This window comes from Sarcophilus harrisii, chromosome 2, assembly GCF_902635505.1.
Source record: "Sarcophilus harrisii chromosome 2, mSarHar1.11, whole genome shotgun sequence".
NCBI lineage: Eukaryota > Metazoa > Chordata > Mammalia > Dasyuromorphia > Dasyuridae > Sarcophilus > Sarcophilus harrisii.
The window spans coordinates 78,433,534-78,505,622 of NC_045427.1; the positions used below are offsets into that span (position 1 = coordinate 78,433,534).

Consider the following 72,089-nt stretch of genomic DNA (forward strand, 5'->3'; position numbering starts at 1 on the left):
TATAACTTTGAGAAGGGGAAGGATCTGCCTGATCTGATACTTTGTGGGGATAACATTTTAGAAGAGAGGGCCATTTTCTATGCTGTAATGAGGTGATGGAGATAAAATGTTATCTATTATTATATACATATACATGCATTCACTTTCAGCAGCGAGGTGGTACGGTAGCTAGAATATTGGGTCTGGAGACAGGAAGATTCATCTTTCTGACTTTACATCTGGCCTCAGACATTTAATGGCTGTGTGAGCCTGGGCAGGTCCCTTCACCCTATTTGCCTTAGTTCCCGATCTGTAAAATGAACTGGAGAATGAAATGGCAATCCACTCTATTATCTTTGCCAAACAAACCTCCAAATGGATCATAAAGAGTCAGAAATGACTGAAAATGATTAAACAACATTTACTTACACACACATGCGCATATGAATTGTCCTTTAAAGTGCTATACAATAGGTAACTGTGATTGTGTCAAACCTCAAAATGTTATTGTTGTTACTTGCACCCCAACGGGGAAGGAAGAATTTATTATTCTACATGTGTTTTAGTAATTAGACTACTGAATATACTCATTAATCAGAAAGGTTATTATCACTAAAAGTAAAATTTTCTCATTTCTCACAACTCTGAAAAAAATTTCTCACTCCTCTGAAAAGATGGTAAAGGGAAAAAATGGTGGTCTTTACATAAAATAGGTAACAATTGCACAATATTTTAAAAATAAGTTTTTTTTTTATTCTAAATGTACTGGCATTGCTAACATCTGCATGATCAATTTGCTGACAACATCTTTAATATGGGTGATACAATACAATGAAAATAATTCTCATTCTTACAAGGAAGGAAAATATAGGATATATGAAAATCTAAATTCATATCAAAACAGTTTCACAGTATAGTTTTCCATTTAAGAAAATAAGAATTTACATATTTATAAAATGAAATATAATCAAAATATCTATTCTGTGCTGTTATACTTGTTTACAATCTATTTAATTTGAATTACTAAAAATATTAAAAATCTTTATTTTTTTGAGGAAATGCCTGCCTAATAAAGAGGGCTTAAGTAGTTGCACCTCATATTTGGAGAGCACACCAGTGCCAGATCTTTAAAGTCTATCATTTACAAAATAATTTTTAAAGACATTTTAGTTAATACAAAACACTCTTTAATAAGAAAACCATTATGAAAGCAGACATTTTAAAGTGAGGATCTATGAATGAATGAATGAAATAGTGTTTAGTAAACACTTACTGTCCTCATCATGGGTATCTCGTATACAAAAGTGAGACTGTCCTGGCTTTCAAAGAACTTACATTCTAACTGGGGAAGAGACAGTCCATCAAAAGAAAGCTGCAGTGGGGATGCGAAGGTGGGGAAAACCTAAGAGGCTGAGCAGGGCAGGTGGCAAAGTCCAGCTGGTCCAGAAGTGACAGTAGCAGGTCAGACACAATGGGGGCATCAGGAGAGTGTAGATGCAAAGAAGAGGGAAGATCAGAAGGAAGGGGAGAGAACATGGATTATTAGCACCTACTATGTGCCAGGCATCCCTGGGAAGTACTTTACAACTATAACCTTAGGAGGTACTGATAGCCTGGATTGTAAAGCCCAGAAAGAAGAGAAGTGTGATTTCTATCTCAATGAAGTCATGTGAGCATTAAAGTATTCTGGATGGATTTGGAGCGACCATCCCCCGTAAGTTCAAGGCTTCTGTGGAGGAGGCAAGGAGGGAAGAGAGGAGGAGGAGGGTCATCCCAGGGGTGGCAGATCTTTCCCCTGCTCATGTCTGTGAAGCAATTTTAATGGAATTTACTTATGTGGATTGTTGTATGAAGATCATTGGTCTTCTACTAAGGTATATCTAAAATAAAAACTGCTAAACTTACAACCTGAACCAAATTAAAAAGGCTGCTGTAGTCCAGAAGCATGAATTTTCTTATATTTTGATATGAATGCCTCTGTTCTTCCAAGGCTAACTTTGTGGCATTCCATCTGCACCAAAGTGCCAAAAAGTGGCCTTTTGTCCAAACATTCTTGTCTGTGGTCTTGAAATAAAGATGAAACATTTTCTTGAATTCCATTTTTTTCTTCAGCATTCACATACTGGACAAATTTGAATTCATTTGTGTTGTCCTTACTGGAATTCCATATGATGTTACTTTCCTTATAATTTTGTAGGTACCTGTGGAGGTTTTCACTAAGCAATAATACAATAGTCCCTCCAACACAAAGGACTCTGTAACAAGAAAATATAATTGGTATGAACAATTTATTCTTATTTGGATACATACAACTGAGAAGACTATATATATGTATTTTCAAGTTAAAATTTAATTTTATCAACCTAAATTCTAGTAGCTAATTAGTTAAGATCTTCTATAATGTAGCACCATTAAAAACAAATGACCAAATTCACCATCATGAAATTCACACTAATTATCTATTTTCATTTTATAGAAAAGACAAATCAAATAATTAACTTACAGTCACATCCCAATAAATGCAGGTGCAAAGTACAAAATACATCACATGAGTCTAAAACACTTTGAAGGAATAAAATTTTAAGATTATGGGTGAAAGGGGACAGGATAAGTAGCATTATTTTAATTCTTGACTCTCTCTAATCTGGCTTCCAACCTCATCATTTAACTGAAGTTACTTTCACCAGAGTTACCAGTGATCTCTTAATTTGTCAAATCTAATGGTTTTGTCTCTGCTCTCACCTCTCTACATCCTCAGGCACTGTTGATGGTCACTTTCTGCCCTTAATATTCTCTTCTCTCTAGATTTTTGTGACACTGCTCTATCCCAAGCCTCCCATTATTATTAGGATGTGACAATATTCTCCTTACTCTCCCTCACCCTATATACCCAATCAGTTGGCAAATCGTAGTGTTTCTACCTCGAATATCTTTTTGCTTCTGACCCCTTTTCTCTGCTCACACGGAGCCCCTTTCACTTCACCTAGATTACTGCAATTGCTTCCTAATTGCTTTTCCCAGCTCAGTTTTCTACTAATCCAGACTAACCGCTGGCCAGTGATTTTACTTAGGAGCATAACTTACCCCAGGACTCCCTGTAGCAAAACATAAATGCTCTATGTGCTGCTTAATTTCTACCTCTGCTTCCTGGCCCTATTTCTCTATCCTCCAGGGTAACTGATCCTCCAGTTCCCAAGTCTGAGTCTTCATGCTGTCAGCCCCCCAACCTCTTCTTTACCTACACTTCAGGGAATCCTTTCAAAGACATCTCTCAAGAACCACCCTGTGCATGAAATCATTCTCAGTTCCCTCTTCTCTGCCTCTAGGATGTTAGGGTAACTCCAACCTACCTCATATTTAGCTACTTTGTATTTCTTTCCTTTATTCTATTCTTTATTCTTATTCTCTATTCTTTGTAACATAACTTGCCATCTTCCCCATTTGAATCTAAGTTGCTTGTCAGCAGGAACTGTTTTATTCATTGTATCTGTATTCTAGCACAGAGTTCCGCACATTTATTGCTTGGTTGTTCAGTCATGTCTGGTTCTATGTGAACCCACGGACATTACCATTCAGGGGTTTTCTTGGCAAAGATACTGGAGTGATTTGTATTTCCTTTTCCAAGGATACACAGCTTTATTGGTTGTGTCTGAGGCTAAATTTGAATTCAGATCTTCCTGAGTCCAGGCTCAGTGCTCTATCAACTGGGACATCTAGCTTTAGTTAGAACATGTTTAACTTTGAAATTCTAGAAAATGGCTATGGCAGACTCAGATTCAACCCATAAAATTGTAATGGGCTGAAAACTCTGAGCAGATACACTGAGGTCAGAGCACTTAAGGCCAATTACCAATTGGACAATACTCTATTAGTATATGCTTGGAGAAAGAATGGCCCTTCCTACTACATTGTGCAAGCTTGATCTGTTGTACAGGAGATTGGGTGGAGGAAGATGAGCGAGGGCGTGGAGTGAGAAAGTCAGAGTCACTCCTGATGGATTCGTGTCCCGATTGCTCTCACTTCGTGTCTCCATTCCGTTCACCTCCACAAAGAATAAAGATCAAGGACTTTTGCTTATCCTGACTCTGGCTGATTCTAAAGTATCCAAGGTGCTAATGTGGTCATCACATAAAATAATAGTTAAATAAAAATATTATAGAACTAGAGATCACTTTGCTAAATATCTCATTAAGTGATATATATTAAAATGAACATAAAGGCTAAACAATGTCTCTAAATATAACACAAAATAGTGAAAATGCATTATACTTGCCTTTCCATTTCATGAAGAATGCTTTTTATGTCTTTTCCTAGTTTAAATTTTTTCCCAAATGGAACATCGGAAATAATAACATCAACACTTTCAGAAAGTAATGGCAATTCTGAAAAATAAAAATCAAAAGAATTAAATTATTAGACACTATTGTAATTTAGAATTCAAACAAAAATAAAATAAATCTTCCAAGAATGGATTTTTTTTCTCCTAAATCCTATGCAATGAAAATTGGTGTTCATGACATTGTAGAAAGGAAAGATTCTTAAGTGACTCCAGAATCATCAAAGAAAAATGATTTCTGCATATGATTTTATATGATATTTATATAGTTTCTAGTAGAAATTACATGAATCGTGGGCAGAGAGTGAAGGATAATTATGTCATTTTGGAATATATGAGATAGGGGAAAGTAAAGACATATTTCAGCATGCATCTTCCTCCTTTCTTAAGTCTAGAATATTGCATTTACTACCAGGCATAATATAACATAATATAAAAACAGAAAGGATCAGCAAAATAAGATAACAAAATGAAAAAATATAATATAAGAACTACCAAAGTTTAGAATGAATTAAAACTGAAGGGGGAAAGCTGAGGGCATTAAAGTTTTTGTTTTGTTTTTAAGCTATATTAGGGAAGAACAGACAATTAAAGAAAGGCTAAGACTGTTTTGGGAAGCGTAAAATGATGAAAATGGATGAATGAGCAAGAAGATGCTACTCAATTATAATTTTGTTTTTGTTTTTTCTGTCAAGGAGAATGCACATTGGCCTAGAAAGGACAAAACAAATATTAGTAAGGTTATAACTGGGATAATTAAGAGACTTCCTTGTTACATAGGATGAATTTAATGACTGGGTCCTGTTAAAGAAGTGATATGTAAAATTATGATTGTTGAGCTGTTGCCAGTGATCTTTGAAAGATAAAAAACAAAAAATACCACAAGACTGCAAACAGCAAATATTTTAATGTTCTGAGAAAGAATGTATACAAAATATGGGCCAGTAACTCTGATTTTGATTGTTGGCAAAATACTATAGCATTTCACTTAAAGGGATGATTATTGTTTACCTTTTAATCCCCAAAGTCTAACATAATACTTGACATATTGTAGAACAGTGAATGGTACGGTACCTTACTCAACATTAACTAGTTCCAGAAGGCATGAGTAGCAAAAATGACCAGTACCCAGTGAATTTTTTCCATAAAGAAGACATCTCCAGTCTGCAGCCTAACTATCCCTCCTCAACTAATTCCCCAAAGGGGCATGTGGGGCTTCCAGCTTTGGAGAAACAAGGCAGCCCAGCCCTGCCCCACCTGACTCTTCTCTTCTTCAACCAATTCACTTTCTAAGAGGAAGTTAGACCTTTATACCCTCCCCTATCCATTCTATCTAAGGTTCCTTGGTGGTGGTGGGGGGGGGTGTCTCTGGATGGTGAGGCAGAAGCTATGGTCCTGTGCCCTCCACCACTACTGCCACTGTCTCCTTTGAAGTGGGCCACTACTGTTCAACCAAGACAACAATTAAGTGTGACTACAAGTGATGAAGCACTTTTTTCTCATTGAAATGCATCAAATAACTGAATTCAATGAGTTTTGAAGCAAATATGTGCTGAGGTGCCATTGTATTTAATAACTTCTTTCTGATTGATTGATCAGTGAAATATTTGAAGGGTTTTCATGTGGAAGATGGATTACATTGATCCTGTTTGGCCTTAGAGGGCAGATCTAAAAGTCAATGAAAAAAGTCTGAGGGATAGATTTCAGCTTGGGGGAAAAAAAAACTTCCTCACAATCAGAATGATTAAAAAATGTCATGAGATACTGAGTTCCTCCTCACTGTGGGGATTCCTGGTCAAATTCAGGTTGAACAAGATGGTCTCTGAAGCTCTTTCCAACTCAGGCTTTGTGATTTTGGATCAGCAAGGTAAAAGATTCCATAGAGAAAGAATTCTAAATCATGCTGGATTAGCTTTTAAAGCATGAACACGAGGTTTCTATTGGATTATCTTTCCCATTCTACAATAGTCCAACTTTGAGCTCACCTTCCCAGAAGAGTATAACTTGTCTTTAAACAGAATCTGGATGACTCTTCGATCTCATTCTATTCAACTCAACAAAAGTGAATAAGAAAGGAGAATTTAAACCTATTTCTATGTCCTACTTAAGATTCTAGATGCCCAAGTCAGAAATGTGAGTAAAAGGAAAAATAATGGGTTTAGGGATTGGTGCTTAAGTATCAATGTTTATCTTTATAGAAGTGAATAAGGTTATTACTTTATTCAACAACTGCTTAAGTCTCTGAGTACCTGAACCCATAAAATGCAGAACATAAAGAAATCTCTCAAAATATAAAGAGTTTTGATTGTGAGGTCATAAATCACCTGTTCTGGATAATACAAAGTTTGCCTGTAGCTAAGGAGATACAATCTTAAACAGAAACACAGTCCAATATATAAACTAGTAGATAAGTAAGAAGCATAAGCTGAGTGCATAAAACTGCTGGGAAACAACAGGATCTATAAACTGTTAAATGTCAAACAAATAGGTAAAAAATGTCCTCTCCTTCCCATGACTGCAGGATGATTCAGAGATAGGAAAAACATTTACATTTCGGAACCATGATACATGGGATGTGGGGAAAGGCACTTCATTTTTCTCCCTCTCTCAAAGGAAAAATGAGGAGACTAGCTAACTTTTGGAGATTAAGACTTCTGATGAATGTTTGGGTTCACCTTTATTCATTCAATACTCAAAATTCAAAAAGTATATTTGAAGCACTATCAGGTGCAGAATGTGATGAAGAACAGACAGAAAAGGCTTATGAGTCTTCAAAAGCTTATACTCTAATTAAGAAAATAAGATATGTACAAGTGGAAGTATTTTAACACAAACAGAATATAAGGGCTGAAGAGAGGCAGAAAATGATTCTAGAGTTCAAATGAAGAAAAAAAAAAAAACTGGATGGGGGAGGAAGATTCAGAGGAGGTTTCATGGTGGTAAAAGAATGACAGACTCTCAGAACTAAAGGGACATTAGAGATCATCTCTGGAAGATCTCTACTAAAAGAGGAGGGAAGCAATTACCTCCCAAGTCATTTTTTAGATATGTACTGGTAAATTTCTTATCTTTTATAAAATGTTGGCTTATTGCAACTTCCTTTCACTGCTATTGCAATGGCCTTCTAATTAATCATTTTCTCTGTCTCAATTCTCTCACCAATACAGTCCATTCTACTTAGCCAACTGTCAAAGAGAAAAATAGGAAATTACTATATTTTATTATAAAGTCTCTGGAATAGTGCTTGATCTGAGAGTTGGGCCAGATGCAGCAGCTGAGGACGATTATCTCCCCTCACCCAGGGCTATGAATTTCTTTATTTAAAGGCCCACAAAACAAAGTTTTTGTTTTTGCTATAGTCTGGCCCTCCAACAGTCTAAGGGACAGTGAACTGGCCCCCTTTTTAAAAAGTTTGAGGACCCCTTAATAACATAGAAGACTGAGTGAATGATGGTGTAATAGAAATAGTAAATCAGTAGGAAGAGTAGATTTAGTAGGAAAATAATAAGTTACACCTGAGATGCCTTGATTTTGATGGGCCAAAGGAATACCCACATGAATGGAGTGAACTGCCAGAGATGCAGTTCTGGAAGTCTAAGAAGTCAGGGTAAAAGATTGAGTTTTGGAAGCCATCTGCCTAGAAGCAGCAATTTATTGCGATGGGAATAAACTGGCAAATGAGAGTATAATGAGAGAAGAGATAAGACAGATAAAGACAGACCCATGGGGAACAAACCCATTAATTAACCCAGCTCAATGAGCTGGTAAAGAAAAAAGAGAAAGAAGTTGCCAGTAACAACTTATCTGGGCCATAAAGGATGACAGGTAAAATTTCAAAAGGTAGCTATGAGAAAGGAGAGAATAGGACAAGGAAGTTAAGGTATGAGGAACAGAAAAGAAAACAAAAACAAAAACAAACAAACAAAAAAAAAAAACCCAAGGCCTGATATTTGGAATGAATACTAGCATTTACATAGCATTTAAGTTTTACAAATCTCTTTACATAGATTGGCTCATTTGATTTTCACAACAATTCTATGATATAGATACTATTATTATTATTAGTTCTATTTTAGAGATTAGGAATCTGAGTCTGAGGGAGTTTAAGTGATTGGTCCAGGGTCATGCAGTTAGTGTTTGAGGCAAGATTGGGACTCAGCTCTAACTCCAAGTCCAGTGCTATCACTGGGTCACCTTGCTGTTTTTCTGGAGTGTGGCTGAGGGACAACAGCCATTTAGAATCTGAAATTGACAGTAAGACTACAGAATTAGTCTTTAAATGATGACACTTGATTTTTCCCCCCTCCAATATGCAATGCTTCCAAAATTATTTTTTTTATTTCGCTGAAATATTCTATAGATGTAAAAGGAAGAAGGATCATTTGATTTTTAAAATAAATTTAATAGTTTATAGATCCTAAGCCTAAATTAATGTTGTCTATATTTTTAGTTAATGAGTAAACTGAGTAAGTATACTCAATTGGTTGCAATATAAGTTATGTGAGGGGAAGTATTTTGAGATAAGACTGGCAAGATGACACTATGCAGAAATTTACTAAGGAATTTGCATATTTAGGATTTTTGGAGCTGAAAGAGGGACATTAGGGATAGATTCAGAAAAAGTAGTTTAAGTCTCTGGACCAGAGGCCCCTCATCTGTTAAATCTACCTTTAGTGCCCCTCTAGCTTTCAAAATCCCAAGTACATAAATTCCTTAGTAAAGCTCTCCATCCACAGCTCCTTCCGCATGCCAGGAAGTCTCAGGGGTTTGGGTTTTATCCCTTCCCAAGAGACTTTCCCTTGACAGAGGAGGTTAAACTTGAAGCCAATCCAAGACACCAAAACTCCACTTGTTTCCTATTTATTTATTAAACCCCAAATAGAGATAAGCCCTAAGCACTCTATTAGAGCTTAGAAACTACAAAAAATTAAATCTTTAATCTGTTAAACATCAAGAAATAGATCAGTAAAAGCCTTCCTCTCCTTTTCATGATGAATGGATATTTCAGTGATAGAAAAGAACTGTAAATTTTGAAACCTTATTGTATTTTGGGGGAAAAATGTAATTTTTCTTTGACTAATTCATTAGTAATCGGGGTGTCAACTTCAAGTGCCAAATTTTGTCTATATATACCTATCTACTAAACTGTCTTCAGTTCATTTCATATTTTCCTAAAAACAGTAGAAATCAAATCATCTAAGATACTACATAAAGTTGAAGGCAGATCTAGCTCCTTTGATAACTCAATTAGGACTTTTCAAGTAGCAGAATTCTGGGAGAACGTAACTGACTCTTATTTTGTTGTACATTTGTTATTTTTCTTCCTGTGTGATGTCTCTTTGACACAAATGTCTCCTTCAATACCTTCCAAAAAGATAACCAAAAAAAAAAAAATCAGAAGATTTCAATAGTTCAAGGAAGTCATTTCTTTTCTTTACCCTACCTAATAAGGCCCAAAATGTAGCAGGACCTTAACAAATGCTTATTAACTAAGAAGGTACAGTTCTCTTTGCCTACTGTAAATAGCTCTGCTAACAGGGACACACCTCAGTAATAATTCAAGTTTCCTCTTTTTGTTTTAATATATACCTTCTCATGTCTATATGACTCTTTTGCTACTCCCTCTCTGGGTTGTGTAGTTCAGGAGAAAATACATTCACACAATCATCTGAAAAACTGTAAGACACAAATGTAGCACCTACTGATGACATATGCATGTCACATGTGAATGCATAACCTGTAGTTTACGTGTCCTGTCTATAGTCTATGTTGGCTTATTTGGGCAGTAGCAGGCAAGGACCTCAAACATTCTTGTGATAAGCACTTGTTCTTTGCTAAGGATTCAAAAACAAAGGTGAAACATTCATTTTTTGCTGTAGTTGACTTTTTTAAAAAATTAATTTTGTAGTTTTCACTTTTTCTATTAGTATTAGTACAAGTTGTATTTCTTATATTGCAGAAGGAGCTCTCATGAGATTATCTTTAGTAGCTTCCCAGAGTAACCAAAATGATTTTTTTTAGTACTTTCCAAAAAACTTAACAGTCTTCCTAAGGGTGTGGGATGGCTTAGCTAGAATTTTAAATTAGTTTTACATAATCAAATGCTAACAAGCACAAACAAATGCTAACAAAAGCACTCTTTTATAAATCTTGTGATTTAGAAGAGAAAAAGATCAATTAATATGCATTTTGGAGATGATAAAGATGTTTTACATGAAATAGATAATACCAATGAAAGATATTTTGCTGAATTGAATCTAGAATTGAATTTAGCTAAATTGAATTTTTTTAGATAAGTTTTCTGATATGGACAATTTGGTTCATGTTTTAGAACAAGAAATATCAGACTACTTATAAGGTTCCTTTTACAGATGGAAATATAGATATATGTGTATATGTATGACATATATGCCTATATATATTATATGTATTTGTACACATATATTTGTGTGTGTGAGTGTGTGTGTGTATATATATATATATATATATATATATATATATATATATATATGCATACTTACTTACCAAATGCAAGAGTGCTATAGTGTCTGGCCCATGATAGACACTTAATACTTGTTGATTTGATTCATCCATTAAAAAAAAAATCTTCCATAGCAAGTTTGCCCAGGGCACTGTGATGGTTGTCTGCTGGGTTGTGTTTATTTTTATTTTTATTTTTTCCTGTCCATTTATTTTAGAACAGTTCAATCTCTTTTATGTGCTATGGCTTTCCATAGCCATATTTGAGTCAGGTAACTATATTTGGCTTATTTTTTCAAAGAATAAGCTGGGGGCTTTTCTTCAGATTCACAATATACTTATATATATGTAGGGTACACAAAAGTCTCAGTGCATATACACACAAACACACATGCACACAGAAATACATATGTACACAGTGAACATGCATATGTATTCCAACCTTGGGCAGTTGTAAGTAAATTGCACTAAGACTTTTGGGACACTCTGACTATATCTGTAAATATATAATTAGTTTAAAAAACCACACAAACCCACAGATTATTTATATAAATAATATAAATAACTGCTGAAAACTTTCACAGGGGACTAGGAAGAATCTCTATGGAACATTATAAAAAGATAGGTCAAGCTAACAAACATTAATTAAGTGTCTCCTATGTGTCAGACACTAGGAATAGAAAGAAAAGTAAAAATCAATTTTGCTCTCAAACAGCTCATAATCTAATGGGGGAGACAACACATAAACCACTATGTGCAAGCAAAATTCATGTAGAATAAACTGTAGGTAATCTCAGTGGGAAGGCATTAGTACTAAGGGGACAGGGAATGGGATTTTAGCTGAGACTTGAAGGAAGCCAGGGAGTGAAAGAGAGCATTGTAGATATGGGATTCAGCCACAGAAAATGTAAGGTGAGTAAGCTGTAGACTGAATAGATCTAGTAGACAGAGAAGATCTACTTATGTTGAGGAGATCAATCATGAATGTATTTCTGTGCCAATATACTGCAATTTTCATTCCTGTGTATTTTGTGCCACTTTGTTTTGTAGATTCAGAGAAAGGAGAGCAAAAGTCAATGAACAGAAATCACAGAGAAGTCCCATGTCACTACCTGTGTGCTGGACAGCCCCATCTGGAGGAAAGGAGCTTAAACACAGTCAGCACCAAAACCCAATAGTCGGAGGTGTTCATAAATGAAAAGATTGTTTTGTAGATCAGACAACTATGTGAAGCCTCCTTAAGCCATTTCATTTGATCCTTATTCAAAGCAGGAATTGTGTCTAAAAGGTCCCAGAGAAGTTGTCGTTTGGCTTTTTTGTTCCAAAGACCTCCAATTCTGGAAAATTCACTAATGCTAGAGGAATCCCATTCCATTTCTGACAGCTCTTAAAAGAGCAATAATAAGAGCAATAACAATAAGTATTTATATAGCATTTTGAGATTTTCAAACCATTTAAATAGTATTAATTCATTTTATCCTCACAACCATCGTGGGAAGTAAATGATACTACTAGTATTCGCATTTTCCAGATGAAGAAACTGGGGCTGAGTTTAAGTGTCTTGCCCTCAGTTACACAGCTAATGAATATTTGAGACAAGATTTGAAATCACTTGAAATCTTCCTGATTCCAAGCCCAACATAACATCTAGCTGTCTTTAACTGTTAAGACATTTTTTACTTATATTGAATTACAATCTACTTCCCTATAATTTCCACTTAATGGTATTAGTTCACTTTACTGGGGTTTGATGGAATAAGCTTAATCATTTTTCTACATGAAGATCCTTCAAGTATTTAAAGACAGCTATCATGTCCTTTAAAAAAATCTTTTCTTCTCTCTTAAATGATTCTCAAATTAACATACCTAAACTAAATCTCTGTATTGCCTATTTCTGAGTCCCCTCAGTGTCCCAAGAATCTGCCTCCCCATGGTCCAGTCTATCAATTTCTCCTTTAAAAATGTTTTGTCCAACATTGGACAAAATACCTGCAATGTAGTTTGACCAGGGAAAATTACTCTACAACTATAAAATTAGCATTTGTTTGGTTGTCACATCACAATGATTCATACTGAGCTTGCAGACCACTAAAAGCCCTATTCTTTTTTTACATAAATTATTTTCCAACCAAATTATTCTCTACGCATCTTGTATTTTTAGAGGTGATTTTTAGAAATCCAAGCACAGAACTTTGCAGTCATATCTATTAAATTTTGTTTTGACCTTCCAGTCTTTCACAATGTTTTTGGATCATGATTTCATCATCTAGTGTATTAGCTATCTCTCTTTGCTTTGTCTCATCCATAAAATTAATAAGCATGCATATGATCTATGGCTTTATTCAAGTCACTGATTAAAATGATCAAAAGAGAAGGGTGAGGCAGTAAATTCTTCATTACTGGAAGTGTTTCAGTTGAGGCCGAAAGAAAACCAGTCAGGGATATTGCTTAACAGAATCTAACCTGAGGTGTGAGGCTGGATTAGATGAGTTCTATGGACTCTTCCAACACAAACATTCTGTAAGACCTAATCTCTAGTTCTATTACTCTAAGTTACTTTTTTGCTGATAAATTTGAATATGCAACTGGTTTGGTAATTTCTTTTTACCATAGAACTATCAAGAGAGGGAAAAAAAGATTAAATACACAAAATGTGCTAAAGTTATTGGAAGGGCCAAAGAAGAACTACAAAACATTATGAAATACAAAATGGATAATTTTGATTATATTAAATTAAATTAAAAAGTTTTTGTACCAAAAATCCAATGCAGGCAAGATTAGAAGGGAAGCAGAAAACTGGGAAAAATTTTTACATCTGATAAAGGCTTCATTTTCAAAATATACAGAGAATTGACTCAAATTTATAAGAATACAAGCCATTTTCCAATTGATAAATGGTCAAAGGCTACAAAACAGTCAATTTTCAGATGAAGAAATTAAAGTCATTTCTAGTCATATTTTTAAAATGCTCTAAATCACTACTGATTAGAGAAATGCAAATTAAGACAACTCTGAGGTACCAATTCACACTTCTCAAATTGACTGATGACAGAAAAAGTTAATTATAAATATTGGAGGGGATATAGGAAAATTGGGATACTGATATATTGTTGGTGGAGCTGTGAACTGAACCAATCACTCTAGGTCCACAATTTGGACTTATGTTAAAAGGGCTATCAAACTGCATACCTTTTGACCCAGCAATGTCTCTATTGGTTCTGTATTACAAAGAGATCATAAAAAAGGAGGAAAGAACCTACATGTGCAAAAATATTTGTAGCAACCCTTTTTGTAGTGGCAAAGAACTGGAAAGTGAGTGGCTGCCCATCAACTGGAGAATGGCTGAATAGGTTATATATGTGAATGTAATGGAATATTATTGTTCTATAAAAACGATAAGCAGGATAATTTCAGAAAAGTCTGGAGAGACTTGCATGAACTAATGGTAAGTGAAGTGGGTAAAACCAAGAGAATATTATACACAGCAACAAAAAAGATTATGCGATGATCAACTGTAATGGATATGACTCTTCAACAATGAGGCGATACACGCCAATTGCAATAGACTTGTGATGGAGAGAGTCATCTGCATCCAGAGAGAGGACTGTGGAGATTGGATATGGATTATAACATAGGATTTTCACCTTTTTTTGTTATTGTTGTTTGCTTGCTTGTGTTTTTCTTTCTCATTTTTCCCCCTTTTGATCTGATTTCTCTTATGCAGCATGATAAATGTGGAAATATGTTTAGAAGAGTTACACATGTTTATTACTTGCTATTTAGGGGAGGAAGAAGATGTGGAAAGAGGATAAAAAATTTGGAACACAAGGTTTTGCAAGGATGAATGTTAAAAACTATCTTTGCATGTATTTTGAAAAATAAAAAGCTACTATTATAAAAATAAATTTATTGGAAGATATTCAATTGTTGTTCTTTTGTTTTCTTTTTAAAATCTATTCTAAGTGATATGTGATTTTAAGAAAAAAATTTAAATCCATTAAATGTGTTTTCAAACAGGCTTGGACATATTTACGTAGGCCTTAGATTACTTTTCTGAATGAACATGTAGGAAAAATTGCTGATTATTTGAATGACACTTCCCAAAAATTAATCACTTGAAGAATATTGTAATCTCTTTTCTCTTACTCACTACAATCACTGAGGTGAACTAAGCATAAATACAATGCTTTTGATTCCTTAAGAAATCTGCTTTTTGAATTACATATAGAAAATCAATTTTGCTTAATAATATCCTACCACCAAAAATGCACTTAACTATGTCATAATTCTCATTATATTTGTATTTGGAATAGCTTACCTGTTACAGAGAACTTGAGCAATTCTATCCTGTCCATGAGACTAGCAGATTTCAGATTGTCATAAGCACCTAGTAATTGTGAATCACTTACATCAGCACCCAAATAATAGGCATTCTGTGAAGAAAAACAAATTTTGAATAAGTAAAATTATGAAATATTTTGCTTATTTAAGTAAGTCTATTTCTATTTTCTTAAATGACAAAAGAGCAAAATCTATTTTAGCAAAATTCAGGATGCTTCAAAAAAAAGCCTGATGTTAATGCAAAAAAAAAAAAAAATCATTTTGATGTGTTAATGGTACTGTTAACAATATATTATAAAAACTCCATTGGTTAAGTAGGATATCTGACAGAAAGGGAAGTCTAGTCACAAAGGGTATCATGGCATCTTCAAGAACACGGTATGCCACAATAATTTTCTTTTCTTTTTTAATAGGGTTGTTAGAATGATACATCAAAAATGAAGTAGAGAGAGAGGTCTAAACCAGATTAAAATGTAGTTGGGAAATATTTAACCAAATGATGTTATGGGCCAGAACTCTGAACTTGAAACAAGGATTCTTATAAGGTATAAGCTAAGTGGAATTGATGAAACAATGGTTATCTAGTTTAGCATGGTGCTTAATAGTTCTCTAAGTTCAGTATGATTGATTTAATCTTACAACAAATAATAGTTTCCTAGTGATATAACGATTGGTTTATGCTCATTATAGAACATATAAGCTGAAAGTCTCAGCTAGGTTCATTCAGAGGCAGAGGCAAAGAAGACAAGGGAACTGGAGGCAGGAGCTTAAGTTCTCAGAGGGAAGGAGATAGAAATTCATTTTGACCTTCGGTCAGGCACCTGGTGGTAGGCTCTCCTCCTGCATTTCTCCATTGAGACCAAGGCAGGTCTGAAAGGCTCTCCAGAAAGCTACCCAGCCCCAGGAAGGAGATAATAAAGAATCTGGACTTTAACACCTGGCTGTTCTTGTGGTCATTACTCTGCTGAAACAAAGGCTGCTTCCCAGAGACCCCAAGAAAACCGAACCAAGAATATTACAAAATAAAAATAATATAGTGGAACACAGATCATGTTATTATGTGGTTTTATATGGGGCTGTAGGGATCTTTATGCAGAGTTTAGTGGCCCTGATTCTATTTGAATTTGAAACTACTGCTATAGATAACAATCTACCTAGACTTAGTAAATTGTCAGACAAAATCTCTCATTCTGTTCTTGCAGACAGGATGACAGCAGACTTGGCAGTAGACTGGTACAATTAAGCAGATTCAGAACTGATTGAATGGCCAGACCTGAAGACCAGTCATAAATAGTTCAGCCTCAACACAGGCTTCTGGAGGGCTTAAGGCAGGGGTGCTCAAACTTTTTAAATAGGGGGCCAGTTCACTGCCTCTCAGACTGTTGGAGGGCCGGACTATAGTGAAAATAAAAACTTTTTTTTTGTGAGCCTTTAAATAAAAAAACTTCATAGCCCTGGGTGAGGGGGATAATCATCCTCAGCTGCTTGCATCTAGCCCATGGGCCTTAGTTTGAGGACCCCTGGAAGGTATTCTTATCAATCATCTGGGGAAAGCCAATAAGATAATGCTCATCAAATTTGCACATGACATAACGCTAGGATAGGTATATACCAAACTGTGGGCCAATGTCAAAGTCTAAAAATGTAAAAATGAATCAAATAGTAACATGTCTTAAAAAAGAGTGTAAGATTTCTGTGAAGGGGAATTGTTTTGGGGAAACTGCTCTGAAGTCAGAGGGCCTGAGATCCATTTTTCACTCTGTCATTTACTACCTGGGTAACTTTGGCGCAGTGATTTTCCCTCTCTTGGGCTTGGTTTTTTCATTAAAAAAAAAAAAAAAAAAAAAAAGGGCTAGACAAAACCAGGGATTCTTCACTGGTCCGTGAGGTAGATTTAAAAAAAAATACATACATACATATATACATTTATATGTGTACACACACACACACATATATGTATATCTCAAACAATTAAAATATGCTGGAGCTACAAATAGAATTGTATAGAATTTATCAGTAACTACAATAAAAGACTACAGTATGGATAATATATTCCAACAAACTAAAAAAACTAGGACTGTGGCAAGATGGGTTCATATGCTTGCTGTGTTCTCATCTGGTCAGACCTCATTTGGGGTACTGTGTTTAGTTTTGGGCACCATATTTTAGGAAGGACATTGAAAAGCTACAAAGAGTTAACAGGAGGTCAACCAGGAGGGTGAAAAGCTGTGAGATAATGCTACTGGCTAAATCAACCAAAGTTTGACCTAGATAAGACAACTCAATCCATCTTCCACTCAATTGCCAAAGTGATATTCTTAAAGCATAGGTGTGACCATGTTACTTGCCTGCTCAATAAGCTCTAGTGGCTCCCTATTACCTTTAAAACCAAACCTAAATTCCACGACTGGGTATTAAAGCCCTTTATGGCCGGGTTTCAACTTACCTTTCCAGTCTTGTGACATCACTTTCTCACAATCATTATTCTAGTCAAACTAATTTTCTACCTGAGCCTTCCACAATTTACTTCTCATCTTCCAGACTTTTCACCAACTGTCCCCTGTGAGTAGGACACACACCTTCTCCACTTTACCTCTTAGAATATTTACTTTTTTTCAAAACTCAGTTCTGACATCATATCCAGCATATGGTCTTTCCTCATTCCTCAGGTGCTACTGTCTCTTCTTTAAATAATTTTGCAGCTATTTTGGGGCACATTACTTCCCCTTCTAGAACATAAGTTAGCAGATAGCAGGAGTCATTTCCTTCTTGTCTTGTGCCTCCACTGCCTAGCATAGCTCCTGGTACGTAATGGCCATTTCAAATATGATTGTTATCTTCAAGTATTGTCATGTGGAAGGAAAAGCACATTGATGCTACTATTACTGATGTAAGCATATTATCCTACAATATTATAAACTCCTTGAAGTAAGGAACACAGACACACACACACACACACACACACACAAACCCTACTACCTAGAATAATAGTACTTTTCACTAAGTGCTTAGCAAAGGTTTGCTAAAATGGATTTTTGAAACATTTGTATATTTTTCCTAAAATAGTAAAAGAAACAGATAATTTAATCATTTAATGCATTAATATTTATGCCTTGCTTCCATAAGAACTCATTACCTGTTATTGCACTGTAATAGGTTCCATAAAAGGTGTAGGAGAAGTAAAATACAGTACCTGCCTGAGACCCATAATTGAATTAGAGACAAGTTATATATATGCAAAACAACCAAAGAAGAATTGGAAAGCAACATATACATATAAGCTTAAAATAATGTGGCATGTAATTTATCTAATTTTTTATTAGTTTATTTATAGATAATATTCATTTTAGTTTGTATTTTCTCTGTAGGGAAGAGGAAATATCTTAAGAATGACAAATATGCTATGGCTATGAGCTACGGGTGTGGAGTGAGTAGAGCTGGATTCAATTCTTGCACTCCTGGGAAGAATTATGTGTCACTTTGGAAAGGCCAGTGAAGCTCTTTGGTGATAAGCTTCCTCTTCGGTACAGGGAAGGTATTGGACTAAACGACCTCACTCTAAATTTTTTTTTTTAATGAGGAATTTACCTATACCTAATTGAGAATGGTCACAAAGAATTGTATTCATGCAAATGTCCCTGTAATGGACAGAAAGCTGGTCTCAGAGTTAGTCAGGTCTGTGTTCGAGTCCTGTCTCTAACATACATGCTGTTTGAACCTGAGCCAATCACATAACTTTTCAGTGGCCTTTTCTAGTCAAAATCCCACTTAGCTTTAGAACTTACAGGCCATTCTTTGGCAGCTTCCAACAGAATCGTTCCAAGTCCACACATTGGATCCAAAACGACTGCACCAATCTGCAGAAAGAAAAACTGATTTGGGGATGACAGTCATAGCAGAGAAATACCCACATTTATAACTCCAGTGGCAGTACACAGAAACAACACAGACAGAAATTAACTTTGGGGAAAAGCACTACCAATGAGAGGAACCAGGAAAGGCCTCCGGTGGGTAAGGGGCATTCTCCTAAGCGTTGAAGGGAGCCATGGACTCCAGTGGTAGAAGTAAGGAGGGAGGACATTTCAGGCACAGAGAATAACCTGTACAAAAGTGCAGAGGAGATGGGGTGTTGTGTATGTGGAATAGCCAGTGGACCAGTTGAGTGGAATGGAGCTCACGAGGACATTTCAGTGTGTGCATACATGTGGGCAATAAAGTGAAATAAGTCTGTAAATCGACTAGAGCCAGATTACAGAGAGTTCTAGAGGGCAACAAGGTAGTGCGATGGCCAAAGCACTAGGCTGGGAAATAGGAGGGAAATTCAAGTCCTGTTTCAGATACTTCCTAGCTCTCTGATCCTGTGCAAGTTGCTTAAAGTCTGCTTCCCTTGGTTTCCTCAGCTGTAAAATAAGGATAATCAGAGCACCTCCCTTGTAGGGTTGTTGTGAGGATCAAATGAGATGATCATTGGAAAGTAGAGAATGCTAACTGTTGTCATTAAGTATCAAGCACAGGAAGCAAACAAGAACCACATGAGTGAATCTGGGCAGCCAGGTACAAAATGGATTGGAGAGGACAATGGTAGACTTTATCATGAGGAGGCTATCCCAGCACTTGAGGAGCTGGAGTGATAGCCATCTGAGGGGAGAGAAGGGAGAGATGCGGGAGGTAGAGAGCAAGAGCGGCAGTTGGTGGTTCTGCAGGATGCCCTTCCTAGTGCTTGCCCTGAGAGCCCTCCTCAGACACTGGGTAAGTCACCTAACCTGTCTGCCCTAGTTTTCTCAAATGTGAATGGGGAGACTATCAACATCAACCTTGTAGGGTTGTTATGAGGATTAAATGAGGTTATGTTTGGGGAAATTAAGGCAAATAGTGGTTAAATGAATTAATCAAGTAAGAAGGCCCAATGAGGATTGAGTAAGAAAATGTAGTAGACCCAGACAGCATCATAGAGTGCCTCCTCTGAAGGTATTCAGCAGCATCAGGAGATGAAGGAAAAAATGAGACAGGGAAGGAAATGATCTAGGACTGGTTAGTGAAAAGAGACTATTTCTTTTTATGCCAGGAAATTAAAGGAACAGAATATATGATTCCAGATACTAAATATTCATGTTTTTGAGAAATATTAGATGATATGAGAAAGTCTGAAATTATCTTTACTTTTGCCTATTCCAGGAATGAATATTCTGAGTTTACTAAAATGTACAAATTAAATACTTCTTACCTAGGGGACAGAGATGAGGACCAGTGTGGTGAATTTTATTTCTCCATTAAGTATCAAAGTATATTTCTTGTGCTCACTTTTGAAATTTTAAATTTTCATATCAAAAGCAAATTTACAACAATGACATTTTTCCTTACATTGATTTCAGCAAGAGATGCCATGGTCCAAGCTATAGTAGAACGAAGTCCGGCCACCTTGATGTAAGCTCTGCTTGCCAAAGGAAGCCTACCAAAAATTTGGTCATAGGGTTAACAAGATTGGGTGCCAAATTAATACACATTAATGAAAATGTAAAGTAAGGAAAAGAACGTGTTCTCATATGTTCAGACATGTAATAAAATGTTTAAGACAGTATGCTGTTTCTAGTTTTATAATATACATACATTTGTTACATGGAAGAATTGATCTTGAAGCATGATAGATAGCTGAGTTTTCTAGCCAACTGGAATTGATGAGGTAGGCAAAATGGAAGAGTAAAAGGAATATTGAACTAGCTTCTGGTTTCTTGTTCCAGAATGGCCACTTACTAGCTACCAAACCCTGAATTTTCACATGCTTTTTCTGCTGATGAGTTCATTCCCCTGTTCATATAATATTGAGGCCACTTCTAAAGGTCTTAATGACTTTCAAGATCTCCAATGAGGCTCAGAGAATCATAGACTTAGAGTTGAAAGGAACGCAGAGGTTAAGAGCTGGAATTTGAATCAGGCTTATAACTTCCAATAGAGTTCTCCTACCTAACCCCTGCAAGGAAGACCCCACCCCTCCTGAACCTGATGAGCACGAAGAAAGTCTTTTCTTTTATCAAACCTGATTTTGCTTCTGAAAATTCAACCTACAGTTCCTTCACAAGCCTTTAGGCCTGAGCACACAAGTCTAAACCCTCCTCCAAGAAGCAGCTCTGTAAAGCTTTGAAGCCAGTCATTTATTGTGTCTCTCACAAAGTCTCTCCTCAAGGCTAACTACCTGAGGGTCACTATTTGAGGTCAGCCATTTGACCAGTTCCCAACCTTCCCAACTGCACTGTCATCTCTCTCCCATCCATCTACCTTTTCCCCAGAGTTCTACCCTCTAAGTCACAGTTCCCTGACCTTCTTTAATGGTTCTAAACTCTTATCCTTCTCTTCCTCATCCTCATGTCTTTGCCACTGGATGTTCTCCCTACTGCTGATGTTCTCCCTCTTCATCTCTATGCCTCATAGACTCCCTAATTTCCTTCAAAGCTTAGTTTAAGTGCTGCTTTCTCAATGAAGACTTTCCTGATCCCCCAGGGGGCTTTGTCTTCACCTTTATTTATTTTGAATGTGTTTCTATATGTTCATGTCGTTCTACTGATAGAATGTAAACTTCTGGAGGGCAGTGATGGGTTCATTTTTGTCTTGAGGGCTTAGCACGGTGCCTGGTACATAGCATGTTTTTAAAAATGCTTGTTTCTTGCTTGACTTATTCTTGACAAAGTCATTCTGGCTCTCTTTAGTCACTGCCTCCTTTTCTAGATTTTCACTAAAACTCCTTTAATAATGAATTTTAGAATGCTGCTAGGTATAAAATACTTAACCACAGAGTTAGCTATTATTGTTATAATTATAATTATAATTTTAAAATGAAGTCTGAGAGGCAGAATTTAAGCTCAGGCCTTCCTAATTCGGAGTCCAGTCTCCTATAAACTGTGCCAGCAGGTTATAAAATACTTTATAAAGAGAGTGATAAAGTAATAATGTTGCTACATATAATACTGAATGTGATATTATATTACCTTACAAAGTTTTTAAAAGTCCTACACAAATCTAAGACATTTTTTCTTTCAATAAACTCTATTCTTAAAATTTTAATTTTTTTGGAGGAAATACTTATAGAATTATACATTTTCCTGTCTTCCTACAGAGCATATGCTGCACCTAGTTTGACCTTTTCTGGATAACACAGTGTGATAATTATGACTATATGACACTTCCTGTTCTCAGATGAACTGAAACATCTGGCTGAATGAGCACTGAACACTTAGTAGTTACTTTGAAACTTGTTTTTTTTCTTTAAAGTGCTAGGTGCAACAAGTTTATATTTTTCTCATAAAGACAAATGAAGGCTATGCAACCCTACAGCTTTAAGGTATAAGATAAGATTTCTGCAAAACAAATTCAAGTTTTGATGACTATGCAGTAATCCCCCAAATGAAGCTCACTGCCTAAAAAAATGCATCATTTTCTTTTCTTCTTACTGTCATCAGTGTTGGCTGAATTATCAGCATTTAAAACTTGAGCTATATTTTTGTATCACTAAGATGAGTGACCATCAGTACCTGTCAGTTTTAATTCATTCTCGTATGTCACTTTACAATAACTTTGTTGACTTGATGTGAAGAAATAATCCTCACTATTTCAACAATTTGTGCAAGATTGTTTTGGGAAGGATTTATTATAATGTCCATTAATTTTTCATTAAAAGAAAAAGATAATTCTGTAACTACAGACACTAGGATACCATTTTCTCCAAGCTTTTCTTAAGGTTAGGATTCAAAAAAGGGAAGAAATTGGATTACATAAACTATAGACCAATGAGTTAGATATCTACCCATGGCAAAGTTCTAAAATAAGTTAGCAACTGGGAACTTTTGTTAAAGGAAAAGAGTAGCATATTTTAACAAGGTGTGCTACCTCTTTCCTCTTTTAAATGAGTTTACTGATTTAAATACAGGCTATAATTGAACATGGGCACTACTACCCAAAACGAAATATTTTGGAGAAAAATATATACAGCAGCAAGTAAAACACATACAAAGTTAGTGAATAAAAATCATATACTTACTATGAAAAAATATAAAATTAGTGAAGGGCAAAGGAGTCTTGAAACTGCTCAAAGTGGGCCCAAGGGAAGGAGTGTTGGCAAGAAGCAGGTACTGCTGGCAAATTCAGAGAACCTCATTGAAGTAAGGAATGTTTTTGAAAAGATTTGTTATTGCTATTGTTCAGTTGTGTCCGACTCTTTAACACCCCCTTTTTAAATTTTTTTTTTTTTTTTTTTTTTTTTTTGCAGGAGAGGGGAAGGGAAGGAGAAATTTCTTGGCAAAAATATTGGGCCAGTACACTGTTTCCTTCTCTAGTAGACTAGGCAAACAGAGGTTAAATGCCTTGCTCAAGGTCAAACAGTTAGTGATGCTTGTAGCTAAATTCAAATTCAGGTCTTTCCGATTTGAGGCCCACTGAGCTAGCTAGCTGCCTCCAAGGCAAATAGACTAAGTGACTTGCTCAGGGACTTATAGCTGGTGTCTGAGACCACATCGGAACTCGGGTCTCTCTGACTCTGTGTCCAGTGCTCTAGCCACTGAGCAATAACAGCTTCTTTTAAAAGAGTAGTAGGAACTAACTGAAATTGTAAATTTCCTTTGGGTAAGGACTAAAAAACTTAAAAAAATTTTTTTATGTGTCTAACATGTGCATGAATCACACATAATAGCTGATGAATATTTGTTGAATTGAATGAAATTAACTCTATTTAAGACCTCTCTGTCTTAATGTAACAAACTAGGACAGGAAGACAAAAACACAAAGGGAGCATCAGTGTAAATTGCTGTCTGGTTTTCTTATAAGTTTGCTTTGGGGGAAAACATGAGGCCTATATTAAGACCAATGAAGCCATATGACTTCACTGAATTAAAAATATCTGGGAGCTCTGAATGACTATTTGCTGTAGATACTGTAGACAGATTTCATCCGCCAGGAAGGAGCCTGAATTAGATCCCCAGTCTCAAACTGTACTCTGACCTGAGGTCTACCCTGTGGCCTAGTTTTTCTGATCAAATGAAGACATATGTGAATGAACAAAGCTTTGTGAGGAGAAGCAAAGATTTAGAGAGCAATGGTCAAAATGGACAGGCTGTAAAAACTGAAGACAAACATGAAATGCGAGTTTGAGAATATTGGATTTCATGTAGTTATTGAAAAGAAACATAGAGACAGAAGGGACCTCAGAAGACCCCTTTCTATAATATATTCAGAAAGATATCATTCGGCTTCTACTTGATCCTGTTGGGTTAAAAGGACCTCAGTACCCAGTTAATTTTTTAAAAGTTCTACATTTTGGAAATTCTTCTAAGCACTGGGCCTCCTGGGAACTTCTATCCCCATGGTCTTATTTCTCTCACTGGTACTATATAACTCTTTCTGTTACATGACACTCCTTAGACATATTGAAGGCAGCCATAACAAGTCTTCTAAGTTCTCTCCCCAGTTATCAATCTGTGTGTGACTTGCTTTAGGAATATCTTTATTATTTTGGTCTCAGTTCTTTGGAAAAAATATACCCTATTAATATCCTAAAAAGTGATGCCTCCAATGGAATCCAGTGCTCCAGGTGATAATCTCACAAATACACATAGATGACCTCCTTTTTGGTTCCAAACATTATGCTTTTATTAAGCTGAAGATTGCAATGATTCTTTTGGCAGTCAAAGCATATAGCTAAGTGTGGGAAAAAGCAAAAAATTAAAAATGCATCTTTGATGTTAGAAGATTGTTCTATAGGTACCCATGAAATCAAAATTTTCACTATATCATTTCTGCAACAGTATCTCATATTCTTTATAACACTTTAATCCATAAGTTGAATCATGTAGTAACAGTGGGAGGCATGGTAAAAATATTCTACCATATTGATCCCAGTTTTTCTGGACACATTCTATAATTGTCCAACAAAAAAAAAAGTTGTGCACTCTTAAAGAGAGTCTTTGATTCTGCAACTGCTGCTGACTACTTATATTCACTCCTGACTTTTTTTACTTTAGTGGTGTCATGTACAATACAATATGAAATATCTTGAATAATTTTCCAGATAACTGCAGTAGGAATTATTATTATCTTTATTATATTTATAGTAACATGACAGTATTCTACTGTATAACAAAGAAAAATTATATTTAGATTTTCCAAAGAATTGGAAAATTTTCTACAATCCTTTCCAAAAAATTACAATGCATCAGATTTGGCAATGAGTGCTAATGGCCCCAACAACTGCATTGTAAATTCAATTTTTAATAAATGCTTGCTATCTCTATAAGTAAAAACTTATGCACACATGCTTTTCTAATTCAGCTTGCATCTATAATTTTCCAAATTAATGAATAATAAAAAATACTTTAGACATTAGATATAATTTATCAATGTCATCAATGTAATTCATAGCTCTGTTATCCAAATTTTTATGCTCTAAAATAACAAACAAAATAATAACTATATATTCCCAGAGTATTTTAAAGGCATATACAAAGCATGAAATATCAAACCTTAATATCATCTAATATCAAATTAGTCTTCTTTGCTACAAAGTACATGGAGTTAATGACTTTAAAAAGATGCTGAACTTAGAAAATCCTGAAGCATAAAATATAAGCATCTACCTGAAAATAGGAATCCCCACGACGGAGTAAGTGTCATTTAGATGTACAAATATCTGAAAGAGCAAACATAGAAATAAGATTAAAAAACAGAACTTCACTCTTAGGGGTTCTCAGTGGCAACTTGAATGTTTAGCTTTGTGTGCATGAGACCTATATTTTAAGAGGAAAGTCAAAGATATTTAGGACTATACAGTATAATAAAAACATCTTATTCACAGTTTTTTTTTTCTTCAAGCAAAGGTTTCAGTTAAATTATACATCTATTTTATAGGTAAAAAGTTAAAACTATTAGAAATTTATATATTAGTATAGGTGGGAACAATTCAATATGAAAAATATTTAAAGCTAGGTACCTGGAACATAAAGACAAATAATGCATGGATCTGGTTCTCAAGAAGCTCACATTTTAATGGAATAGAGGATACACACAGAAAGCTCTCATTTTTCCTTGCAATGTAGTTGTTATGTACAAAATAGAGATATAGGCAAATGTTATGAAAAACCAGTGGGGAGCATCACTGTAAACTGGATTAGAGACAGCTTTACAGCTGAAATAGCTACTATAAAGTCCATTCCAGATAAAAGATGAGAGGACAGAAATAGCATGAGTAAAAGCATCGAGACAGAAGAAAATAAAGTAAAAACAAAGGAATGTTGATTCATTTTGTTTAGTTGGAACAGAGTATGTGAAGGTGAATTGTATGAGATAAAGCTAGGGAGGCATTAAGATTTCATATAGAGCGTTTTCAGTACCAGTTCAGCAACTACTATTTCTCTTGGTAAGTAATATAGAATCACTGAAGGTGATTTAGTAAGGGAGTGATATGATCAGAATATGCAAGTTATATACATAGTGTGAAGTTATATGCATTCCCAAGACTCAACGAATGTTTAGTGAATGAATTTGGGGTACTTGGGGACTCAGGAATGATCTACCTGGAGGAGATCTCTGCACAACTCAGGTGTACAGTCCTAAATAAGAGGTCCTGCAAGGCTATGGCTAAAATAGCTCCTCAGTGCCTGCCACAGGCTCTGTGTAGTCCTCAGAATTTTCTGAGGTTTCTCCATACCTGCTGGATAATCAACAATCTATTTGAAACTCAATGGTACAACATTTTTTTTTTTTAATCAGTCAGCTGCTTTTTATCGTTAACCTATTCTTATCATATTCTGTTTAGATTCTATTTCAGAGTTATTGTGGATAATTTGCTCATCTTTCTACTCCTTTCACTCCTCCCTTCCAAATGTGACCAAACAGGATTCTTCTTCCTATAACCAGTAGCCTACACCCTGGCTTGGTACAAAGAACATGTTTTCAGTTGGGTGAGACATCACTTCATTTTTAACTGGGCGTGTCAAATAAATAAGTCTTTGGATTAATGAAACATTAAAGTTACCTAACTGTGGCCATTTTATTTGATGCTGTCAGAACAATAATAAAAGGCTTTTTTTTATAAGGAACATTTCTTAATGTCTATTGGGGGTGGTGAATACTCCAAATGGACTCTATTGCGTCAATACTAGTTCCCAATTGTGAATAAACAGATTAAGTCCATATTTTGTTGAGAAACTTTTTACAATGCAAACCACCAAAGTTAACCACATTCTCTATTACTAATGAAAACAACTTTTTGCTTCTGCATAGCTATGCTCTTAAAAAAAATCCTAAAATAGAGAAAATAAAATTATACAACTACCCAACAATGTCAGTTTAAAAATAAAGTTTTAAATGTATTAAATTTTTTTTTAAATGTTCATTACCTCTAAACTGGGGTTTCTCAAATCTGCTTTCCAACCAAACTCTTTTATAAGAGTAGTTCCAATTACTCTTCCCACCTCCTGGAAAAGTAGCAGTTAAGGAAAAGATTAAACTATTAAGAATGAAGATTTTAGCTTAAAGATATAGCCAAAAACTAATGGTATATATAAGAAAGGTTGGAATATGTGATGAAAATATATAATGCCAAAACATTTCCTATAAGAGTTGCATTAACACACACACACACACACACACACACACAACACTCAGGCACTACATGCAAGTGCTATATCTAACAAGCCATAATCAAAATTAGTTTTGTCTACCTAACAACTTAATCATTTGATGAATTCATCTGCAGCTTTTACAATTCCTTCAAGAAATGATTTTAAAAGGGATACTTCCTTTAACCAGCACCGAAATACAGACCCTTACAAATCTTTAATTTTGATACAATAGCCTTGTCTTTTGACTTGGTAGAAAGTTGTGTCCACAAGGAAGCACCATTCACAGAGAAAACTTTTCATAGAGCAGATTCTCAGTTGTAAATGATCTGGAGGTCATATCTACCTTCCTCAATTGACATGTTAGGAAGCTGGGGCATGAATAGAACCTAAAAGGTCAAAATTGCCCAGGGAGTCATAGAAGTGGAATTCTGTCTCCAAATCTCCATCTCTTTCCACTACAGAATATAAAAAAGAAAGGTGATTTTCCTGGGGGAAGAATGGTGGTGGCAGCATGCAGGGCTACAGTGAAAGCTGTATTGGAATCAGAGAACCTGGGTTCCAATCCCAGCTTGGCTGTTCTCCACCTGTGGGTCCTAGGGAAGATCTTTGAAGCTCTTGGTGTCACATTTTTTTTTTTTTTTTCATCTGGAATATGAGAAGCTTAAACAAGGTGATCTTCAAGGCTCCTTCCAATTCTAAATCTTTGGTCTTTGCTGTATTGAATTTGCTTCTGAATACATGAAAGACTAAATCACAGGATGGCCAATCTGATAACTCCGGATGTCTAAAAAATTGATGGGAGTCGGCCACATGGGAGTTCAACTCCAGTCATTTGTGTCTCTTATGAATGGAGTTGAAGTACTGGGTTGGTGCTGCCATGTGTCCAGTTTCATGGTTATGAATATACAACATTATCTGGTTGCCTCCTAAGGGTCCAAACTATGACACTTTTAAGGAGCCGAGATATGGAGGACACTGTTTTGTGTCTTCTCAGTAGTCCTATTAGACAGCAAATAGTTAACATTGCCCACATAATATAGTTTTAAGGCCCAGGCAGCAGAGCATCATTGACCAGGTGGCTTCAGTTTCTGACAACACAAACTCCAGTGTATACATTCCATTTTAATTACAATAGCTGAGAAAAATGTCCAAAAGGCCTTCAAAGAATCACATTAATGGGAGGAAACTAGTGCATTTAAAAAATGACACAAGGTGCTTTTCCTGTCATCAATGTAATAATACAACAATAGCTAGCATTTTATAGGTTTGCAAAACATTTTTCATATTATACCTCATTATATCCTCATAACAATTGTGTTATGAACTGCATTTTAGAGGTGAGGAAACTGAAGTTGAGAGAACTTAAGTGACTTGCCTAGGATCCAATGGCAAGGAAATATCTGAGGCAGCATTTGAATTCAGATTATTTTGCCTCTAAATTCAGTGCTTTATCTAGCAGCTAAAGTATTGTGCAAATAATTTGTCTTATATAAATAATACAACTTTCCAGCAGAAAATTGTTAATAGTAATTACAGAGTGGGCATTTTATTGAAAAGAGGAAGAGGATTATTAAAATGGAGGTTTGGCAAAGACAAGATCTAACTTAGTTTCAATTGATCAAGGATGGACAGAAGCAGCTACACCCAAAGAAAGAACACTAGGAAATGAATGTAAACTGCCTGCATTTTTGTTCTTCTTCCCGGGTTATTTTTATGTTCTAAATCCAATTCTCCCTGAGCAACAAGAAAACTGTTCGGTTCTGCACACATATATTGTATCCAAGATCTACTATAATCTATTTAACATGTATAGGACTGCTTGCCATCTTGGGGAGAGGGTGGAAGGAGGGAGGGGGAAAATCGGAACAGAAGTGAGTGCAAGGGATAATGTTGTAAAAAATTACCCTGGCATGGGTTCTGTCAATAAAAAGTTATTTAATAAAAAAAAAAATGGAGGTTTGGTTGGGGAGGAAGCTAAAGGAGAAGAATTGCTATAAAAGTAGTTCAGAGGATACTCCTGGGGGAAAATCCACTCAGCAGGTGGAAAAGCCAGTTAAACTTTAAGATGCCTGTACTATTAATAGTTGTTCAATACAATCTGAAATGGTGTCTGTCTGCCAGAGATCTTGGTCCTATTTCTGAGGAAACAGAAGGTCTAACACTTTTATTCAGCTATTTCCTCCCTGTCCTTTCAAACAGATGGGAAACAATGCCTCAAAAGACTCAATCCTTTCATTTGTGAACTGAGATCCTTAGGGACTGGGAGACTTCTAGACTGACAGCTGAGTGCTTCATGTGGCTCATTCTATCAGATCAGGACCGCTCAGCCATGCTCACATCATCTGACAAATTGCCTTTCTTATATCTTTCTCCTCCCCACATTCCATAGTCCACATTCCTGGAATCATAATTAATCCTAGTTTAATAAATAAATCAATCTACACTTCTACCATTCTATTTAGTATCTTAGGGATTTTTTTTTTTTTATTTTTCCCTTTTGGAGCATAAGCTCTGAGGGCAGGAGCTATCTCCCCTTTTGTGTTTGTACTCCACAATTTGGTACAGTGCTTGGCTCATAAAAATGCTTAATAAATGCTACTTTTCATTCATTCAAACTGCATAATTTAATTTTTCTTCAAAAAGGAAGGTTTTTGGGGAAGGAGTAAGGAAGAAAAGGAATACCTACCTCTGTAGTAAATATTTTTCCAACTTTTCCACTACACCGACAAGAAACTCTGAAAGTAAGTTTGTCCTGGTGATGTTCAACTTCCTTCTCCTCATCATTTTTGGACTTTTCTTCTTGAAAAATTTCTTTTTCAGTTATTAGATCTTTTTTCTCTTGTATCGAGTCATCTTTTTGCTTTTCCAGCTGACATTCTGTATCTTCTGGCATCATTAGTGTTTGTTCTATTTTAAATTTCTTAGTAATTATATTTTCATTTTCTTCTGTCTTCCTTTTGGGGGGTTTAGATACTCCAGATGGAAGTTTTTCTTCCAATTCAAGAAGACTTTTCCAAATTGAAACAGCACGTATCCAACACCTGGGATCCCCAGTTATAAGTCTTTGAATTTCATTAAGTGTTTTTCCTAAATAAATGCAAATGTCTTATTTTAATTTATGTTTATACTTTAAAGATAGCATAAAATATTAACAAATCATTTTCTTGAAGCCAAACATACTAGTGACATGGCTAACCATTTTATTGTTCTCTGGGATTTAAATTACACTATTAAGATGCAATACAGGATCAAGATCAATAGATACTAGGATTTGAATCTAAACAGTTGTCTTCTAGGATGTGCAACTTAGGTTAACTGATTCTTTGAAATTAGATCACTCATAATGAATTAGATTCTGTATGACATAAAAGGATAACATTTTTTGAAAATTCAAATATTTAGATTCCACACTATAAGCAGATTATATCAAACTATTTTCAGAATAATAAATGAGTTTAGGAACTCTATGGCTACATTAGGAATTGTTCACTTAAAACAATCTAATAAAGAGAGTGAAGGCTTTTATAAAAGTACAGAGAAAAATCCAGAGAACATTGTAAAGTTGTAAAACGTTGACAGTGCCATAACACATCAGAAGGATAACTTATTCTTGTAAAAAAATTATTTTCAGTTCCAAATTCTCTCCCTCTTTTCACATCCTCTCTCACCTACTGGGAAAGTACCCATTTTGCACAAAGGCATGCAAAACATATTTCTGCAAAGCATCATCTGAAATTTTAAAAAAGAATGTTTCAATCTGCTCTCAGAGTCCACCAGTTCTCTATCTGGAAGTGAATAGCATTCTATATCAGAGGTCCTTTGTAATTTTGGTGGATCATTGTATTGATTAGTGTGAATAAGTCACAGTTGATCATTATCACAATATTGTTGTGTAGATTGTTCTGTTGGTTTAATACACTTCACTTTGCAACAAACTCATGTTTTTATGGAACTATCTATTCACTGTTTCTATATATAGCACAACAGTATTCTCCATCACATTCACACACCAAAATTTGTTCAGTCATTCTCCATTTGATGGGTATTCCTTTAATTTCTAATTCTTTGCCACCACAAAAGAGCTGCTATAAATCTATACACACAGATCTTTTTTCTTTTTTTAAAAAAAATCTCCTTGGGAACCTGTTAGCCTATTTCTAGGTCAAAGGATAGTTTTATAGCCCTTTTATAGTTCAAAATTATTCTGCAAATTTTTGGACTAGTTCACAGCTGCAATATTGATACATTATTTTCCCACATCCCTTCTAATATGTTTTGTTCTTTTTTTGTCACTGTAGCCAATCTGATGAATGTGAAATAGTACCTCAAAGTTATTTTAATTTTCATTTTTCTAATTATTAGTGATTTAGAGAATTTTTTATATTATCATTGATGATTTTGATCTTCTGAAAACTGTTTATTCTATCAATTAAAAAATGGCTATTAAAAATAAATTTAGCTTGATTTTCTATATATTTGAGAATTTGAAACTCTTTATTAGAAATTTGTTAGTATTTTCCCATTTCCTGCTCTCCTATTCCCTAATTCTGGCTGCATGGATTTTGTTTATGCAAAAAACCTTTTTAATTTTATGTAATCAGAATTATCCATTTTATCTACCATGAAATTATCTATCTCTTGGTGACAGACTCTTTCCCTATGCATAGATCTAACAAGTAATTTCTTCCATGCTCCTCTAATTTGCTTATAATATCACCCTTTCTGTCTAAATCATGGACCCATTTGAAGCTTATCATGAGAGATTCTATGCGTAATTTCTGCTATACTACTTTCCAGTTTATCCAGTTTTTATGCTCTAATAACATGGTCAGTTTTTGTGAAGGTGCCATGCATGACAGAGAAAAAAGTTATAATTCTCACTATTCCTATTAAATATTCCCCAGACTTATTTCATGTCAACTTTTCTAAAATTCTATTCATCTAGCTTCTTATTATTTTAGGATTATAGCTTTATCTAGGGAATGAGGGTCTAGAGATCACTCACTAACATAGTTTTACTATTTCCTCTATTTCCTATCTTCCATTTTAACTTTTCCTTCAAGCATTATGATGCTATACTACTGTTTCATATATGTTCAGTATTGAACTTAATTCATTGTCCAATCTATATTTTAGAAAAATGTTTTCCTGATTATCTTTAATTAGGTTTTCCTGTTTTCTTTGCCTAAGACTATGATTGCTAATACTGCCTTTTTTATTTCATACCATAATATATTCTGCTCCAGTGCCTTAAGCTGATTCTTTTTTTTTTCTGTTTTGAGTGTGGTTCTTGTAAACAATAGGTTAGATTCTGGTTTCCAATACATTTTGCTATTCTTTCCCATTTTATGGGTGAGTTCATCTCACTTACAGACACAGTGATGATTGCTGTGTTTCTCTCCATTTTATTTTCTTCTGTTTATCCATCTTTTTACTCTAATCCCTCCTCAAAAGTCTATTTTACTTCCAGCCATTCCCTCCTTATTACTTTGTTCTTATTATTACCTTCCCCCCCTTCTTTTCTCTTTCTCTTTCTATTTCTCTGTGGGGTAAGATGAATTCAGATGAGAGTGAGATTCCAGTGCAACACATTCCTCCTCTACTGTAAAAATTCTTCCTTATGTTTTTTTTTTTTTACATCAGAAAATTTTCCCTATTCTTCCTCTCTTTGCCCTATTCCTAATATACTTCTCTTTCACAATTTTCCACTTTTCTGGGTTCATCTTAACATAATAGACTTATACCCATACTCTCTATGTAAGTAGCCACTTTATAACTGCCCAAATGATGATAAAATTCCCTCCCCATATGATAATGTAAATAGTTTATAACTTTATTAAATCCTTTATGATTTTTCATAAATGTTTACCTTTTTATGTTTCTCTTGAGAACTGTGTTTGAATTTCAAATTTTCTATTCAGTACTGTCTTTTCCTCCTGGTTCTCATTTCCCTTAGCATCACTTCATGTAAGTTTCTCAATGCCTCTCTGAAATCATCTCACTGGCTGTTTCTTATAGAACAATAATATTCCATAACATTCATATACCATAATTTATTCAACTATTCTCCAAGTGATGGGCATTCACTCAGTTTCCAGTTTCTTGACACTACAAAGAGGGCTGCCACAAACATTTTTGCACATGTGGGTCCCTTTCCCTCCTTTAAGATCTCTTTGGGATATAAGCCCAGTAGAAACACTTCTGAGTCAAAGGGTATGCCCAGTTTGGTAACTTTTTGTGCATAGTTCCAAATTTCTCTCCAGAATGGCTAGATCTGTTTACAATTCTGCCAACAATGTATCAGTGTCCCAGTTTTCCCACATCCCCTCCAACATTCATCATCTTTTCCTGTCGTCTTAGCCAATCTAAGAGGTGTGTAGTGGTATCTCAGAGTTGTCTTTGGAGCACTTTTTCATATGATTAGAAATGGTTTTAATTTCTTCATATCCTTTGATATGAAAATTGTTCATATCCTTTGAACATTTATCACCAATTAAAATTTTAAAACAGTGAGCTTCAGTGAGCTTTTGTACCTTTTAAAAAGATCATTTGGCCAATTCTTTTTTTAAGAAGTCAAAAAAACCACCCCAAAAAACTAATACCAATTCTACAAAATTTTAAACAACTTTTGCCAAGCTATTAATTCTATTTTCATAATTTTCTTGCAGTACTATAATTTCTTTTCCCAATTTTTTTCTATTATGCTTATTTGATATTTTAAAAGTTGATTTATTTTTCTTCTTTAAAATTTTTTTCTTTTGGGGAAGGTAAGTCATATATTGGATAGAGAGCCCAACCTGGAGTTCAAATCTGAACTTTTATATGTGTGACCTTGAGTAAGTCAATTAATCCTTTTTGTCTCTCTTTCCTCATTTGTAAAATGAGTTGGACAAAGAAATGGCAAGCCAATCCAGTGTCTTTGCCAAGAAAACACCAAATGGTGTCCTAAATGGTTGGATACAACTAAAATCAGTGAACCACAAAAATAATTGTCTTTACCTTTTAGGTATTCTTGTCAGGCTTGTGTCCAATTTGCATTTTTGTTTGAGGCTTTGCTTGTAAATAGTTTCAAGTCATTGTCTTCACTTGAATTTGTTATCACAATAAATTTTTATGGACAGTTATTATTATTATTATTATTATTTTTGGTTGTTGTTGTTGCTTCCTCCAGTTCATTTCTAGACCCTGGACCTTATATTAGAGTTGGGCTCTCCTTTACTCTGGGTTAGGGGAAATGTGTGGCCCAATCTCTTGAATTTTATGGCCTGTTGCTTTCAGTTAGGTCTTGAGGCTTCTAAGTTTTTCCAAGGTGCTGTGAATCCACGGAGAATCCTAGTCTATACTTTGGTTAGCACTCTGATCTTTAACCAGGTAGATTCATAACTCATACCACTTCTGCCATGCCCCATTCTAAGATATCTAAGATCTCTTTCTATCTTCTCAAATTCCTCTGGGCTAGAAAAATGACCCATTGTGCCTTTTATTGGTTTTCCCACTCAGAATTTGATTTGATAAGCTTTTAAAAGTTGTTGGAGGAATGTGTTAGAAGAGCTGGGCAAAAATGCTCACTTTACTCTACCTATCTGCTATCCATGATAACTTACACTTAGTGATAACAAAGGATTCCCACTTTTATCCAGAATGGTCCTAAGTTTCACAGAGAAGATATTTGTGTGTTTTTAAAAAGAGATACTGATGAGTTCTGCATAGGCAAATCAATATATGCAGTATTTTGTAAATGCTAGAAGAATTTTCCCTTGTTAAAATTGTATACTAGCAATTTTGTATTGAAGCTTATTTTCCTAGATAAGATTCTAGATAAGTAAAGATTAATATTTCAAGGGTCTAAACTTTTTAATTTAGGCCTTTTTGTTATATCAAATTTCTCTGCTTTTGTAAATAGATGTCTTTGAGTTGGAGCTAACTATTCACAAGAATATTAATTACCTTCAGAACCCTGGCTAGCTAGTACTTTTTCTTAACATAAACTCTGGGTTTAATATTTTTTCTTTCAATTAATAAGCACTTATTTTTTTCCCCTCCAATCTCTTCTTTTTCACATCTTCCTCAAAAAAAAAAAAAAAAAAAAAAAGAAAGAAACAAAACAAAACAAAATAAAGACCTTGTATCAAACATGCATAGGCAAGCAAATTTCCATGTTGGTGATGCTCTTATAGTTCTGGGCCTTAATCCCAGTCATCCTGCCAGATTCAAAACTCAGGCCTTGAAGGATCAAACATAAAGAATGCTGGTAGAATAATGAGTAAGAAGGCTGGACTGACTTTGGGGATGTACAACCTCTAGGTACCGACTTTATTTACAAAATGGCCAATATCATACTCTCTATATGTTGCATATGTGAAAAGCCAATGAGGTCAAGTATAAAGTGATTTTGTAAATTTTAAAGTATCATATAAGTATAGACTATTATTACAGATTAACAATAGGCCAGAAAATCTAACCAGTTAGAATGATGTTTCTATGAGAAAATATGCTAGGAATTCCAAACAACTGCTTTCCAAACAAACTTTGCAATTGGAACTATTCATACACTAGTGTTAAATTTAATAATCCTGAGGGAAGACAAATATCTATGCAGAGAGGATACGATTTTCCTTCCAGGGTCAGCAAATGTTAATTATCTCTTCTGAAGCTGTTTAAAGTCAATTCTTTCTTTTAATGCTGATCATCAAGCTCTCATGGTATCAAGATGTGGAGGCTGGGTATGTTTGTGAGCAGGTTTAGAGAAGGGTTTGAGTGGGTAGAGGAGGAGAGAAGGACAAGAGAGCAAAAAAAGAACATGGATCAGTCAGTTAGTGAACCAGAGGAGTGAAAAAGGGTATATGACATGTGAAACACGGAAGCCTTAGCACTCCAGAAGAAAGTGCTTGCATGGGAATTTGTGGTAGTGAGGGGAAAGTGGGTCTGGAGACCACCTCACAGAGCTCTGGATTCTGCTGCCCTTCCTTGCAGGGATAATAGCATTTGAGGAGGCAGAGAAGATAGTCCTGGCAGGTGGAGCTAGCCCATGGGCAGGAAGAAACCTTCAGACCCAAGGTTCGAGGTGAGAATGTACAGGTATCACTCTCTGCCAGTTGGTGGCTCTCTGGATATGAAACTTAATGTCAGTTTTTCTTGATGACTTGAAGCAATCATTAGGATCAGTGGAGGAAGTATGTTGTGATGGAAAAAAAGTGGAGTTGGAAGGAAAAGGTCCAACTTCACATCTCAGCATTACCATATTATACCTTATGACCTTGTGTTATGAGTCAGAACTTGAAACAAGGTGTTAACTCAATGGAGTTGATAGAAACAATGCTTATGTTTACACCTTTGAGAGTTCACACATTAGCTCACATATTAGTTCACAAGTTTGGGAGATTTCAGGATTCAGTATGAGATTCACAAGTTTACACCTCCACAATCCCACTCTCTTAGAGGAAGAGTCAACATTTGGGTTCACACCTTTAAGAGATCATATATAAGGAGCTCCTGGAGTCAGTTGAGAGGAGAACCAAGATTCAGAGAGAGCTGGAGGCTGAAGATGGAAGACAAGCTGCAAGAGCTCTTGGAACCAAGGAGGGAGATAGGTCTCCAAGAAAACTAACTGGGCTATTTTGAAGGAGACAATAAAGGAGTTAAACTTTTAATACCTGGTTGCATTTGAGGTGATTATTACTTGGAACTGAAACTAAGACTGTCTCCAGAACACCTCTCCCCCACCCCTCATATTTTAGAAAAGAAGAGAATACTACAATCTTGGATCAGATTTCAGTTTCTTTATCTGTAAAAAGAGGAAGATTAGATTAGATGACCTCTAAGGTCCCTTCCAGGGGGAGGATGGAGGATCTGATTATTTCTGATTGAAAACAATACACTTACACTGAAGTTCCCTAAAACTTATTTACTTGTACATCTTTCTTTGATAGCTTTATTTCTTGTTATCTGAATCATTATTGATATAGTCAAGTAAATTTACTAGCTCTGTGGAAAGTAAGTGGTAAGCCACTTACTTTCTGGGTCTCAGGTACCTTAACTGCAAAACAGGGATGATAATCATGCATTACTTTTCTCACACAGTTTTGAGGATCAAGTGTGATAAGGTATGTGATATGATTGGAAATTTGAGAATAGACATAATATAGTGTTATGCACAATTAATTACTGAGTTAAAAGAGTCTTTGAAGTAATTTTCTCATATCTTTAATTTAAAAAACTCATTTTTTAGTATCCTTTGATTCTAAAAATCTGATATTCAATTTTTTTTTTCTTATTTCAGTCAGCAATATAACCACTTCAACCTCTTCTTGGCTTGACCCCACTTTTAGTTTTCTTGTTTCAATTTTACAGAGGGGATTTAGGGGAGAAATCATATGATTTTAAGTATTCTGAAGATCCTGTATTTAAATAGTCAAATTGTATTTTGCAAGTACTAGCTTAAGCGAGACTTCATTGTGGCTATCCATTTACTTTCAGATCACTATGGCATTAATTACTTGAGAGCACTAGTCTTCTGAGTCTTGTTCATCCTTTGTTTTCACAGAGCACCAATGACATCACAGAGGATGTCTTGACTTGTGGCAAAGGGGATTTAAGTGAGGCAGAGTTGCCCAAAGTCAGCCTCTTTCTTCCTGAGTCATTAAAGGCCAGTGACAAAACAAAAGTCAGGATGCCTGAGGATGACTCAGGTTGCTTCGATATCTGACCAATCTCTAAGGGCTCCACAGTCATGCTTCAGCTGCCAGACTTCTGGGTACCAAATAACTGAAGTTTACTGTCCTGCATTTTATTCAGTTATTTAATTCATCAATTAAAATTTGCTCAGCTGGGTTTAATGGGACGGTTCTAAGCATTAGGTTAATAAGATTTAGAGCTGGAAGGACCCTTGGGGCTTCATCTAATCCATTCACTTCATTTTACCGATGAAGGAACTAAGACTCAGAGAGCTCCAGGAGGTCACAGAGGGGATCGAGTCAGAATCTGAAGTAAGACTTTACTCCAAATCCAGTGTTCTTTTTATTTCACCATGGTACCACCAGTTTTAAGATGTAAAATACAATTATCTTTAAGACATATCTAATTTTACTCAAGTGACCATACATACATACTTTTAAAACAGTGGTTTCTGAAAATAGCATACAGAAAGCCTTGGTGGTTCCCAAGATTCTGTCATGGACTCAGTAAAGTGATTATTATAATTACACAAAGACATCTTAATATAGTAAATGCTGATACATAAAATCTACATAAACAAAATTTTTTGGGGGGGTTCCCCCAATTTTAAGAGTATAAAGGGGTTTCATGACTAAAATTTTGAGAACCACTGATTTAGAGGATATCAGATTTTAATAGGAATGATTACAATTTCATAATATGGAATGAATCACAGATCAATCTTTGAGGGTAGAGAGGCAACATAGTATAAAGAAAAGATGCCTCACAATAATTAGGTTAAAATTTATAGATATTCAAATCATGATTAATACACCCATATAAGTGAATTCATGAATCTTAAAAATATAGGAAAATATATTTGACATTTTATTTATTAACAAACTATCTCCAGAAATGTATTTTGCAGTAAACATTTAAAAATGGAATGTTTTAATATTTCAAAGATTTGTGATTCTGTTGGCATTTATTTCTCTGATGAAAGGTATAAGAACTCTGTATCTTAGGAAATGACTTTAAGACAGTGCTATACCCAAAACACACACCTACAGGTATGTAAATGAGGTAGATAATGAATAGAATGTTAAAAAAAAAAAAAAGAAAAAAAGTCTTTGGGAATGATAAATGCTTCCAAGCACTTTATCACCCTCTTGCCTAGACTATATCAAGTGCTTCTTACCACATCTCTTCACACAAGAATTTACTCTCTTACAATTTGTCATCCACAGAACTTCCAAAGTAATATTCACAAAGCATAGGTCTTATTGTGTCATTCTACTTAATACCTGACATACAGCAGGCTCTTAGTAATTGTTGACAGACTGACTTTTGGTGGATTCCAGTAGCTTCCTATTTCTTCCAAAATCAAATGCAAATTCTGTTTGTCATTTAAAGGTCCATTACAAGCTGATTGCTCCTTCATTTGTCTATTCAATATTAGATTGATGAATTGCAAAGGTAATTGAATTCGGCTGGTATGATTTTTATTCTTCATCATGTCCTCTGACCTTCTTGCTGCTCTTCTCACGTTGCACTCCATTTCTGATCCTGGTACCTAGAGCACTAGATGGATCCTTGAGCCTGGAAGCCTCTCCCTGCTTGTCTCTGTCTCTCAGACATCCTAGTTTGTTTCCCTCAAAACTCAGTTCCCATGCTACTTCCTATGGTAAGCCTTTCCTCTTCTCTCTCAGTTACTGCTTCTCCCACCCAATTATGCTGTTATTTGTTTTTTTGTAGATTTCATACACATATGTATTTATTTATATTTACTAAGAATTTACTATGTGAGAAGGACTATGCTTAATGCTGCCTCCCTTACAGAATGTAATATTCTTGAAAAAGAAGAATATAGTCTTTAAATAAATTAAAATTTTTTTTGAAAGAAAAAAGTTACCAATAATCAAAACTACTGAGAAGTGGAAAGGCTTCCTTTCTGAATAGAGGTCTTCAAGGAAAGGAGAGAGACTTGTTAGTTTATGTTGTAGAGGGAAGTCTTTACTGAAGTGTAAATTGTACTAGATGGACTCCAAGGCTCTTGTGAACTCAGATATTCAGTGATTTCATAATCTGGGAAAAAATTATACTCTCAAACTTAAGTCACTAGTGTCAAAAGCCCAAAATTAAATTTCTTCTTTCTTAGCACCACATTTGATTTATTGCAGAGGCCTAGGTTAAACAGCCCTTGTCAGCCTTTCATTCCTCCTGCTACTCACCTGTCCTATATCAGTTAGAAAACTTGGACCTTCCTGATCCATGATTCAGAGATAAGATGTAGTAATTACAACAGAACAGTGAGGAAAACACTATTGGCTATATTCTTTGAAGTGGGGATGGAGAGTTAAGCCCCTGCCTGACATTGAGGTTTCTGACCACCTCTTCTGTAAAAAGAAATTTGATCATAAATCTCAGTGATCAAAGTGACTGCATTATATGGGCAATGATTCCTATGATTATTATAACAGGGACAGCTCCTCACCTTATCCTCCCATCTCCCAATCTTCCCAATAATGTTTGAAAAGGTCACAGTCATAGAATCTAAAAGTTGGAATTTCAGAGATACACTGAATTTTTTTTTGCCCATATTTGCCCAAGGAACCCCTCAACAATACACCCAATAAGAGTTATCCAGCCTTTGTTCAAAGACCTTTAGAGAAGAGAATAGGCTCCTGGGGCTCCTAGTTCTCAATTCCCAGGGGCCTGGTTGGGGTAAAGGAGAAGATGGATGTATAGGAGTAGATCTGCTATAATAAATGGGCTCACAGGCCATATTATCCCCACAATGTGAAAAATAAATAACAAAAGTTAGGGTTGTTACAAATTTGAGATAAGGTGGTGTTTTAAAAGAAAAATCCTCAAGGACAGTAGATATTATTAGATATTAGATAGATCATACCTTTACTTCCAGAAGAAATGATAAGGGGAGATTGCCTTTTAAGCAGCAAGAATAGTCTTTCTGCAGATTTTAGTTGCTTCATGATTGTTAAGCCAGAATTGGTAGTGAAAAAAACCTTCCCTGAAATATACTCAACCTAATGAAAAAGAAAAATACAGTTGCTGTTACTCTAGTACTTGAAATTTTGCTTTTTTCTTAAACACACACACATATAGAATTTATGATAAATATTACTGATAGATATTTAAATAATAAATTTCAAGAAATAAAAATAAGTCATTTATTTTTATATAGTGTCTTAAGCTTTATAAACCACTTTACTAACAATAAGCCTGCTAAATAAGTAGTGCCAATGTTATTACCCCCATTTTAGGTATTAAAAAAAAACAAAACTAAGGCTTTCAGAATTTGAGACAGAGTAAAATAGATAGCATTTACATAGTGCTTTGAAGTTTTCAAAGTGATTTACAAATATCTCATCTTATCCTCACAATAACCTTGAAAGGTGCTGTTATTGTTATTTAGTCATTTTTCAGTCATGTCTGATTCATCATTACCCCATTTGGGGTATTCTTGGCAAAGATACTGGAGTGGTTTGCCATTTCCTTCTCAAGCTCATTTTACAGAGGAGGAACTGAGGCAAATGGGGTGAAGTGACTTGCCCAGGGTTGCAATACACACACACAGACACACAGTCACACAAACAAAATTGAAGACATGACAAAAAGAGGCAGTGTCTTATTCAATAGCATACCAGACCTATAGTCAGAGAGAAAGATCACATGAGAAAAGAGTCATGAAATGCTTTGCAAACTTTGAAGTGATATGCAAGTCAGCCCATGTCATACACAGCCAATTAAAAAAAATATTCAGAAGGGCCATATTAAATATTTTACTGGAAATAAGCTGATTAAAGATTTACTGGTTCCATAAAACACCTACTTCACTAGTTAATATGGTTAATAACACAAAATTCTGAAGCTTCTTTATTTCATTTATATTTATTTATTTTATTTATATTTATTTATTTTAAAAGAAATCATCATTTTAGCATTTATATAGCACTTCAAGGTTTGTAAACAACTTGACATAATATTTCTCTTGATCCTTCTAATGCTACCAATACCTTCATTTTAAACATGAGGAAACTGAGACTGGCAGTGGTTATAAGTGACTTGTCCAAGATCACACACTATTGTCTGGAACAAGTTTTAAATTCAGAGTTCCTGAATCCAAGTCATGAATATTTACAAATATTTTCTCATTTGATTTTCACAACCATCCTGGAAGGTTGATATTATTGGCTTCTGACAACTGAGGAAGCTAAGACAGACAGAATAAATGACTTGTCCAGGATCACATAGCTGGTAAGTGCTCGAGGTGGGATTTGAACTTATCCTGACAAGTGGCCTAGCAGCTGCCTGAAAGCATTTCTCAATACATCAATACAAAGTCCCTAAAGTTCCTAAAAAGATTTGTGTAGAAGACACAGTTTAAGGTTCCAATATGAGGGCAGACTTAGAAACATTATCAGGTTTAAGGTTTCACCCTCTTCCTTTTTTTTTTTTTTTGCAGCTGAAAGAGCTTTAAACCGAATACTAAGGAGGATTGCATGGATGGCAACAGAAACCAGCTGCTAAGCTTAAAGCTTACTTGAACTGATCATTTATTTTTAGTCACAAGACTTAAGTAAAAGGTGCCAGCTTAGTGTATTTTCATCCTAATATTTGCTGCTTGAAAACTTATTTATATAGATGTAATTTGTTTTCCTCCATTTGGGAATACAGCCAATAACCACTAAAGCCCAAGCCAAGCTGCTTTTATGTCTAGCACTTTCAAAGATGATACAACAATGCTGTTATCCAAGTGCTAACACTTTGAAGCAGCTGGCATGTTTGCTTTTATCCTGAAAATCACAGATTTAAGACCAAAGCAGAAAATTAAATGGAGATCCAAGTCAAAAAAAATCACCACCTGAAGTACCAGAAACCAAATCCATAGTCAGGTCTTGTGACTTCCTAAATGTAGGTGAGCTCCTGGGGAGGAGACTGCCTCCACAAATACAACTGAAAGCATGTTTTTCACTTAATGTTTTAGAGAGAAGTAACAAGTTACATGGCTTGCTCAAGGTCACAAAGTTAGTATGAGTCAGAAGCAGAATCTAAATTGCAAGGCAAGATTTCTATTTCTTCAAGTTGTCTCATCTTAAATTAATTTTTAATTAAATACAAGGTAAGTTAGTGCTTTCAAAGTTTCATAAATTAAAAGGCACAATTTGATCTGAAGAGGTTTAATATGGAAATATGTTTTGCATGACTCCTTATCATCTTAGAGAGGGGAAAGAGAAAGAGGAAAGAAGAAAATTTGGAACGAATTTCTTTTTTTTTAATGAATATTAAAAATTGTCTTTATATGTAATTGGAAAAAATAAAATGCTATTAAAAAATAACTTTTTCCTAACTGTTAGATGACCTGGGTGCTAAGAAACAGGACTGATGTATTTATTTCAGTACAACTTGGTGCTGAAAATAAAAAAAACAAAAACAAAAACACTTTTTTCCTCCATTGTGGCTTTATGCTGAAATTAGTCAACTTTAAAAAAGAAAAGAAAAAGCATCTAATCCACTAGATTTTACAGACATTGATTTAAATTTAAAATTTAAATAATCAGCCTGATTGAACTATTCTAATTCAGATCGTTGGTTTTCTAGTATTTTTCCAGAGCTTAAACTTGATACCTTGCATATCATTAATGCTCAATAAATATTAAATGAATGAATGAGAGAGAATAATGTTTCTTTCTTTTGATAATCCTTTATGTACTCCTAGGCTAAATCAATACATAATATTCTATTTTTCAGGTTAAATAATTTCAACTACTTTAACATTGTTATTCTTTTATCATTTTTGCTGCATTTCTTTGAACCCTCTAAAATTTTCCACAATGCCTCTTATAATTCAGTGACCAAACACCTATGTACCAGTCTAATGAGGCTTTCATCAATGCCACTGAATGATGGTTATCTTTCTAGCAGTACAAGTTTAAATTGCAGAAACACAAATCACTTTTTATCATGATGTTCTGATCTTACTTGTTATTCATGGATTCCAGAAATATCTTCCCTTTTATGGATTCTCAAAAGAATTGTTTCTTAAGGGCTAGAAAGTTACATATATAAATGCCTCGCTTTTAAAGTAACAGCAAAACATAGTTTCTATATTCAGGTTACATTTTAGCATGACATGTAGACCTTTTGGTATTTGCTAAAGTGTTTTTGGATAGCTGTTTTTATGTAACCAGCTCTGACAAGTTTTTAATTGTCTACACTTCTGCTATCCAGCTTTTACAAGACTGTCTGAGTAGTTTTCCAAATAGACTGTTCTAAAATGTCATTTTTTTACTCAACAAATTTATCAGTGGCTCCCTATTGTTTGTTGGACAAAACATAAATTTCTGATTCTGGTCTTCAACGTACTTCCTTCCCTTCCAACTTAACTATCTAGTTAATATCACATAACTAATCTTCATCTATTTTACACTGAAGTCCAGACTTGAAAACTATTCCCTTTTTCCCATCCTACCCTCTCTTATCTGTGCCTTTGTTCATGTTGTCCCCCATGTCTGAAATCTGCCATCTCTATCCCCCAATCTAATTTATTAAGCTCTGATGCCCAATTCAGATGTTATCTATTTCACAAATCCAGCCCTGCCATCTCTGACCTCTCATAAATAGGATCTCAAATTTTTTGTAGCATTTTGGACTTTCCACTACCCTACATTATCTCTATAGCCTTTCTCCGGTACTGGACCAAACTCCACAAACATGAGATTGAAGTGAAAAAGTCTTTGTACCCCCAAGGTTTTGTATTTACTTTATAGGTAAGTTTTGTTGAATTATTTTATAAAGAATTCACTGGGCAAATAATCCACTGCAATCCAGTGATTTTCCTCAAGAGCAGGGCTGGCCACTGATCAAGTCACCCCCTAACTCAATAAATTGCAATGACTCTATTACTTCTAGGATCAAATACAAAACGCTTTTTTTGGCCTTCAAAGCCCACAATAGTGCAGCTGACCTCTACCTTCCCAGGCTTCTTACACCTATCCTCAACATGGAACTTTCCATCCAAGGACATCGCTCTTATCCAATAACAAGACACTTCATTCTCGAGCTCTGTTAATTACTTCTTATTCATCCTGCTTGGTTTCTATAAATTTTGTTTTCATATCTCTTGGAGGAGGCGGATTATCTTTTGCCTCTCCATGCAGTCCTCAGCATTGGGCAGAACGCTTGGCACACGGTTGCTGTCCTTTGTTCTTAAAGTTTAAGTTCCTTGAGGGCAGGGGCTCTCTTAGCCTAGGTATGATAGGCACTTGGCACAGACCACGTGCTCCGCAGGAGCTCCTCCCTCCCCATCCCAGGTTGCTAGGATGCTGGTACAGTTGGGTTCTCAAGAGGGAGCCAATAGTAAGCGGCCTGCGGCTCAGACCGAGAAGGGGAGGAGTTCCGGCTCACGCACCGAGGCCCCGCCCCCTGCGCAGACTTCCTACAACGGGGCGGGGTTGCACCAGGTACCCCACGGGGGTGCTGGGGAAGGAGGGAACTCACCTCCGTCGCTGCCAGGCGGGCTTGGACTTCCCGCGTGAGGAAGGACTCCAGGCCCCGGCCGACAGTACAGAAATAACGCGCCCCCGTCTGAAGCGGTGACAGGGGTTCTCCCGAGGATGGAGGCCTCTCCTCGGGCTCCAGGGCCGCCATGACTCCCCGCAGAAACACGGTCCGGGCGCGCGGGGAGGGGGGAGGGGGAGAAGGGGAGAGCCGCGCGGTCCCGACGCTCTCGGGTCACGTGGTGCTCTGAGCGCGCGCCGGAAGCAAGGGGAGGGAGAAGGAGAGAAAGGAACCCTGGGAGAGAGAAGTATTTTCAGTTCATAGTAAAATGAAATCAACACTAAGTAGGCAAATCATTGTGCTGCGCTCCAGGATTACAAAAAGCCTTGCTCGCAAACAGATTAATGCGAAGTAAGGCTTGGAAAGTCAAAAGAACTAACCAGACCGCGAGCGACAGAAAAACTGAGGACACTTTTAATTGGGTAGAACTGGAGTGCCTGAGCCGGGCTGGAAGGGAGAGAAGGATTCTGGGAGCACAACGCCCATGAATATTAGTTTTTTTTTTTTTAAATATTGACAGAACCCATGCCAGGGTAATTTTTTTTTTTTTTTACAACATTATCCCTTGCACTCACTTCTGTTCCGATTTTTCCCCCCTCTCCCTCCACCCCCTCCCCCAGATGGCAAGCAGTCCTATACATGTTAAATATGTCGCAGTGTATCCTAGATACAATGTATGTGTGCAGAACCAAACAGTTCTCTTGTTGCTCAGGGAGAATTGGATTCAGAAGGTAAAAATAACCCGGGAAGAAGAACAAAAATGCAAACAGTTTACATTCATTTCCTAGTGTTATTTCTTTGGGTGTAGCTGCTTCTGTCCATCCTTGATCAATTGAAACTGAGTTATATCTTCTCTTTGTCGAAGAAATCCACTTCCACCAGAATACATCCTCATACAGTATTGTTATTGAGGTATATAATGATCTCCTGGTTCTGCTCATTTCACTCAGCATCAGTTCATGTAAGTCTCTCCAAGCCTCTCTGTATTCCTCCTGCTGGTCATTTCTTATAGAACAATAATATTCCATAATGAATGTTAGTTTTGAGGGAAAAAACACTTCAATTTGATAGCAATGCAGAGTGAGTCCCAGGAAGTAATTGAAAAGAAGTTTATGAGTTAAATTAATTTGAGGTGTGAACAGTAACGTTTTTGTGACTAGAATTCAGGAGAGGTCATAAAGGTCAATTAGTCAATTTCTCCACCTCCAGTTTTATAATTGGAGAAACTGAGGCCCATAGATATTAAGTGATACACAAAGACACCCAGGTAATAAGTGACAGCTTGGCCACAAATCCAGTGATTATATAAACATATACACACACACACACACATATATACATATATATATATATATGTATGTAGGTATATATGCACATATATATGAAAATGGGGACGTTATATATGTGTGTATGTTTGTTGTGTGATTTTATATCAAAGTTATTTGTGTAGAAATAGGAATAAATGAGAAATCACTGTAACTGTAGGAAAATAGAAGAGATTGGTACAGAACAGATGCCTTGGAAGAAACCTGTCCTTAGTGAGAGATAGATGATGAACCAGCAGATGGAAGGTGGAGCAATAAATTCCTCCCAAAGCTTCTCTTTACAGAGGTCTCAGATTTTTCCAATGAGCTTTATTTTACATCAGTTCTGCTTGATTTCAGTTCCACTAACATTATGACTCCCATTCCCCATCCACTCCTTCTACCCAGCCCTCTTTTGTGTGTAACCCATTAGATTGTAAGATTCTGTCTTTTATTTATTTGTATTCTCAATGCTTTACACAATGCCTGACATGTAGTAAGCGCTTAATAAATGTATTTTGTCTAGGAAAAGATGATGTCAGAGAATGCTGGAAGAAAGGGTGGTCCATAGTGTTGAAAGCTGCAGAGAGATCATGGAAGATGGAGACTTCATTGGGATTAAACAATGAAAGAAGTCACAGGCAATTTTAGAGAAAGCAAATTTCATTTAGTTTAGTTTCTAAGGGGATAAGAAATAAGTAAATGATAAGAAAATGGAGGCCACGAGTATAGATAACTTTAGGATTTTGGCCATGAAAAGAAGAAGAGGTATAGGATGGTAGAGTAGAAAACGGTCAAGGGAGTGTTTGCTAAGAATGGGAGAAATCTATTTATCTTATAAGATTGTGGGGATCAAAATAATATTTGTAAAGTGCTTAGTATAGTGCTTGGCACATAGTGCTGTATAAATGCTAGTTGTTACTATCCATCATAATCTGTACAAGTTTGTAGGCAGCAGGGAAAAACGCCAGTAGGTAGGGAGAAATTCAAGATGAGAGATTGATCAAAGTTCCAAAGGAGACTGGAAGGGATAGGACAAAGGAGACAGAAGAATTAGCCTTTGCAAGGGGAAAGACTATTGATTTTCTGGAACTATAGCAAAGAAAGAAAAGATTGAAGAAGAGGTGCAGAAGTTTTGAGGTATATAGTAGAGATGAGAGAGCCTGAAATGTGTGGCCTGGATTTTCTTGAAAAAGTAGGATGTGAGATTAACTTCTGAAAGGGGAACGAAGGGGCTGTATTATTTGGGGCTTAGAACAAGGTTAGTGCCAGATTTCCCTACTTTGACATGGAATACCAGTGTTAACTTTTAAGAGTTATCTTTTTGTAGCTTGTTGTTTTAAACTTGTATGTTTCCATGTTGTGTTAGCAGTAAAATTTCTTTTAAAACCTAAAGAAGACCTATTTGTTGATTTCAGGGAGCAAGCAAGGGAGATTTAAAAAAACAAAACAAAACCTTTCCCATTATTCATAGAAGAAAGGGAAAGAATAATGATAACTCATATTCATGTGAGAGGTAGAAGGTACTCATACTAGTACCTGGTTTTACACAGCTGTCAGGATCTGGGGATGTGGCTGTCACCCAGCATCATTTATTATACATACCACTCAATATTAAAAGATACTATAGACTATCTGCCAAATTCTCTGTGCTTCTTTCAGATTCTTGAAATTTAGCTGGCTGCCCTTCAGCCCTCTGCTTTCCTCCTTTATGAGTAGTGTCAACACTCTTGCATTAGTCTAGGTTTTGCATCATCTAATTGAACACTATGGCTTGAACCTCAAAACTGCTTAGAAAAACTCCTCTTCATCTGGTCCATAATACATGTCATGGAAGGTCACTTAGAAGATTTTTTTTCTTGTTCCAGATGTGTGATTTCATCAACATAGGGAACTAATAGTGAGAAAACTATCAGTACAGATACTCAATTGTTGTGGCTAAAAGGTGTTAGAGAATTTTCTGGAGTCCTGAAAGATTAGTTACTTGCCTAGTTAGGTTCATACTGCCCTAATATATCAGAAAAAGGATTTGAAACCACATTTCACTGACTGAAGGGCAACTTTCTAATCACTTTGCTACATTGCTTCTCAATGCCTTTTGTAACATAATTTAATCAGAAGATTAGTAATAAACCAATGAAAAGGATGTATTTTCCCTATGACAAAACCAGTTCCTGTGCCAATCCTGAAGTATTAGGAAAGGCAAAATCCCTGAAGTTTAGATTCCTTGTTCCAGGACTGAAGAGTTAAAGATAAACAAACTTAACAGAGCTTTTTCACTTACAAATCTACCTTGCATTCTATCTTCATTCCCAACCTGTGGATTCAGCTTCATGGTAATATCTGAAGGAATTCAGAGTTCTCTTTTTCCTTTCTGATTTATCATGGTCTATATAAGCAGGACAGCATCTGGCATTAACTTTGCTCCCAGGCAGCTAAATTGCTAGTCTCTGATCTCTAGCTCTCCATCTTGTTTGAGTAAGTGGTGAATATATCCAATTAAATTTCTTTCCTTTTGGCAAAAACTTGATAGTCCAAGAATGTTTCTCCCACCATAAGATATAAGCTATATGACTCTCCAAGTCCTGTCATTGGAAAAGCATAAGTTCCCCTAAGCAGGCAGATATTTTCTCTTCTCTGTTCTCAGATCTCTTGCCTTCTGCATCCTGTATAAATTGGTCACAGTTGCCTTTTAAGCTGTAATCAACCTAAAGCTCTGTATGATTCAAACTGACATATTAACGCTGTTTTATGATTTACAAATGATAAGTACCATTTATATGTTTTTTTTTAATTAAAGAATTTTATTTCTTTTTTTTATTATAGTTTTTTATTGACAGAACATATGCATGGGCAATTTTTCAACATTGTCCCTTGCAATCACTTCTGTTCCAACTTTTCCCTTCATTCCCTCCATCCCCTCCCCTAGATGGCAGTCTCATACATGTTAAGCATGTTAAAGTATATCTTAAATACAATATATGTGTACATATGTATACAGTTCTCCTGTTACACAAGAAAAATCGGATTTAGAAAGGTTAAAATAACCTGGGAAGAAAAACAAAAATGCAAGCAGTCCACATTTATTTCCCAGTGTTCTTTCTTTGGGTGTAGCTGGTTCTGTTCATCACTGATCAATTGGAACTGAATTGGATCATCTCACTGCCCAAGATATCCACTTCCATTAGAATTGATCCTCATATAGTATTGTTGTTGAAGTATATAATTATGTTCTAGTTCTACTCATTTCACTTAGCATCAATTCATGTAAGCCTCTCCAAGCCTCTCTGTATTCATCCTGCTGGTCATTTCTTACAGAACAATAATATTCCATTACATTCATATACCACAATTTATCCAGCCATTCTCCAATTGATGGGCATCCATTCAATTTCCGGTTTCTAGCCACTAAGAAAAGGGCTGCCACAAACATTTTTAAACATGTGAGTCCCTTTCCCTTATTTAATACCTCTTTGGGATATAAGCCCAGTAGTAACAGTGCTGGATCAATTGGTATGCACAGTTTGATAACTCTTTGAGCATAGTTCCAGATTGCTCTTCAGAATGGTTGGATTCATTCACAACTCCACCAATAATGCATCAGTGTCCCAGTTTTCCCGCATCCCCACCAACATTCATCATTATCTTTTCCTGTCATCTTAGCCAATCTGACAGGTGTGTAATGGTATCTCAGAGATGTCTTAATTTGCATTTCTCTGATCAACAGTGATTTGGAACACCCTTTCATATGAGTGAAATAGTTTCAATTTCATCATCTGAAAATTGTCTGTTCATATCCTTTGACCATTTATCAATTGGAGAATGGCTTGATTTCTTATAGAGTCAATTCTCTATATATTTTGGAAATGAGGCCTTTATCAGAACCTTTACCTGTAAAAATGTTTTCCCAATTTATTGATTCCCTTCTAATCGTCTGCATTAGTTTTTTTGTACAAAAGCTTTTAAACTTGATATAATCAAAATTTTGTGATCAATGATGATCTCTAGTTCTTCTTTGTTCACAAATTCCTTCCTTCTACACAAGTCTGAGAGAGAAACTATCCTATGTTCTTCTAATTTATTTATAATCTCATTCTTTATGTCTAAATCATGGACCCATTTTGATCTTATCTTGGTGTACAGTGGTAAGTGTGGGTCCACCCATGTGGGTTCTGCTATACTAATTTCCAGTTTTCCCAGTAGATTTTGTCAAATAGTGAATTCTTATTTCCAAAGTTGGGATCTTTGGGTTTGCCAAACACTAGATTGCTATAGTTATTGGCTGTATATATTCCTGTGAACCTAACCTTTTCCACTGATCTACTATTGGCTATTTCTTAGCCAATACCAAAGGGGTCACCAAGGGTTTTGGTGACCCCTGCTTTATAACATAGTTTTAGATCAGGTACAGCTAGACCACCTTCATTTAATTTTTTCTTTTCATTAGTTCCCTCGAAATTCTTGACCTTTTGTTCTTCCATATGAATTTTGTTGTTATTTTTCCTAAGTCATTAAAATAGTTTCTTGGGACTCTGATTGGTATAGCACTAAATAAATAGATTAGTTTAGGTAGTATTGTCATCTTTATAATATTTGCTCGGCCTATCCAAGAGCACTTAATATTTTTCCAATTCTTTATATCTGACTTTATTTCTGTGGAAAGTGTTTTGTAGTTTTGCTCATATAGTTCCTGACTTTTCTTTTGGTAGTTCCCAAATATTTTATGCTATCGACAGTTATTTTAAATGGAATTTCTCTTTATATCTCTTGCTGTTGGATTTTGTTGGTGATGTATAAAAATGCTGAGGATTTATATGGATTTATTTTGTATCCTGCAACTTTGCTAAAGCTGTGGATTATTTCTAATAGCTTTTTAGTAGAATGCTGGGATTCTCTAAGTATACCATAATATCATCTGCAAAGAATGATAATTTGGTTTCCTCATTACCTACTCTAATTCCTTTAATCTTTTTCTCAACTCTTATTGCTGAAACTAGCATTTCTAATACAATATTGAATAGTAATGATGATAGTGGGCAACCTTGTTTCAATCCTGATCTTATTGGGAATGGTTCCAGCTTATCCCCATTACATAGGATGCTTGCTGATGGTTTTAAGTAGATGCTCCTGACTATTTTAAGGAAAAGTCTATTTATACTTATATTCTCAAGTGTTTTCAATCGGAATGGGTGTTGGATTTTATCAAATGCTTTTTCTGCATCTATTGAGATGATCATATGGTTTTTGTTAATTTGGCTATTGATATAGTCAGTTATGCTAATAGTTTTCCTAATATTGAACCAGCCCTGTATTCCTGGTATAAATCCTACTTGGTCATGGTGTATTATCCTGGGGATGATTTTCTGTAACCTTTTTGCTAATATTTTATTTAAGATTCTAGCATCAATATTCATTAGGGAGATTGGTCTATAATTTTCTTTCTCTGTTTTCCGTCTACCTGGTTTAGATATCAGTACCATGTCTGTGTCATAAAAGGAATTTGGTAGAACTCCTTAAGTCCACATGGTGGAGTCCAAACTGCCAGTGGAGTTCACATTGTCCTGGGATTCTGCACTGTCTGTGCTGGATTTTGTACTCAGCTGCTTGTGCTTTACTGCCTCCCTCCCATTTCAGATTGAAACGGACCTTTTCTGGTCTGTTTCTTTCCCCTAGATTCTCTGCCAGGTGGGGACCGTACTACCCTGGGCCTCTATTCTGTCTGTATTGGTGTTTGTGCTTAGTCTTGTGCTTGGCTACCTCCTTTTCATTTTTAATTGAAACAGACCTTTTCTGGCCTGTTTCCTCCCTATAGATTCTCTGCCAGGTGGGGACTGCACTGCCCCAGGACTCTGCACTGTCTGTACTGGTGTTTGTGCTTGTCTGCCTCCCTCCCTTTCCAATTGAAACAGACCTTTTCTGGTGATCTTTGAAATTATCTTCTGCTGGTAATTTGTTGTACTTCCAATATTTGTGGGTTCTGTGTCATCTCTGCCATCTTGGCTCTGCCCTGGGAAGTCCCCATTTATATATTGTTTTAAAGCATGTGAAGAAACTTTACAAATGTTGTCTCAGTTAATCCTCACAACAACTCTGGGAGGTAGGTGCTATTATTATCTCCATTTTATAGTTGAGGAAATTGAAGTAGATTGAGGTTAAGTGATTTGTCCAGAGTTTCCTCAGTTCCCTCATCTGTAAAAATGGGACTACTAATGGTATCTATCTGTCAAGTTGATTCAGGTGAAGATTAAATGTACTAATATTTGTAAAATATTTTGAAAACTTTAGTGTGTTACATAAAGTGTTTTTATTATCATTTGTTATTGACAATTATTATTTTCCCCATTGAACTTTAGTAATATTCACCTTCCTTTTGTGTATCTGCATTTTCTGCCTGATGGGTATATCTGTGTGATTTCATATTAGAAGTGGCCAAAGCTAAATCTCTGATGCCAAATAGTTAAGGATGTAGCAATAATCCCAAGACCACTTGGCCTTGAAAGTGATATAGTTAGAAATGATATTTCTTCCTCTACGCTCTCCTGACCAAGATGCTAAGTACACATGTTGTTAGCTGTAGATAGCAGCCTGTTGGTCAGTGACAATGGGACTATTAAAACAAATGAGTAGCAATAAAGAGGTATTTAAAATTAATGCTGGTACAGAACAAAATTAAGTGTCTGCCACTTGACCTAGTGATGTTTCAGCCTAAAAACAAACCTCCGGAAGGAAGCTCCCCCCTGTATATTCTGCTCAGAGAACTATGAGTACTACATCTGTTTCAGAACCAGACAACTCCATAACTCAATTTGTAAGCCATAAAATTAGCATATCCATGACTGATTCTTTTGGAATTTAGTGCACTTTAATTGGTGTTACAATTATAATAAACTTTGCCCCTTGACTTGGGGATGGGACTGAGCTTGCAAATTCTTTTGAGGCACTGAACCCAACGTTTTTAGGATCCCCTTGCATCCCAACAGTTACCCGATTGAGTTCATTCTTATTGTGATAAATATTGATCTGCATTTTCTTTAAAAGCAATATGAGTAATATATATTTCATTTCTGTGCAGTTAGTAAATTTACACTTCTGTTTTCAAAGAAGTACCTTTACAAGTGAGAGTTTTTGGAAAAAAAATCCATGCCAAATTCCAATTTCCCTAAAGCTTAGAAGCCTTTTGGAATATATATGTAAAAGAAGAACATGTCCTCAGAGTCTTGCTAACATGAATCTCAATTCTCTGTTCATTTCACTTATACCACACTGCTTCCAAAATAAGGGAATACTGCAGGGAGCCTAAACAAATGATGTGGCATTGTTATAGACTGCTGGGCATCCGGGAAAGCAGACAAACAAATCCGTCGTTCGAACACAGCAGAACAAAGGAATTATACAGACTGTGAAATTAAGAATCAGAATTGCTTGTTGCTCTTGGCTGCCTCTCTCTACAACAGCGTTAAGACAGACACGTGGCTCTGTTCAACCAATTTGTACCTGTAGCAATCACAAGACCAACTTTGAATACAAATTCAGTTCAGTGAATGCTTACTGAGTTTCCTGTGTGCTCAGCAGTATAATGAGAATTTATTGGTAAAATAGATTCCTTATATTATTGTTCTATAAGAAGCGATAAGCAGAATGATTTCAGAGAGACCTGGAGAGACATGAACTGATGCTGAGTGAAATGAGCAGAACCAGGAGATCATTATACATAGCAACATCAATATTATACAATGATCAATTCTGATGGGCATGGCTCTCTTCAACAATAAGATGATTCAGACCACTTCCAATGGTCTTGTGATAAAAAGAGCCATCTACACACAGAGAGAGGACTGTGGTTCACACACAGTCACACAACTGAGTGTGGTTCACAACATAGCACTCTTGTTCTTTTTGTTGTTGTTTGCTTGCATTTTGTTTTCTGGTTTAATTTGATTTTTCTTGTTCAGCAAGATAATTATATAATTATATATGTATATATTGGATTTAACATATATTTCTACCATTTTTTAACATATATTAGACTACTTGCCATCTAGGGGAGAGGGATGGGAGAAGGAGGGGAAAACTGGACCATAAGGTTTTTCAAGGGCAAATGTTGCAGAATTATTTATGTATATGTTTTGAAAAATAAAAAGCTTTTAAAAAAGAGTCCTTTTTTCAGTCCACATCCTTTTTGACTTCTTTGTGACTTTCGATACTTACTTGTCCCCTTTTTCTTCCTGGATGCTATTTCCTTTCTTAGCTTCCATGATACTGCCCACTTTAGATTTTCCTCCTATATGATTGACCCCTTCTTTTGGTCACTCTGGATCATCATCCATTTGTCACTTCTGAATTTTGGATATTCCCTCAAAGTTCTTTCCTGGGCCCTCTTCTTTCTCTGTACATTTCTTTCTACTGATCTCATCAGCTCCCATGAATTCAATTATCACTATGCAAAAGATTTTCAAATATATATATATATATATATATGGGTATAATCATGTTAAACACTTGTATATGTATTACACATATGCATGCATATGTATGTATATATACATACATCTTTATTGTATTTATATTAATAGTCCCATATCTCTCTCCAAGCTCCAACTTCACATTACCAACTACCTATTAATAATCTCTATCTGGATATCTCTAAATTATTCACAAATTTAGCATGTCCCAAACAACCTTTTTATCTTCCCTCTTGTGATAGATGGATTGCAGGACAGGGTAACAAAAGAGTTTATTTTCTAGAGAGAGATATAATTCTGAGAATTGTGATAATAATTAATAAAGTTTCTTAATAGGTGGATCCAACCTATCAAAAATGGGTGTATGTATCCTTTCCAACCACAGTCTTATTATAAAACCTGATCTGGCTCAAACTAGCAAAGGCAAATGGGAAATGAGTATTCTTTTTTTTTTTAATGTATATATTTTATTTTATTTGTTTTTATAATACCTTTTTATTGACAGAACCCATGCCAGGATAATTTTTTTTTTTACAACATTGTCCCTTGTACTCACTTCTGTTCTGATTTTTCCCTCCCACCCTCCACCCCCTCCCCTAGATGGCAAGCAGTCCTATATATGTCGTAGTATATCCTAGATATACTGTATGTATGCAGAACCAGTTTTCTTGTTGCACAGGGAGAATTGGATTCAGAAGATAAAAATAACCTGGGAAGAAAAACAAAAAATGCAAACAGTTTACATTCAGGGAAATGAGTATTCTTAACAGACTAATTGTATATTAACCAACACCCCCATAGGAGGAGTTTTCTGCTATCTTTGAACATGGGATAAATGACAAGGGAGGGAGAGCATATTTAGGAGGACTTGAAGAAAGAAAGAGGGAAATATTTTTTAGCAGTATATTGACCAATCAGGAATGACAGAGAGGAGACTGGGTGATACATGGGTGGGGTATTGTTAAAAGCATGCTCCTGCTTTTGTATGAGCATGCTCCTCCATCACAGGGATATGCCTGCTTCCTATAGGGACTAATTAGTACTCCTTCACTCATCTGGAAATTTATTTTTGTTTTGGGGATCTTAGACTCATCTCACTGTGTTATATATAAGTCCTATCCTCCAAATTTCACTATTTTTATGGAAGACCCTACTGTCCTTCTAAACAGCCAGGTCTGCTCCTTCAGAATCATCAGGTTCATCCTTCCTTCTTCCTACTCAGATGTTCCCAAGATTCGTCAATTTTAACTCCACACCATTTCTTCTATCTGCCCCTTCTCCCTCTATATGCATTAGTTCAGGCCCTCATCTTCTTTAATTTATTGTAATAACCTCATAATTGTCTTTCTACTCCCTACCCCTTTAAATAATCCACACAATTATGAAAATTATTTTCCTAAAGTGCAAATTTGACCTAATTTTAAAGTGAATTGCATTCATGAGATTTCTTTTCTGTTATGAACTGTTACGAACACTGAGGCATGTGTTTACACTCAAGTTCTGCTCAACAGTTTTTAGTACCAATATTTAAATACATTTTTCATGACTATACATACATACATGTATATAATCTATATCAAACTGCCTTCTCAAGGAGGGCTGAGGGGGAGAGAAAGAATCGAAAACTCAATATTTTAAGAAGTGAATATTTAGAAAATTGTTTACATGTAATTGGGAAAAATAAAACATTAATTTTTTTTAAAGCACATCACCAAAAAGAAATTCTAAAGTATCTTCCTCTTGCCACTAGTTTAAAATATATGCTCATCAGCTTGGTATTTAACATCTGGCTTCTGCCTCCTTTCCTAAACTTATTTCATATTGCCCTCTTTATAAACACTTCATTCTGGAAAGTAACTTCCTTTTTGTTTCCTCAACTCAGAGTTCCAGTTATGATGTGTCTTTATGCCTTTGTTTGGGTTATCTCCTATGTTTTCAGATCACTTTAATCCCAACTCTACCTCTTTAAAATCTGTAACTTACTTCGTGGGTCAGTCACCTTCTACAGGAAATCTTTCCCTTTTCTCCTAGTTGTTGAGGTGCTTAGAGATTATCTTGCATTTTCTTATCTGTATTCTGTTCTCTCAGTGGAATGTAAGTTCTATGAGGGTAGGGATATTTTTTTTGTTTTCTCTTATATTTCTAGGATCTAGCATTGCCCCTTTCATATAGCATATAGTTCATATACCCTTCTTTTTGTTATTTTTATGATGTGACATAGTTTCTGAGCATAAGGGATTTTTTGGTCTTGTAGGGTAGATAAAAAAGTATACATATAATTATAAAATGAAGCAGAATAAAATAAATTTCATGAGTCTTGTTCTGACAGAAAATGAAGCTGGTTCCTATAGAGGCTTAGGCACTCACTCTGCCCTGTTCAGTATTTGACCATTGTGGTTTGGGGATTGTGTTCATTCTTGAGGAAGTATGACTTTTTCTTTGAAAGAGTAAGTTCCCCATTCTCACATTCCTCAGCTCAATAACAAATCTTCTTGTGCAGAGAACAATGCTAGTTATAGTAAAAGTCATCTCTGGGTCTCCCCAAAGAAGAAAGTAAGAGATACTGTGATGTACATCATGAATCAGGTAAACAACAGGACATTTATGCTTGTATTGTATGTGTGTATGTATAAAAAAGTTTTTTGAATATATGTATTCAAAATCTTTAAAATTAATTTTTGCTGGGAGTCTGATAGTTAAGCCTCGTTGAGTCAAAAACACTTTGAAAGGCTACTTCTTGGCCATTTACCTCAGCATTCTCTGAGCAGACAGTTAAGTTTGATCTTTATTCTATTGGCCTCTTTTCCTGATACATCAAAGGTCATGATCCCTGAATTTCTTTCCTTAGATGAATTTTTGCACATTCTTGTACATTCTGGGTGTGTCTCTCTACCTTTAGATGTATCCCTGCCACCAGCTCCTGCTCCTTTCACTACCACAGCTTTCTAGACTTGTGGTGACTCATAAGGCTACCATCAGCCCTAGACACATCCGCTGTGGGATATTTGTTTGGTTAAAATCAGAAAAGAACAAACACAAATAAACTAAGCCATGTGTTTGTACAGCTTGCAGTTCCTTCTGGAACCAGCTCAAAATAGTCCAAAAACTATATAAGAGGAAATCGGGGAGACATATCCACTGAATTCTGGCTCTACAGTGAATTAGGGAATTCTTTATCATTTTGGATTAAAAGTTCCTAAGTCACAAAGGTCCAAAATATGCCAAACCCAAGATTCCAAGTGGTTATCAGTAATGGCAACTGAGCCTGTTTCAAAGTAAATAAAAGTTTCCACTGTTCTGAAAAAATACTTTGGACACTAAGGAAGAAGATGATTCATGCCTTCTTGTGGGTGTCAAAAAGTTTAATGAATAAGTGATATAATATTTGGAAGGTAGATAAGATTTCATCAGGTGAAGATGGCTTGGGAATGTGAAAGAAGGCATTCCCTGGAAAAGTAGTAGATGAGTGTGATTGCTGCCTATAACCTGAGACAGGAAAGCCCTATAACCTGAGACAGGAAAGCCCAGTGAGTAGAACTGTATAGCTCCACAGATGCAAGACTTTGGGCCACTGTTTTGCTGAAAGAGCTTATGCTCCTTCAAAGTCCATTCATAGGAGAATCTTGGAATAGCTCTGAAGACTCTAGGCTTAGAGTCTCTACTTTCACTAAAAGAACTTAACAACTTCATTGGTCCAAGACTGTTAACCTGCAGAAAAGTGACTTCACTTGTAGAAAAGCACCCAGAAGAGTAGCCCTATCTAAAAGATGAAGATTTGAACAGACTATTTCTTTGGCATATCAAGGACATAAAAATCGACAAGGGTAGTAAAATTTTCTTAATCATAAGCCTCCTTATTTTGTGCCTACTTTTCTCTAAAGACACTATATACATTGGTGGGATGTCCATGTTTATGGGTGATCTATTATGATTAATCTTACTTTTGATTTCTTTTTTAGTAAATTTTTTAGGATTGAGTTAATATTATTGCACTGGCAAAATTGATACAATGGATAGTTTCAGATAAGTGAACAGAACCAGAAAAACAGTTTATAGAGTAATGATAACAAAAAACAAAGACTTAAGTTTTGATTAATGCAATGACCAATGATGATTCCAAAGGATGGATGAAACCTATTTTCAACATATACTAAATGAGATACATTTTTGGACATGGCTGCTATGGATATTTATTTTATCTTACCATATAAATTTGTTATAAAGTTTCTTTATAATTGAGAGGAGATAGGAGGGAAAATAAATGCTTGTTATTTGAAAACAATAAAAGTTATATAAAGTGAGTTGAGTGCTTAATTTTGACTGATTTAGTTGAATAGGAAGCATTCCAGTGGCATCTCAAGAGTTAGGGTTGTGAGTAGTGGATGTATAACATGAGGCTTATCCTAGAACTTGGACAGCGAGTTGTAGCAATGTGATATATCCAATCTGAGGAGATCTCATCCTTATAGAGTAGGCATAGCTAAAGTAAACAAGTTGGCTCCAGTCAAAGAGGGAGAGAAGTGGCAATGATATGATTCCAAACCCATATACTTATTAGTAGTGTTTTTTCTCCATAATGTGCTGCTTCATTTAAAAACACTGGGCTAGTCAATGTATTTTATTTGCTTAAATATTAAGAATTTATCCACTGTCTCTGTCGCAGTTAAAATCTTATGAATTTCTTAACTGGCAGAGAACATAGAAGTAATTTACTATAATGAATTTGCAATTTTCTTTTCTTTCTTGAATGTTTTACATTGCTTTAAACTAAATAAGACAATTTTCAGATTATAGTTATATTCATCTTTAGCATATTCTACAACTAGATTTTTAAAAAAATATTCTTTTTAAAAATTTTTTTTGCATTTACAGTTGTGATTATGTAAGCATTCATTTAGAGGCTCTTGTGCTTAAAATTCCTGAAATTGGCCTAGGATATTGTATTGATATTTTCTACTTTTCCTTTTATCTTGCTTTTTCAGTAGACTTCTATCACATAATATTTCTCCCTTCAATAAAACAATTCAAATGGGCTATGCATTATTTATTGATATACAAAATCATTCTGAAACGTGATAAGATTATAGCTGCTTCAGTGTTGAGCAAATGAAAAGATATTAACACATTAAAAATCAATCAAGATTTCATTTTCACAAAAGTATATATATGCATATACACATACATATATATATGTATATATGTACATGCATATATCCTATGAATTCATTCAGTGGAATAAGATCTTGAGAGTTTATTGTAATTATTTTTACTTGAGAACAATGAAAAAATAAGATTTGACCACTGTACAAAATAAATTTGCTTTAGTGTTTTCTTCAACATATTACTTTTTCTTTTCTTTTTTTTGCTGAGGCAATTGGGGTTAAGACTTGCCCAGGTTCACACAGCTAGGAAGTGTTAAGTGTCTGAGGCCAGATTTGAACTCAGGTCCTCCTGAGTTTAGGGCTGGTGCTCTATCCACTGCTCCATCTAGCTGCCCCAATGTATTATTTTGAAGAGTGCTAATTCTTTGCTAGTCATAATAATTCTACTGAGCAAACTTTCTCCTCCCTTCCCCTCCTCCCCCCTCAGCTTGTCCCTTTTACTCATAAAGTAGATTTGGGCACTGTTTATCAATCCAACATGATAGGAATCAGTGGAGTGGAGTGGAAAGGCCTCTGGCCCATTATCCATAGAATCTGGATTTAAATCCTGCCTGAGGTATTGACTTTGGTCCGTTCCCTTAACCTCCCCGTGTTTCAATTACTGATTGTAATAACAATTGCATTTATATGGTGTTTTAAGATTTATGAAGTGCTTCACAAATATTACCTAATTTATCGTCCTAACAACTGTGGGAACAGGTCCTTTTATTAACTAGATTTTATAGATGAGCAAAATGGAGAAAGACAGAAGTTATATGACTTAACCCACTTACTTAGCTAGTAAGTATGTAAGATCAAATTTGAATGAATGAGTGAATGAAAGAATAAATGAATGAATGAAGCATTTGTTAAGCGTTTACTATATGTAAAGCATTAGGCTTAATGTGCAGGAGATATAAAGAAAAGGAAGACAGTTCCTGCTCTTAGAGAACTCATTCTAACATAGGAGATAACACATGTGTAATGTTTTGGTTGCATCTTATATTCTTTTTTATATCACTGTAACTTCTTAGTGCCTCCTTCCCCACTAGAATTCTCTCTTGCAACAAAAAAATGAATTTAAGAATAAATTTACAAATTTACCATATCTGATAGCACATATTTGGTTTTCACTCATAAACTACTATCTCTCCTCCAAGAAGAAAAAAGCCTTCTTTCTCATCAGTTCACTAAAATAATAATTGGTCACTCCATTGATCACCACACGATGACCTGGTAGGAATCAGATGACAATTTAGAAAATATGTTGAAAAGGATTGCTATAAAACTCAAGGAAATTTACAAAACGAAATCTTTTCCTTTCTAGAATGAAAATCCTAAATCTAGCAATGCCATTACAATTTAACCTGGCTACAAGCTGTAGAAGCTTATGAATTTGTTTGAAAATTTGTCAGGGGAATGTTAAATCAGGTGACATTTAATAAAGCCATCCTAGAAGAGCCATTATACAAACATCAATTGAGACTGATCAATGAAATATCAGTTCTTCCATTTACCTTTTAACTTTAGTCTAGTCATCCTGGACTCAATTTCTTCATTTATAAAATGAGGGTATTGGAATAGAGGACCTTTGAACTCCCTTCTAGTTCTAAATCTGTGAAAATATGAAAAGAAAGTCCAAGAAATATCCATCTTTGGAGACATCTGCAGTTTTGGCATTGATTCTCATCCTGTTAATAGTGAAAGAATAATAATATTTGGTTTGTGAATTCTCTCTATCAATGACAAATATATTTTTAACCAAATAGGAGATATGAATGGATATAATCATTTAATCCCCATTAGATATTGTGTATGATTCTATAACAACTCAACCTTTTCCTACTCTGAAGCTTAAAAAAAAGACTTTAGCCTTTTTTTGCTTTGAAGCATCATTAAAAAAGAAGAAATAAATGCTTTGCTATGATATTTTTTATTATGACCCTCTTTTCCTATGACATTCTTTATCATCCTCTTTAAATCTTTGAGCCCCTCATTTTTATCCAATTTTAATTTTTCATTTTGAATTTGCAAAAAGAGCATCTTCACAGATACAGCAAAATACAACAAAAGGATATTATGTGAAACCATTGATCTCCATTTCATATTGCTTTTTTAAAAAATACATAACATTATTTTCAAAACTGTCTTGCTTGTTGGTGCTTCTTTCTAAAATTCTTTTGGTTCTTTTCTGTTTACTAAAACAAAAATGTTTTGATGATCTACTTTTTTTTTGGCAACTCTATAGACTCTCCCTTCCTAAACTCCTCTTCACTTAAAAAATGCCTAGCGAAACGGGAAAAAAACCAACTTTGCACCGACAAGAAAGTCAAATACACATAAAAGCTATGTTCAAAAATACATGTTTCTTTGTTTGCCTTGAATTCATCACTTTTCTGTCCGGAACTGGATAATGCTTCATTACTGATCCTCTAAAGACATGGTTGGTTATTACATTGAACAGAATCAAGTCTTTCCAAGTTATTTTCTTTATAGTATTGTATTTGTATAATGCTTTTCTTGGTTCTACTTGATTTACACTGCTGTTCATACTACCTAGGATTCTTTACCTTTACCTCTTTTGTCATTTCTTACAGTGCAAGCAAAATTTATCATTATTCTCCAATCAATGGAGAATCTAGCTTTTTTCCCCCCCATTTAATCAATTCTTTAGAATGAGGAAGTTTGCTATTCTTCCTCTTAATCTCCCTTACCCCATCCCCCCATCATCATTTATTTCCCTATTGTTTTTGATGTGTTTTTACACCAAATTTTTGTCTATTAGGCAAAGGAAAATAATTTGCCTAAAACTACCCAGAGAGACTTCTTTTTTTTTTTTTTTTAACTGAGAATTTTCAATTCTTTCAGTGTTGTTAATTCTCTTGCTTATCTACTTGAATTGTTCCTTAGGCAATTTTGCTTCTAATCTTGATTTAATAAGATCTTATTTTATAGTTTTTATTCTGATTTTAAGCCATTCAGGAGGTTCTTACAATATATTAACCCTCTCTCTGAGAAATATAAGGCCTTATATCAGTCATCTCCTTTCCTTTCTATTTTTTTCTATTCTGTGCATAACAGAGGAAAATCATCTAAAACTGATGCTAAGGCCTGCTGATTGCACTTTTGCAACATTTTTTGAATATGCCCCCCCCCCTCCTTTCTTCTATGACACTGCTACTAATTTAATGCAGACCCTCATTGCTTCCTGTCCTGATTACTGCAATAACCTAATCGGGTTGTTCCTAGAGTGCAGGTCCAACTATGTTACCCCCATTCAATAAACTCCAGTGATTTCCTATTATCTTTAGGATCAAATACAAAATCCTCTGTTTGATATTCAAAACCTTCTTATAACTTCAGAAAGTCTTCTTATAACTTGCTCTTAATTCTCTGAAGAACTTTGGAATCAGTTATGAGACATAGGAGATATTGGGACAGGATCTTCCAGCATGATGGGCTCACTTTAAAGAAAGTGTTGTATGTTATGAGGGAAGCAGAATTGCAGTAGCTCAAAAGAAACTCAAGATGCACAAATTTAGAGATATCTCCCCTCCAAATGTTCTTGCGGACCATTTGTACCTGACCTGTATTGGAGCCTTCTGAGATAATATTGGTTTGAGCAATGCAGTTGGACACATAGTACTCTAACCCCAACATTCTGATGTCATTTTGGTCCTCTTCAGGAAGGAAGGACAACAACCAATCAATAACTTAGTCCCCCACTTTTTGATCTAGTGATACTGGCCTTCTGGATGTTCCAGAAAGAAGAAACTCCAGTCTCACTCTGGACATTTTCTCTGCCTATCCACTATACCTGGAACCCTCTCCCTACTGGGCATGAATATTGACCTCCCTGGCTTCCTTGAAAATTTAACAAAAATTTCACTTTGTGTAGAAAGCCTTCCCTAATGCTTCTTAATTTCATCAATTCCCTCTCTTATTATCTCCTATTTGTCCTGTATATAGCTTGTTTGTATAAATTTGTCTGCTTATTGTGTCCCCTATTAGATTGTAAACTCTTTGAGAGTAGGACTTATCTTTTGTTTCTTTTTGTATCCTCAGAATTTACCACAACATTTGACAAATAGTAGGCATTTAATATCTATATCCATATCTATTTGCTGACTGACTAAAAGTTCAGGCTGGATTCATTGAAACAACCAAACATTTAATAGGACAAAATTGAACTATGATTTCTTATTTTAAAACAACTCTAAAATCATAGGATTTTAGAAATGGAAATGACCTTAGTGGTTTCCTTCATTTCATAAGTAAAAACAAACAAACAAATTGGGGAAATAATAAAATTAAGGATTTTGTACCAGTTAATACAGATAGTAAGAAGACATCTGGGATTTGAACTCAGATCTTCAACTTTAGATCTAGTCATCTTTCCACTGTACCAAGTCATATAAGTATTTTCAATATCCTTATACTGTACTACATTAGCATAATTATTATTTATAGGAATGAGACCTTTAAAAAATGTGAAAAATATTTCCAAAACAGAACATTATGAACTCCCTAATTAATATTAGCAGAACCTAATAAAGAGACCCACAGGGGTTGCTATAGTTAAAATGTGTGGCATAGATGTATGCAAGATCTTATTTGCTAGGTTGCAATGGATGATCCTTGAACATTTTATGATAAATACATTTGGAAGCTTTAATTTTAATAAAGCATTATTCTTTTAATAATGTAATTGTGTTGAATACTAGCCTCAAAGCATACATTTTCAATGGTTGTCAAAAGTAGTGATCCATCATATTTTAAAAAGTTTATTTTTGATGGAGGTTAAGTAATTGTGTAGATTAAAATGAATGATTGTGGTAATTATTAAAATAGGCTAAGTTGGCAAACTGATCAAATTGCTCTCTACACTAAAGCATACTAAGATTAAAAGAATTCTGCAAAAAATATAACTGGAAAATCTTCATATTTTGCAGAGAGGACCTCAGAATGCACACAGAAGAGCCTTCTCAAAGAGAAGGACTTGCTGTACCAATTACAAAGTAAACACTTAACAGTTTTCAATTGGGTTAAATAAAAAATGCATCATTTTACACACACACACACACACACACATATATATATTTTTGCTAAGGTAATTGAGGTTAAGTGATTTGCCCAGGGTCACATAGCTAGGAAGTGTTAAGTATCTGAGGCCAGATTTGAACTCAGGAAGACCTGAGGGCTAGTGCTCTATCCACTGTGCCACCTAGCTGCCCTATGGATCATTTTATATTAGAGTCATTTCAATCCTGTCTGTTTTTCCCAGTTAATGTTATCCCCTCCACTTAAAAAAAAATCCTATTTATTTAGAAGCTGAAACAGTCAATATTAGTACCCATTAATATTCTTTTCAACTTTCTTTTGTAGGAATTATCTTTCATCTAAAATCAAAATTCCAATTAAATAATTTTCTTAAATACATAAGATTTTTGTTTGTTTTTTAGTTTTTGAGGGGGGGGAGGCATTTGGGTTAAGTGACTTACCCAAAGTCACACAGTTAGTAAGTATTAAGTGTCTGAAGCCAGCTTTGAAATCAAGTCCTTCTGACTTCAGGGCTGGCATTCCATCCACCATGTTCCTTAGCTGCTCCCCTAAATATAAAGTTCAAGCTTCTTAAACACAGATGTATCATTAGTCATACATTCCATCTTGATTTCATTTTTAAACTATATCCTTTGATATAATCTGTACTTGTCCTCCTAGCTATAAATAGGTATTGAGTACTAATAGAATGCAGAATGTTGGCCTCCTGAAATAATCTTAATCCTTTTCCCTCCCTTTGGTTTTATTATAGTGGCACATTGACCCCTAAAATTGTGATCCTAAGCCTATTTTTCCTCTTAACTCTAGTTTTTTGAGTTTACCTATGATTCTGTCTTTATTTTTATCTTTAGATTTTGGCGCTATTGATTCATAATTGGCCCCATATGAAACTTGGGGGTGAATCCTGAAGAAAGATGTAGTTTAGTCTTAGCCTGGATGCTCATCACTACCTCAAATCTCCATGTTTTTTCCCTCACCTACAAGAAACTCTAGGCTATCCCTCGGTGACTATCCTATAGGGCAAAGAGTTCTGGACTTAGGTTTGTTCCAACCCCAACTTTGTCACTAATATGATAAAAAGCAATGTTCTTCTTTTTTTAAATCCTAATTTTCTTTTCTACAAAAGGATGACCAAGTCTTAAAATCTTTTTAGCTTCAATTCTAAGAGAAACAACTTTTTAGTTAAGAATTTAGTGTAGATCTCTAATTGACAAATGGCCAAAGGATATGAACAGCCAGTTTTCAGATGAAGAAATCAAAGTTATTTATAGTCATATGAGGAAGCACTCTAAATCACTTTTAACTAGAGAAATACAAATTAAAACAATTCTAAGATGCCATCTCAATCTATCAGATTGGCTGATAAAAAAAATGAAGATGATAAATGTTGGAGAGGATATGGGAAAATTGTCACACCAGTGCATTGTTGGTGGAGTTGTAGACTGAGCCTACAATTCTGGAGAGCAATCTGGAACTATGCTGAAAGGGCATGCCCTCCAATCCAGTATTGCTGTCACTAGTTTTATATCACAAAGAGATGATAAATAAGGTAAAAAGACATTTATGGACAAAAATAATAATTGTAGTTCTTTTTATGGTGACAAAATATTAGAAGCAGAGGGGATTCCTATCAACTGGGAAATGGCTGAGCAAGTTGTGATATATAATGTAATGAAATCCTATTGTGCAATAAGAAATGTTGATCAGGCAGATTTTAGAAAAAAAACAAACAAACAAACCTGGAAAGATGTACAAATTGATTCAGTGAAATGAGCGGAACCAAGAAAACATTGTACACATTAATAGCAACATAGTATGATGATCAACTATGATTTATCTCTTTTTAGCAATGCAATTATCCAAGACAATTACAAAGGATTCATGATGGAAATTGCTATTTACATCCAGATAAAGAACTGATGAACCCTCAGTGTGGATCAAAACATACTTTTTTCCACTTATTTTTCTTTATGTTTTTTTCCCCTTTTGGTCTGTTCTTTCACAACTGTGACTAATATGGAAATATGTCTTATATGATTATAAAGGTAACTTACTATAGATGCTTAAAAGACTAGGTAAAAATTTTTATAACAAATCTTTTGCTTACTATTGTATCATTGCATTCATTACCATAGAATATTGTCTTAATGATTATAATAAGGTGTCAAAAATTAAATGGAAGGGAACCATCAGGATTAGGATTTTAAATCTAATTCTCTTCTTAGAACACAGAGGAAATACAAAACTCTGTCTCCTTTCTCACTATCTTCTCTGCTAAATAGGTTTTATGGATATTAACAGACACATGACACAACTGGATGACATACTGGATAGATTGGCAGTCTAAAATAATGAAGACTTATCTTTCTGAGTTCAAATGTGGGCAAGTCACTTAATCCTTTTTTCTGTAGTTCCTCATGTCAAAATGAGCCAAAGAAGGCAAATCATTCCAATATATATACCAAGAAAACCCCAAATGGGGTCTTGGAGAGTTAGATATGAATAAAATGATTCAAGAAAATCCCAAATTGGACATGACTGAAACTACTTAATAACAAAAATTCCTGATGCTAGACTATCAGTCATTTTTGGCAATATTGATTTTTTATTTTTATTTTTCTAGGCTATGCCTACATGGTTGACAAGAATAGTAAGAGAGAAGATCAATTCAACCCTGTCAACAGACACTCTTTAATAATTGTTCCATGTTGTTATAGACTTAATTTGATCAGTACAATCACTTTTAGTAATGAAAATTAAAATAAATTGTTTCTTAATACTGCACTTTAGTTATTCTGCAACTTCTAGATATGACTAGAAGACTTTCTTAAAGGGTTTGAGAGAACAAACTCAAGTTTCATGGTCATAATTTTTAGGATTATATTGTGGAAGAGACTTTTGAGGTTATCTAGTCTTCTGCCATCATTTTATAAATGAGAAAACATGCCCATAGGGGTTAGGTGGTTTCCTCCAAATTACACTGGTATTAAGGGTAGAGCTGGGATCCAAGTCCAGGATGAAGTCTAAATGCAGTGCCTTCCCATATATCATACTGCCTCCCCAATCCTCTAGCTCTGTATGCAGTTGACTTGACCAATCTTATTGACTTATTGTTACTGTCAAGTTCCTCCTGAAAATATATTTCATTTCAAAGTTTAAAATTGAATTTCATTGTCATTGATTTGTATTCAGAGTCAAGGAGTTTACTCCAGCCCTGTAAATCCTCAATCTACACATGACCCAGACCTGTCAGCCCACACAGAGGAAGAGAAAGATTCCTTTTCGCCAACTTCATTGTCATTCAAATTCATCCTCCTGTTAAGTCTTTCAAAACAGGCATGTATCAGATATGATTTGTATGGTAGAAGGAGTATTCATGTAAATAAGATCACTGATTTATGGAACTAAGTCTTTGAGTGGTAAGATTAGGATAAGAACATAACATAACTTTTACCATTAGCCCATGTAAATTAGAAATCACTGCCAGTACAACAAAAATAAACTGAAACTATATTATGAGGGATTTAGATTAGATTTAAGAAGAATTATATATATATAGTTATAGTGAGGTAATATTAAATTGTGAAATGTGAAACTTACTGAGAGGAATTGAGAAATTTTTCTCTGGAAGCCTTTAAAATAGTATGAATTTTTATTTGTCTGGGATGGTCCAAGTGTAGTCATGATTGACACAGGGAGATAGAGTGAATGACTCCACAAGCTTTGTTCCAGTCCTATGATTCTGCATAAGAGATTGCTCCCAAATCGAGGTTGAAAAATGTACCATAGTTCAGTGCTCTCCTCACCCATAAGATACTTTATATGTGCCATATGTACTCATACTTGCATTTATCCCTTTGCCTGTAACCTTCAAGAACATATTGAACTTACAAAAATTTCTATTTGATGTGCAAAATTTGTACCATTCAAGTAATTAACAGATAATTACCTCTCCATTATTTCCACTGACATTTCCTGCTTTTCCTATTAGTAAAATAAGAGAGCATATCTGCTCCTGCAAATAATTTCAGAAGTCCCTACAAATACAGATTTCTTGGCTTTCCTAAGTTTCATCTTCTTCCTTTTAAAAATGATGCTGACATAAATTTCAGTTCAGTTAAGTAAGCATTTATTAGCAGACACTTATTAAACAAAAAAAAGAAGAGAATCTTATATGACCACATGCAAATATATGTGTCATTCTAAATTGGACTAGATCAATAGGTATTAATTTCTTTATTATCTATAGAGATTTCCATGTACCAGGTCTATTTGTCTTAATTTATTGGTTATGTAAAAAAAATTAACCCCCTTTACATATATGATATAACTACTAAGCTCTTTAACTGAAATGAGAGTTCCTTGAGATCAGAGACCATGGCTCATATTTCTCTGTAATGCCTTAGTACGAGGTAACATGCTTTTACATAGCAATTTCTTCTTTTTTTTTTTTTTTAGGATTATTTCTTTTTTTATTAATAGCTTTCTATTTGCAAAACATATTTATGGGTAATTTTTCTTTTCTTTTTTTTAAAATTTATTTAATAGCCTTTTATTTATAGGTTATATGTATGGGTAACTTTATAGCATTAACAATTGCCAAACCTCTTGTTCCAATTTTTCACCTCTTACCCCCCACCTTCTCTCCCAGATGGCAGGATGACCAGTAGATGTTAAATATATTAAAATATAAATTAGATGCACAATAAGTATACATGACCAAACCGTTATTTTGCTGTACAAAAAGAATCAGACTCTGAAATATTGTACAATTAGCTTGTGAAGGAAATCAAAAATGCAGGTGGGCATAAATATACGGATTGAGAATTCAATGTAATGGTTTTTAGTCATCACCCAGAGTTCTTTCTCTGGGCATAGCTGGTTCAGTTCATTACTGCTCCATTGGAAATGATTTGGTTGATCTCATTGCTGAGGATGGCCAGGTCCATCAGAACTGGTCATCATATAGTATTGTTGTTGAAGTATATAAAGATCTCCTAGTCCTGCTCATTTCACTCAGTATCAGTTCGTGTAAGTCTCTCCAGGCCTTTCTGAAATCATCCTGTTGGTCATTTCTTACAGAACAATAATATTCCATAATATTCATATTATCACAATTTATTCAGCCATTCTCCAACTGATGGGCATCCACTCAGTTTCCAGTTTCTAGCCACTACAAAAAGGGCTGCCACAAACATTCGTGCACATATAGGTCCCTTTCCCTTCTTTATAATCTCTTTGGGATATAAGCCCAGTAGTAACACTGCTGGATCAAAGGGTATGCACAGTTTGATAATTTTTTGAGCGTAGTTCCAAACTACTCTCCAGAATGGTTAGATTCGTTTACAACTCCACCAACAGTGCATCAATGTCCCAGTTTTCCTGCATCCCCTCCAACAATCATCATTATTTTTTCCTGTCATCTTAGCCAATCTGACAGGTGTGTAGTGGTATCTTAGAGTTGTCTTAATTTGCATTTCTCTGATTAATAATGACTTGGAGCATCTTTTCATATGACTAGAAATAGTTTCAATTTCTTCATCTGAAAATTGTCTGTTCATATCCTTTGATCATTTATCAATTGAAGAATAGCTTGAACTATTATGAATTTGAGTCAATTATATATTTTAGAAATGAGGCCTTTATCAGAACTTTTGAATGTAAAAATGTTTTCTCAGTTTATTGCTTCCCTTCTAATCTTATCTGCATTAGTTGTATTTGTTCAAAACCTTTTTAACTTAATATAATCAAAATTACCTATTTTGTGATCAATAATGATTTCTAGTTCTTCTTTGGTCACAAATTCCTTTCTCCCCCACAGGTCTGAGAGATAAACAATCCTATATTCTTCTAATTTATTTATCATTCTTCATGTCTAGATCATGAACCTAATCTTGATATACAGTGTTAAGTGTGGGTCCGTGCCTAGTTTCTGCCTTACTAGTTTCCAATTTTCCCAGCAGTTTATGTCAAATAGCGGATTCTTATCCCAAAAGGTGCGGTCTTTGGGTTTGTCAGTTTGTCAAACACTAGATTGCTTTAGTTATTGATTATTTTGTCCTTTGAACCTAACCTATTCCACTGATCAGCTAGTCTATTTCTTAGCCAGTACCAAATGGTTTTGATGACCGCTACTTTATCATATAGTT

The 72,089-nt window shown here is 35.2% G+C and overlaps 1 protein-coding gene across 1 annotated transcript; it reads right to left on the bottom strand.

Moving 5' to 3' along the window:
• Positions 1 to 626: 626 nt before the first annotated feature.
• THUMPD2 (THUMP domain containing 2) lies at positions 627 to 46,121 on the bottom strand. The gene is made up of 10 exons (XM_003758340.4): positions 45,913 to 46,121; positions 41,303 to 41,438; positions 30,425 to 30,825; positions 27,514 to 27,591; positions 25,753 to 25,805; positions 20,498 to 20,585; positions 18,922 to 18,993; positions 15,114 to 15,228; positions 4,253 to 4,361; positions 627 to 2,234 (listed from the first exon to the last, which is right to left on the bottom strand). The coding sequence occupies exons 1-10, from the start codon at positions 46,060 to 46,062 to the stop codon at positions 1,898 to 1,900; spliced, it is 1,539 nt and encodes a 512-aa protein (XP_003758388.3). The 5' UTR covers positions 46,063 to 46,121; the 3' UTR covers positions 627 to 1,897.
• Positions 46,122 to 72,089: the final 25,968 nt, after the last annotated feature.

Excerpts from the sequence above, each read along its gene's own strand:
- THUMPD2 (XM_003758340.4), bottom strand. The coding sequence starts at position 46,062 with ATGGCGGCCCTGGAGCCCGAGGAGAGGCCTCCATCCTCGGGAGAACCC. Across the intron at positions 20,586-25,752 it reads GTGGGGATTCCTATTTTCAG|GCTTCCTTTGGCAAGCAGAG; the intron begins GTAGATGCTTAT and ends AATTTTTGGTAG. Across the intron at positions 4,362-15,113 it reads GCTCAAGTTCTCTGTAACAG|AATTGCCATTACTTTCTGAA; the intron begins GTAAGCTATTCC and ends TTTATTTTTCAG.